The 58,046-nt window shown below is 53.2% G+C and overlaps 4 protein-coding genes and 1 long non-coding RNA gene across 15 annotated transcripts; 3 read left to right on the forward strand and 2 right to left on the reverse strand.

Annotated features, from left to right (window-relative positions):
• Positions 1-1,373: 1,373 nt before the first annotated feature.
• On the forward strand, positions 1,374-11,135 carry SEMA4C (semaphorin 4C). The gene is made up of 15 exons (XM_081484605.1): positions 1,374-1,603; positions 3,584-3,732; positions 5,205-5,353; positions 5,646-5,708; positions 5,846-5,944; positions 6,019-6,115; positions 6,233-6,349; positions 6,432-6,583; positions 6,669-6,844; positions 7,127-7,271; positions 7,370-7,592; positions 7,721-7,833; positions 8,932-9,089; positions 9,182-9,252; positions 9,381-11,135. Exons 2-15 carry the CDS (start codon positions 3,624-3,626, stop codon positions 10,208-10,210), a joined length of 2,502 nt encoding a protein of 833 aa, XP_081340731.1. The 5' UTR covers positions 1,374-1,603; positions 3,584-3,623; the 3' UTR covers positions 10,211-11,135.
• Positions 11,136-12,518: 1,383 nt separating this feature from the next.
• On the forward strand, positions 12,519-18,952 carry ANKRD39 (ankyrin repeat domain 39). 4 transcript variants are annotated; one of them, XM_081484618.1, is made up of 5 exons: positions 12,519-12,634; positions 13,687-13,790; positions 14,546-14,764; positions 18,265-18,341; positions 18,510-18,952. In XM_081484618.1, the coding sequence occupies exons 1-5, from the start codon at positions 12,535-12,537 to the stop codon at positions 18,568-18,570; spliced, it is 561 nt and encodes a 186-aa protein (XP_081340744.1). In that variant the 5' UTR covers positions 12,519-12,534; the 3' UTR covers positions 18,571-18,952. The 4 variants fall into 4 exon arrangements, with proteins under 4 accessions (XP_081340744.1, XP_081340746.1, XP_081340743.1 ...); XM_081484620.1 differs by having other exon boundaries at positions 14,561-14,764; XM_081484617.1 differs by lacking the exon at positions 18,265-18,341.
• Positions 18,953-19,674: 722 nt separating this feature from the next.
• LOC145503929 (uncharacterized) lies at positions 19,675-23,267 on the reverse strand. Its single transcript, XR_014051921.1, has 3 exons — positions 22,738-23,267; positions 20,495-21,878; positions 19,675-20,304 (listed from the first exon to the last, which is right to left on the reverse strand). It is a non-coding gene; the product is annotated as an uncharacterized LOC145503929 (long non-coding RNA).
• On the forward strand, positions 21,656-27,541 carry ANKRD23 (ankyrin repeat domain 23). Of its 4 annotated transcripts, none has more exons than XM_081484613.1 (9): positions 21,656-21,709; positions 23,145-23,291; positions 23,473-23,790; positions 24,817-24,942; positions 25,098-25,196; positions 25,284-25,382; positions 25,476-25,574; positions 25,722-25,820; positions 25,895-27,541. In XM_081484613.1, the coding sequence occupies exons 1-9, from the start codon at positions 21,683-21,685 to the stop codon at positions 25,988-25,990; spliced, it is 1,110 nt and encodes a 369-aa protein (XP_081340739.1). In that variant the 5' UTR covers positions 21,656-21,682; the 3' UTR covers positions 25,991-27,541. The 4 variants fall into 4 exon arrangements, with proteins under 4 accessions (XP_081340739.1, XP_081340741.1, XP_081340740.1 ...); XM_081484615.1 differs by having other exon boundaries at positions 23,473-23,601; XM_081484614.1 differs by lacking the exon at positions 25,722-25,820 and having other exon boundaries at positions 25,476-25,688.
• Positions 27,542-30,551: 3,010 nt separating this feature from the next.
• Positions 30,552-55,700, reverse strand: CNNM3 (cyclin and CBS domain divalent metal cation transport mediator 3). Of its 5 annotated transcripts, none has more exons than XM_081484611.1 (9): positions 55,414-55,700; positions 54,319-55,272; positions 38,905-39,048; positions 37,896-38,045; positions 37,472-37,641; positions 37,181-37,277; positions 36,702-36,835; positions 36,203-36,341; positions 30,552-32,831 (listed from the first exon to the last, which is right to left on the reverse strand). In XM_081484611.1, exons 1-9 carry the CDS (start codon positions 55,673-55,675, stop codon positions 32,767-32,769), a joined length of 2,115 nt encoding a protein of 704 aa, XP_081340737.1. In that variant the 5' UTR covers positions 55,676-55,700; the 3' UTR covers positions 30,552-32,766. The 5 variants fall into 5 exon arrangements, with proteins under 5 accessions (XP_081340737.1, XP_081340736.1, XP_081340738.1 ...); XM_081484610.1 differs by adding an exon at positions 33,339-33,437 and having other exon boundaries at positions 54,319-55,700; XM_081484612.1 differs by lacking the exon at positions 38,905-39,048.
• Positions 55,701-58,046: the final 2,346 nt, after the last annotated feature.

Consider the following 58,046-nt stretch of genomic DNA (forward strand, 5'->3'; position numbering starts at 1 on the left):
GCCTTTAAATTAAGGAAGCAGGGTCTAACTGGGACAAGGGGGTCGCACATCTTCTCCCGCCCTGTCAACTGGAACAGAGCCTTCCCTGCCCACCCCTGCTGATTCACTGGCTTACCCCCTATCTCCAGGATCTCCAAGGCGTCAGCTTTTTTTTTTTTCCCTGGTGCAAAGGAGCTGGGAAATGTGGCTCTGGCCAGTGCAGGAGAAGGGGCCTTTATGTATACCAGCAAAGACCCAATTGTTACTGAATCCAAACTGGGCTGCTTTTCCCAATTATCTCCACTACTCTTCTGGTCTCCACTTTTTCTGATGCCAAGTTTTAACCCAGAACAAAAGCTCCTGTCGGGACTGATTTATAATCCAGATCTGCTGACAAGGCCCTAAAGGGTCCCTCCCCTGCAGGGCTGCACCATGCTTAAAGTTACCACCCTAGCTACTGGGCCACCAGTCTCTTCACCTCTGCCCTTTGCCCCTAGCCAGGAGGTGGCATCTGTCTCCAGGTCCCAGTGAGGTGGCCTCCCTGGGGTTCCTCGGTTCACCTGCCCAGCTCGGAGGACTAGCTGGCAAGGAGGACAGCCCAGCACGGCCCAGGAGGCCAGAGCTACAAGGTACTTCTAGGAGTGGCAGTGGGCGGAGGCTCGAGTTCTTCTCCAGGTGGCTCCCCTCAGTCCCTTTCATCTGAACATCAGGGCTCCTGTCACTTGTTTTTCAGCCTTCTAGCGGCACCAGGAGGAGTCATTTCCTGAGGGTAAGCTCAGCACAACTGGAATCGAGGGTTGTTTCACCCGGATCAGGACGAGGGGGTCGCTGAGCGGGTCCCTTCTGGAGCGTGAGAAACAAGAGGCGCAAGGTCTCGGGAGATTTGGGGGGGGGTCGTCTTCCTGGCTGGTGAGGCCCGTTCAGGTCTGATCGCAGGGGTCAGTGGGAGTTGAAGAAAGGAAACAGAATCGGGGGCCAAAAGACAGACCACTCTGGTGCGCCCCAAAGAGAAGCCTGGGACGCTCTCCAGGAGGTGGCCCGCCCGCCTTCGTTCCAGTAACCATAGCGTCGGGAGCCTCTTAGCCCCCTTTCTGAGCCGGGCTGCCCAGCCCGCACGGTTAGCTTTGGGGGACACTTCGGAAAAACCGGGTGAGTCCGACACCCCCCTTGCTAGGGCCCGATGTCCCTCCCCCGCCCCACCTCCCGGCGCGGTGGCGCAGATCTCTGCTGCTGGGCGCGGGGCGGCCAGGCACCGGGAGGGGCGGGGGTCCGAGCCCCCAGGCCGGGAACAGGGAGGCGTGCAGGTCGCAGCCCCCTCCGGGGCGGGCCTTCGCGTCCCGCCCCCGGCCTCCGACGACAGCCCCTACCCGTCCTGACGTCAGGGGGGAGGTGGCGGAGAGCCTCGGCAGCGGCGGAGAAAGAGCCGGCGCCCGCCGCGGTGGCGCGGTGAGCCCGAGCCCAGGGGCGCCGAGCCGAGCCGGGCAGAGGGGCGGTGGCAGAGGGGCAGCGGAACAGGGCGGGCGGGCGCGCGCGGGCGGGCGGGCGGCGGCGCGCGAGCAGAGGCGGACCGTGGTCGGAGCCGAACGCGAGGGCGGCGCCCAGAGATTCAAGCAGCGAAGAAGAGGTGAGTGAGGCCGGGGCTGCACGGGGCCGAAGCCAAGGGGCTCTCCGGGGCCGCCGCTTTGTCCCCAGACTCGAGCAGGGGACGCCGCACGCGCGGGGGACAGGGTCTGGGGGCGCAGGGAGGGGCGGCGGCGGGGACAGCTGTCCGCCCGAGCGCCTCCCTGCGCCCCCCGCGGGCTGCTTCGCGGAGGCTCGAGAGCGGGGCTAGCGGCGCCCGCAGCCCCAGGGTCCGCAGGCACGGACTGGCCAGGGGGAACAGGGCTCAGGGTGCGGGGGTCCTTCGTACTCTCCGGTCCACGCCCGCGATCTTTTCCAGGCCCCCGAACTGCCCCCGGCTCCCCCACCCCCGACGGAAAGTTTGGGGCGGGCTTGGACGGAGGCCGATGTTGTGAGATCGGATTTCCCTGCCGCGGCCTCCGGCCGCGCGCCCGCTCCGCTGGGGAGGCGGGCTGTCCTGGAAAGCCAGGCTCCGGAGCCGCGCCGCCCAGTCCCCGGCTGGAGCGCTCGCCCTGCAGCTGCTGGGGCGCCGTCCGCGGCCCGCCGCTCGGGGTGGGCAAGGGTGGGGGGCGCGCCGCCGGGACTCCGCACCCCTCTACATACCCCCACCCCCGGGGCTGCCCGTTTCCCCCGCCCTGGGAGGAGCAGTGCCCGCAGAGCCTCGGAGCTCGCTGCGGGGTCCGGCCTGGGCCTGGGGTAAGGAACCGAGGGAAGGCTGAGGGTGTGTTGGGGGACGGGTTGGGGGGGGTGAACGCATCCCCGCCCCCCCCCGCCCCCGCCGCCCCCGCCGCCCCCGCCGCCCCCGCCGCCCTTCCCGCGCTGGGGAACTGGGCCGACAGGGGGCGTCCGCCGGTCGGGCTCCGCCACGCTCCCAGCGCCTCCGCTTTGTTTGCATTCAAATCCCCGGAGCTGGGGGAGGGGAGAATCGAGGCGAACCCAGGACAGGGTCCCGACTGGACACTTTGCTTTGGGGTGAACAGATCCTCAGCTCTGTGTCTCTGTGCCCTGGAGGGTCAGAGCAGTGGAAGTGAATCCAGATGGCCTGCCCGGACCGGGGTCCCGGCGCGATCCCTGAGTTGGGAAGGCTCCTCAGACCCGGGGAGAGCGCAGCAGGCACTGGCCCTGCTTCGGGCGCCCCCGCGGTCCAGGAAGAACACCCCCGACGCTCCCCACCAGGTCCTCACTTCCCCCTGCCCCTGCCTGAAAGCGCCGCCGGGAAGATCCCTGATGAGACCAGAGATCTGTCCCGCGGCCCTTCAGCCCGAGGGCTGGTTGTCTCCTAGGAGGCTGTGCGTGGAACAGGATGAAGCCCCGGTCCTTTCCACGCCCATCCCATTCCACTTCCTGCCTGCCTTCTTGGGCAACAAAGGGGCCTCGGGAAGCGGGGGGCCCCTCCAGCTCCCGGCCTCACTTCAGCCCTATGATGTGGAACTGGGTTTTGGGCTCTGCCCGGCTATTGTCTGCGCTGGGGGAGGGGAGAGGCTGAACCGCGACCCCCGCAGGCCTGATGCACCGAGTCCTTCCTGGGGGGCTTTTCCTACCGCCTGCCCCACTTACAGGTTCATCCCCTTTAAGCTGGCTGGAGCCCCAGTAGGGTCAGGTCCTGGTCGCAGAGGTTATTTTAAGAAATCCTTCGAATCTGTCAGGCCGGAGTGGGGGAGGAGGGTCCTCTCTTTATTTTCTTAAACAACTTCCTGTTGAGAAGTGGGGGAGGGCCGGAGGATCTTTGAAGGTCCACTCTTCCAGCTGACTCAGCTCTCCCCGTCCCCTCAGGGAGACCCCATGGTCCTTTGGAAGCTGTGGGGAACGAGGCCAGGTGTGGGAGGGGACTAGGTCATGGCTCTCTGGGCTGGGGCAGTGGGGGGAGCCCTGGGGAGGCCTGATCAGATCTTCTGTCCTGTCAGTGCCTCCTGGCATGGCTTGTGTGGGCCCCCTTCCGGTCTGTTTTCTCTGACTATGACTCTGACCCTTTCTTTTCCCCCAGCAGGGCAGCTGGCCTGGAGCTCAGAGCCGCGGCGTGTGCCATGGCCCCACACTGGGCCGTCTGGCTGCTGGTAGTGGAGCTGTGGGGCCTGGGCCTTGGGGCTGAGGTGTGGTGGAACCTGGTACCCCGGAAGACGGTATCTTCTGGGGGTGAGTGTCTGAAGGCTGGGGAGCAGAAGGCCAGGAGGGACTGCTGGGGGAAGAGGGGAAGAAGGGAATTGCCTTCTGGAATGTCTGGCTTTATTCTGCAGTTGGGCTCAAGGTCCTGATGTACGTGACACAGCTTTCTAAGAAATGTGAGTGAGTGGCTCTAGGAACCCAGAACTGGTCGTCCAGGCCAGGATCTGGGGTGGCCCTCCTTACGCTTAGGACCTGGCTGCCTTGTTATCCAAGAGTGACCATTCTGCACCTGTCTCCCCACATCTCACTTCTGGAATTATCCCTAGCACTGAGAGCATAAAGAGAGAAACCTGAGCCAAGATAAGCACGAAGCAAAGGGTGTTACCACCCACTCCCAAGTCTTCAAGCTCTGTGCCCCCAGTAGTCCCCTTAGCAACCCTGATATAATAGACGCCCCCTTCTGCTGACCTAATACTCATGCCATCCTGATGGGCTTGGATGGGGTGTGTGTGCGCGCACATGCTCCTGTCGGGGAGGGGATCAGTGGACCTGACAGCCTTTCTGTGCATACACACCTGAATGCAGAGGTGATGTCAGGTGTTTGTATCATCCGTGCACTCTGGGGACCTGGGATGAGCTCACCTCCCACAGGCTCCTCTCGGTGCTAACGAAGCCCTCCCTTGCTGGTCTGTGTCTGGGCCCGTCGTTGGCTCCAAACACTAAGGATGGTTTAGGGGGACCTTGAGGACAGTCCAGCGGCTATTTTGGGGGTTGACATAGGAATCCTGTGACTACATGAATGTCGTGGCACCCTGCTCGACGGATGGCAACAGGTCTCCCCAGCCCCCAGGCTGCGGCACCATCTCTGGTCCCCAGGCTCTGGTTTCCCCAACCTCCCTGCCCTGGTCTCCCAGTCCGATTCCGTCTCCACATCCCGTGGCCGGCTCTGCTTGTACCCCTAGCAGCCTGCATTTGGGACCCACTGGAGGGAAGGTTCTCTAAGACAAGGAATGCTCGCAACTTCCTTCCATCCTGCCCGGCTGGATGAGGGGCCAGGGCAAGGCTGGACCCTGGTGGGGGCAGTGGGCAACAGAGCAGGGAAGGAAGCAGCAGCGGAAGGGGGGGGGGCGGGGGCGGGGGGGTTGGCGGGATGGGGAGGTGGCTACTGACCCTGAGAGTGAGAGCCATCAGTCTGATGGTTTCCTCTGGCCGGAAGCTGTGGCTGAGATATCCTTCCTTCCTCCTCTCCAGCCCAGATTTGCCTCCCTGGGTGGGGAAAGCCAGGGAGGCCTGGGTGGAGCTGTCAGAGTCAAAAGCCTATTCAGAAAATGCCCTTTATTGCTGGTCAGAGGAGCTTGGCTGGCATCTGCTTGTGGGGTGCTGGCTCTAATGTGCAGTGACCATTGCATAGAGGAGGGCTACTTCTGGGGGAGAGGGGATGCCTGGAGTCCCAGGAAGGTCCACTTACCCCAGCCCTGGTCACTCCGGCCTTGTCCCTGCAGAGCTGGCCACAGTGGTGCGGCGCTTCTCCCAGACGGGCATCCAGGACTTCCTGACGCTGACCCTGACCGAGCAGACGGGGCTTCTGTACGTCGGGGCCCGGGAGGCCCTGTTTGCCTTCAGCGTGGAGGCTCTGGAGCTGCAGGGAGTGGTGAGAGGTGGGGGAGCGGGAGGCATACGGGGGTGAGAGAGGAGAGGCTTCGCTTGGCCGCCCCCACCCCGCTCACCCCGGTGAGCATGTCGCTTTGCCCGCGAGTCTGCAGCACTTGCTGGGACCGCTGCGCTGGGGTAGCTGGGGCTCTGGTCCTCTCTGGAATAAGCTCCCAGAGAGTGGGGACAGTGTCCTCTCACTTTGGGTCCCCATGTTGCTGCCACGAGCCGCACTGATGACACATGCTTGGTGTGCCTGCAATGATGCTGATGTGTTCCCTCCCTGTCCTCAGATCGCATGGGAGGCGCCAGCTGAGAAGAAGGCTGAGTGTATCCAGAAAGGGAAGAGTAACCAGGTCGGCTCTCTGGGACCTGCTGGGGGGCAGGGGGTGCATGGTGCACGCTCTTTCCGCTCTGTCCCAGTGCTGGTCTGGGTCCTGGGGTCCCTGTGTTCCGGACACTCAGACATTAACAGATGCCTCTCTGTCCCCAGACGGAGTGTTTCAACTTCATCCGCTTCCTACAGCCATATAACACATCCCACCTGTATGTGTGCGGTACCTATGCCTTCCAGCCCAAGTGCACCTACATTGTGAGTGCCACTCCTCTCCCCCATCCCCCAGGCCTGTCCCTGTTGCATTCTCATGGCTTTGTCCCCACCCCTAGGACATGCTCACCTTCACCCTGGAGCGGAGCGAGTTTGAGGATGGCAAGGGCAAGTGCCCCTATGACCCGGCCAAGGGCCACACCGGCCTCCTTGTGGGTGAGTGGCTGTCCCATTGCAGGTTGGGGGTCCCCAGGACTTGTTCCCACTCTGGGACCACGTGGCCTGAGTGTCTGCACCTTGCTTCTGCATGGGCTGACCCCATGTCTCCTGTAGACGGTGAGCTGTACTCAGCCACGCTCAACAATTTCCTGGGCACGGAGCCAGTCATCCTGCGGAACATGGGGCCCCATCACGCCATGAAGACGGAGTACCTGGCCTTCTGGCTCAACGGTGAGCCCTGAGAAGCCAGCTGGGTGTGGGAGACGCCTTGAGGGCCTGATGTCCGGGCTGACCCTCCTCCCCTTCCCCCCAGAACCTCATTTTGTGGGCTCTGCCTACGTCCCGGAGAGTGTGGGCAGCTACACGGGGGACGACGACAAGGTGTACTTCTTCTTCAGCGAACGCGCTGTGGAGTACGACTGCTACGCCGAGCAGGTGGTGGCCCGTGTGGCCCGTGTCTGCAAGGTATAGACTGCCAAGGCGGGCAGCCCTGCGTGCCTGGCAGCCCGGCAGGGCTGACCAGCCGTGGTGTCCCCTTGCCATTCACCAGGGCGACGTGGGGGGCGCGCGGACGCTGCAGAGGAAATGGACCACGTTTCTGAAGGCGCGGCTGGTGTGCTCCGCACCTGACTGGCAGCTCTACTTCAACCGGCTGCAGGCACTGCACACGCTGCAGGACGCCTCCTGGCACAACACCACCTTCTTCGGGGTTTTTCGGGCACGGTGGTGAGTTGGCCAGGAGCCCTCAGGTGGGGAGGAGCGGGTCTGTGGGTTAGGGATGGTTGATGGGGCAGGCCTCTGGGGGAGGCCCTGGGGGTCAAGGAGGATGTTGGGCTTCTGTCCTTTTCACCACTCCTCCATGAGAGGTGCCCCCAGTGGCACTTTGAGCTGCCAGCACATCACATGTGGCCATGGCCTTCTTGTGCTTGGGCCCTCCCTTTCCGCTGCACACCCTGAGCTGTGGGCACCCCAGCTCTGACCCTTGGGGTCCCTCCCTTGCTGTGACAGGGGTGACATGGACCTGTCAGCAGTCTGCGAGTACCAGTTGGAGGAGATCCAGAAGGTGTTCGAGGGGCCCTACAAGGAGTACCACGAGCAGGCCCAGAAGTGGGGCCGCTACACTGACCCTGTCCCTACCCCACGGCCCGGCTCGGTGAGTTGTCCTAGGCAGGGATGCGCGCACATGTTCTCCACTCTGATGCCTTTCCCTCTGGGCTGACAGCTCCCCCCCAAACCCTGCCCACCCCGCAGTGCATCAACAACTGGCACCGACGCCACGGCTACACCAGTTCCCTGGAGCTGCCGGACAACATCCTCAACTTCATCAAGAAGCACCCACTGATGGAGGAGCAGGTGAGGCCTCTATGGGGCCGCCCCCTGCTGGTGAAGAAGAACGCCAACTTCACCCACCTGGTGGCAGACCGGGTCTCGGGTCTTGATGGAGCCACCTACACGGTGCTGTTCATCGGCACAGGTGGGTATGGGCATGGCAGCTTGGGGCGAGGCGCAGGCCTGTGTGCCCGAGGCAGGGAGATCCAGAGACAGCCCCACCCCAGGACCCTCCTGCCCTTTTCTTGACACCTGTTCCCCCCACCCCTGCAGGAGACGGCTGGCTGCTCAAGGCCGTGAGCCTGGGGCCCTGGGTTCACCTGATTGAGGAGCTGCAGCTGTTTGACCAGGAGCCTGTGGAGAGCCTGGTCCTGTCCCGGAGCAAGGTAACCATCAGGCCCCACCCACCGTGGCCCCCCACGGCTCCCAGTCATGTGCTTGGCCAGTACAGGGGTGGGGAGATGCCCAAGACAGCCCCGAGATGTCCGGGGGGCAAGAACGCTAGTGGAATCTGCACTCTGTGGGCGTTGTATCTTCTGTACAGCCCGGTCGTGACGGCACTTGGCAGCTGTTTTCAGGCCCCTCAGGGTGGACTGTGCTGCCGTCCACCGGGCCTTGTGCCACTTTGGCTCCTGACGCCCTCGTGATGGCTCCTTGCCTGCCAGCCCCGACCCCCGGCGTGGTCAGCAGTTCCCTGAAGCGCTGCTCGATGCTTCCCTTCCCCATCCACTCTCTTCCCGCCTGTCTGTGGCACTTTCACGTGCCTGGCTTTTCCCAACCCTGGAGGCTCAGGTTGTTCCCCAGAACGTAGAATCATGGCAGAAAGAAAGCCTGTAGTTGCAGAAACACACGGATTGGCGATCTCCATTGAAACAGAGGAAAACGCCTTATGCTTTGCTGGTGCTATTGTGAGGCTGACGGGATCTGCGGAAACTGAACTTCCTGCGCTATTTATACTATTCTGGAGTCGTGTGTGTGTGAAAGAGGGAGAGAGAGTATATGTTTGTGAGTGTGTGTGTATGTGAGTGTGTGTGAGTGTAAGAGTATGTGTGTGTGCGTGTGTGTGCATGTATGAGGGTGAGTGTGTGTGAGTATAAGAGTATGTGTGCATGAGTGTGTGGGGGACTGTGTGTGTGCGTGTATGAGAGTGGGTGGGTGTGAGTGGGTGAGTTGGTGTGTGTGCTGTGTGAATGTGTGTGAGTGTGAGAGTGTGTGTACATGGTGTGAGTGAGCAGGCACAAGGATACTTCTCGGCCTCACAGGTCTGCTGTTCCTTTCTAACAAGGTCACGTCTGTAAGGGGCTTAGGATTGCTCCTGGCTTACAGTAAGCCCTCCGTGCATTCCCAGCCCTCAGATTTCCCTCTTTGGGACGTGAGCACAGCCCACTTCCTGCTTCGGGCCCCCTGCCCTGGCAGTCATCCAAGCCCCCGCCCTGGGCCGTGTCCGGGCCTGGCTCAGCCTCCCTCCTGTGCTTCTCTGGCAGAAGCTGCTCTTCGCGGGCTCCCGCTCCCAGCTGGTGCAGCTGCCCCCAGCCGACTGCATGAAGTACCACTCCTGTGCCGACTGCGTGCTGGCCCGGGACCCCTACTGTGCCTGGAACGCCAACAGCAGCCGCTGCGTGGCCGTGGGCGGTTACTCCGGGTGAGGGCGGCTTCTGCGTGTGCGGCGGGGACCAGCAGGGAGGGGAGGGTGGCTGGAGCCGGGACGCTGACGGATCCCTCTTCCCCCACCAGGTCCCTGCTGATCCAGCATGTCACGGTCTCAGATACCTCGAGCATCTGTAGTTTCCGGGGCAGTAAAAAAGGTGAGCTGTTGTCTTAGTCCTCCTTCCAGGGTGTACGGGCCTCGGGGGACTAGGACCGGGGTGTCTATGTCCTCCCTCGGCCTGGGCTTCTTGAATTGCACTGACTCTTGTTTTCTCTGCCGCTGCAGTCAGGCTCACGCCCAAAAACATCACAGTAGTGGCGGGCACAGACCTGGTGCTGCCCTGCCGTCTCTCCTCCAACCTTGCCCACGCCCGCTGGACCTTCGGGGGCCGAGACCTGCCGGCGGAGCAGCCTGGCTCCTTCCTCTACGATGCCCGGCTTCAGGCCCTGGTGGTGATGGCTGCCCAGCCCCGCCACGCTGGCGCCTACCACTGCTTTTCGGAGGAGCAGGGGGCCCGGCTAGCTGCCGAAGGCTACCTGGTGGCCGTGGTGGCAGGCCCGTCGGTGACGCTGGAGGCCCGGGCCCCGCTGGAGAACCTGGGGCTGGTGTGGCTGGCCGTGGTGGCCCTGGGCGCTGTGTGCCTGGTGCTGCTGCTGCTGGTTTTGTCCCTGCGCCGGCGGCTGCGCGAGGAGCTGGAGAAAGGTGCCAAGGCGGCAGAGAGGACCCTGGTGTACCCACTGGAGCTGCCCAAGGAGCCCACCAGCCCCCCCTTCCGGCCCGGCCCCGAGACGGACGAGAAACTCTGGGACCCTGTGGGCTACTACTACTCAGATGGCTCCCTCAAGATCGTGCCTGGCCACGCCCGGTGCCAGCCCGGCGGTGGGCCCCCCTCGCCACCCCCTGGCATCCCCGGCCAGCCCCTGCCTTCTCCGACACGGCTCCACCTAGGAGGTGGCCGGAACTCCAACGCCAACGGCTACGTGCGTCTCCAGCTGGGAGGGGAGGACCGGGGCGGCCTCGGGCATCCTCTGCCCGAGCTTGCTGACGAACTGAGGCGTAAACTGCAGCAGCGCCAGCCGCTGCCGGACTCCAACCCCGAGGAGTCCTCAGTATGAGGGGGGCCCCTCCAGCGGCAGCCTGGGAGGCACGGCTCCCGATGTTTTTGCACAGGCACCAACTACCTCAGGGACATGGCGTGGGCAACCTGCTCTGCCCGGGACAGACCCTGCCCGGCACCGCCCGGCCATGAGGACCTGCTCTGTCAGCACGGGCACTGCCACTTGGTGTGGTTTACCAGGGCACCAGCCTTGCAGAGGGCACCTTCCTCCTCTGTGAGAGGCTATGAATCACAGACGCATGGGACCCCAGCAGCCAAAACCTTTCAAGGCAGAAGTTGTAGATGTGGGTGTGTTTGTGTACATATGTGTGTGAATGCAGATGTGTGCACATACATATGTACGTATGTACGTACATACGTGTGTGTGTGTGTGTGTGTATGTGATGCAGTCTTCCTGTTTCTGTCAAGTCTTCCCTTGGCCTGGGGTCCTCCTGGTGGGTCATTGGAGCTATGAAGGGGAAGGGGTCAAATCACTTTGCCTCTCCTGCCCCCACCTGTCCCCAGTAGGGGGCAGCCATGTACATATGGGGGTGGGCTGGGCAGGGTGCTATGCCCCTTTGGGGGAATCAGGGCTCTGGGTTGGGGTCTGGTCCTGCTCCCAGGGCTATGAATGTTTTCAGGGTGGGGGGGAGGGCAATGCAGCCTCCTGTGTGTTTGGGGGGAAGGGTTGGGAGGGGCCTCCCACTTGGCCCTGGGGTTCAGTGGTATTTTATACTTGTCCTCCCTGGCAGGGCTGGGAAAGGTTATGTGGGGGGGTGGGAGGGAAGGTGAGAGGGGTGGGCATGCTGTGGATCTGGCATATCCTCTCCCAGCCCTAGGAGGAGGGCTTGCAGCAGTGTAACTTATTGTGTCCCCGCGTATTTATTTGTTGTAAATATTTGAGTATTTTTATATTGACAAATAAAATGGAGAAAATGAAACCATTTCTGTCATGGAGATAAGACATTTGGGCTGAAACCTGGGTGCCAAGAGGGAGGCTCCCTGTGGGCTGCATGGGGCTGGACCGCCTTCACTCTCAGCCTGCCCCTTCAGTGGTCCCCCTCCTGCTTGTTCCCCTCTCTAGAGAGGGGTCCAGAGGCCAGGCTCCAGTGTTTTCCCACAGTGGTGGGTCGGACTGGGAACTAGACCAGGGCCACAGCCTCTGGGGAGCCAACCATGGCTTCTGGCCAAAGGGAGAAGTCAGGGCTTGGGCAATAGAAGCAGTAGACGAGGAGGAGGGGCCTGGCTTCCCAGGACTCTGGGAAGGGGAAATGGGAGAGGAACTTCCTAGAAGCACCTTTAACTTGTGCGGACTGGCTCATGTGAGGATGGGGCTCCCCACCAGTTTAGGAGAAGAATTACTTTCAGCCTTTACCCTCCAGGAATGTTAGTCTTGAATGCTTCAGATAACCATGCAATATGGAACTTCCTCCACTGCCACCAGTAGGCACCAAGCCCCTTTGCTATAGGAAGGAGCCTGTCCAGGACCAAGATATTTTTAAGAAAACCAGGACCTAGCCTGGCTTCTACAATTCACGCCCACACACAGGCAGTGGAAATGAAGAGTCCTCTGTACCCTTGACCAGTCTGGGGGGCCTGCTGTGGCTGGAACAAGCTGCTGCCGGTGTCCTGCTGTAATAGAGGCCTGGCATCTGCTGATTTGAGCAGCTAGCTTCCTGAATGGTCAGTAACCCACAGGCGAAGGAAGTTGATTCAGTAAATTAGGTGCCCACTGTGAGGGGTGACGGTTCCAGTTTCTTTTCCTTGGCCCCCCAGCCCCTACCCCGGGCCTACTTGCAGGTGCTTTGAGGAGCCAATACAAGTTGTGACCATCTGCCTCCCACGGCGTTTCAAGAAGTGGGCAGCAGGGTAGAGAGGAAGGAGGGGGTCTTGGCCTTGCAACTGGTCACCGCGCGGCCGTGGGGACCTATCAACCTGAGCCCGAGATGGTGGGGGAAAGAGGTGGGGAAGGGCCTTGGGGCCCGCCTGGTGACTCCCGACCCTGGGGATCCTGGTGGGACGAGGAGAACCTGGAGGGGGCCACATACACGGCCGGCTGCCCTCCCGAAGAATCGGGTTCTGGGTCTCAGCGGGCGCGACCGGGCCTCCGCTTAGCCTGGGACGCCCTCTCGTGGCCGCTTCGGGCCGGCGCGGCCCAGCGCCTCAGGTCCCGCCCTGCCGTCGCGATTGGCTCCCGGGCCCAGACGCAGACGCTTGATTGGTCGGGGCCGTGGTTCGTGCGGACGCCGAATGGTCAGACCAGGCTGTACGCCGAGGCCGCGCCCACGCCCGCCGGTGGCCGTGCCCGCTCCCGGCAGCCGGTGGGCGGGCGCGGAGGGCGACATGGCGGCGCCGCGGCCCTGCGCGGACGTCCCCTGCTGCTCCCACCCCAGCACGGCGCCCGGCGTGCAGCAGACGCTGGACGAGATGGACTTCGAGAGGGGTGAGGGGGCGCAGCTCTGCTGGCCCGGCGCCTTCCGGCGTCCCCAGGCCCCCGGGGCCAAGGAGGTGGCTGTGAACCGGGATCCCTAGAAGGAAGCGGCCGGGGTGGGGATGCAGGTGGGGGGCGGGAGTGGGCCTGGTCGGAGCGCGGGCCGGCTGTGGGCTCGCAGCTCACGCGTAACGAGAGCCCGCCGGGGAGCTGGCGCGAGCTTGGCAATAGAAACGCCGGCTCGTATGCACGTCGGCAAACAGGCATTGGCTTCGGTAACTTTCCCCAGTGGTGTGGCGGGATCCGACTCTCCCCTCCCCTGGTGCGACCCCGGGACACCCAGGCCTGCTCCGGGGTCTGAGAGGGGCCGGGCGGCAGAGTCTGCATCCAGGGTACTGCACCCACCCCGAGGGTATGGAGCTTCAGACCAGGGGGCTGCGCTGTTCGGGGCTGCCTGTCGGGCACTGCAGGCACGACATAAAGCAGGTGGCCTCCAAGAGCGCGATGTCATCCTTACATGAGCGTCAAGTGGGGTAACTCCTTTGCCCTCGGCTGTGTGCACAGAGCCTTGCTCTGTCTGGTTCCCTACCACCCGCACGGCCTGCTACCTTTGCCCCGACTCTGCTCAGGCCTTCCAGCCAGAGTCCCTGAGATGTGTGTAGGGTTCCGAGGACTTTGAGGACTCCACAGATTAGATGCCCGCTCACCACTTTGGCTGTGGTTTTCACTTTGGGCTGACACGTGACAGTGTTTGGTTGTGACTGTATATTCAAACATCTTAAATAGTACTTGATCCAACATTGGTGTGTTTGAAGTGGGGAAGAAGGGAGGTTGTGTCTGGCCAGTCTCCTGTCCTGGTTAGACAAGCCCCTGGGCTGTCTGGCTTACAGCGATGTCTCCAGCACCCCTCACAGTGCACAGCTCAGAGGAGGTGCTCAGATCACATTTGTTGAGCAGACGAATTCCCATTTGGTAGATGAGAAGACTGAGGCTGAGAGGTAAAGAAAGTGCTAGAAGCCCCCAGGCCTTGAACATTGTTCAGTGCTTGGGATGTGCCTCTGCAGGAATCTGGTCGGCAGCCCTGAACGGAGACCTGGGCCGAGTGAAGTATTTAATCCAGAAGGCGGTGGACCCCAGCCAGCCTGACTCCGCAGGCTACACGGCTCTAGTGAGTTGGGGAGGAGCCTCAGCTCTGGGTTCCTGCTCTCTGGGCGGGGATGATGTTTGCTTTTTCCCTTCTCCCACTCTTTCTTCTCTCCCAACAGGGTTTCTGTTTAAGCATCTTATGAACCTGTTTTTTTTTTTTAATTAGCCGAGGTGCTTTTCACTGATTGTTTAACAAATCATTTTCATAACAGTAAAGAATCCACCTGCTAATGCAGGAGACATGAGAGACCTGTGTTCGATCCCTGGGTCAGGAAGATCCCTTGGAGAAGGGAATGGCAACCCACTCCAGTATTCTTGCCTGGAAAATCCCATGGATAGAGGAGCCTCTTGGGCTACAGTCCATAGGGTCGCAAAGAGTCAGACACAACTGAGCGACTAACACTTTCACTTTTCACTTTCATGATACTGTGAGGTAGGATTGGTAATTATTGAGACTTCCCTGGCAGTCCAGTGGTTAAGATTTCACCTTCCCATGCAGGAGCATGGGTTCTATCCCTGGTTGGGGAAACAAGATCCCACATTCCTGGGGACTACTGAGCCCGAGTGCCGCAAGGAAAGATCCCGCATGCTGCGACTAAGACCTGACACACCCAAAAATAAACAAATATATTGTTTAAAAAGGAATGGTTATTATTCCCACTTTCCAGTGGCTGAAACTGAAGCTAGGCGTGCAGGCTCGCCCCGGTCACCCAGCTGCCAGAGGGGGCTCCGGCCGCCACTGCACCCCTCACCCAGGGTTCTGCCTCCTGACCCCAGCTCTGTTCACCTCAGCACTACGCCAGCCGCAATGGGCACTACGCCGTATGCCAGTTCCTGCTGGAGAGTGGGGCCAAGTGTGACGCCCAGACCCATGGGGGAGCCACCGCCCTGCACCGCGCCAGCTACTGCGGGCACACGGACATTGCCCAGCTCCTGCTCTCGCACGGCTCCAACCCCAGGCTGGTGGACGCCGACGGCATGACCAGTCTGCACAAGGTGCGTCCCTCTCAGAAGTTCCACAAGCTGCGAGAACTTCTTGTCTCTTGTCTTTATAAAAGCTAGAGCGTGGGAATTCTCTAGCTGTTCAGTGTTTAGGACGTGGCACTCTCACTGCTTGGACCCAGGTTCCATCCCTGGTCAGAGAACTAAGACCTCAGGCCACATGGCACAGCCAAAAATGAAAAAGGTATAACACGTTCATGGTGAAAACCGTGGGGATAACAGGAAAGCATAAAGGAGAAAATCGGAATCATTTGTAAGCTCAGTGTTCACCTATCATCACTTTAGGATTAACATATAATTTTCCAGCGAGCTTCCTATGCACGTAAATTAGTACAAAACATAAGGTGTCATTTTCTTTCTCTTAGTGATACATCCTCAATGCTTTTTCACATAGTTTTCTGAAACTTGTACCTACCCTCGCCTCTCTCTCTAGTCCACTTTCCACACTGTGACTGGAGTGATCATTTAATTAAGTTTTCTGCCTAGAAACACGTACCCACAGTGAACAGCTTGAGGAGTACAGAATACCTGCTCTGGACACAAATTTTGCTCCCCACCCCTCTTCCCACTAGCTCAGTCTTCTGGGTCACTTTATTGACTGGGGGATTTCTGCAGAAATTAACACCTGTGGCTGGCAATTTTTCTTTTGGCCAAAAATTAATTCTGTTATTTCACCAACACTTTGCAAGTTATTAGGCTTCCCAGGTGGCTCAGTGGTCAAGAATTTGCCTGCCAAGGCAGGAGATGTGGGTTTGATCCTGGGTCAGGAAGATTCCCCTGGAGGAGAAAATGACAACCCACGCCAGTATTCTTGCCTGGGAAATCCCATGGGCAGAGCAGCCTGGCGGCCCACAGTTCATGGGGTCACAAAGAGTCAGATGTGACTGAGCACGTGCATTGTAGGTTATTACATTCAGGAATTAAACCGGACACACCTGTAAAGTCTTCTAATTTTTGTTAAATGTTGTCTTCAATCCACTCCGCTGTAGAAGCGAAGGAGCATTCTCTCTTTTTGTTGGTCTAATATTCATATCGTCTGAAACAGAACTTTATTCTGGAGAACTAGTATCTTCTTAGACACTAGCATACGTGTCGCTTGGAGGATTGGAGAAAGTATCTTCATAAAATTCACCAAAAAATTCTTCACTCAAAATTTCCTGATGCATCATTTTTGAAAATTTTATGTTGATAATATATACAGCATTGGGACAGGAACCTAACAGAGCAAAATGTGAATGATGACAATTATGTTATATAGTGAACCCTGATCAGTTTTAAACTCCAACAGTGCACACTGATGTTAATTGTATCACTGTCTGAAAACGTATCGATATGTCTCTGGTCAGTCATGTGTTAGGGCGTCCCCTTTTGCTGATTTCTTGTTTATCTTTGAAAGGCAGTTGATGCATCCATAAGGCCTGTGTGTATAATCTGGTCCTCTCTTAGCCCACTTGATCTTCTCCCAGAGCGATGGTTTAAAGTGCAGTTCGGACCACACCATGCCTTAGAGTCCTTGGAGGCTTGCTTCTGCCAAGTCCTTAAGCTGGTTAACAGGCCTTCTGGGGTTGGCCCCTGCCCACCTGTCAGCTTGCCCTGCGCTCCCTCCCAGCCCCTTGCCTGTTGCGGTCAGGCCCTGCTAGTTGTCTTCAGTTTCTTTCTTTCTTTTTCTTTTAAGTAATGTTATTTATTTCATTATTTTTGGCTGTGCTGTGTGGGCTTTTCTCTAGTTGCAGCAAGCAGGAGCTACTCTTCATTGTAGTGAGCGGGCTTCTCATTGCAGTGGCTTCTCTAGTTCTGGAAGACAGGCTGTAGAGATGTAGGCTTCAGTGGCTGCAGCTCCCAGCTCCAGACCACAGGTCCAGTCGTTGTGGTCCACGGCTTAGTTGCTCCTCAGTGCCTGGGATCTTCCTGTGTTAGCAGCAGATTCTTTACCACTGAGCCACCAGGGAAGCGCCCGTCTGCCGTCTCTTGAGCCCACCTCTGTGCCTCTTGCAGGCCACAGGCAGCAGCTCCTGTCTGGGGGCCTCTCCTCTCCCTTTGCTCTCTGGCTGTGTCTGTTCCTTTTTCTGGACCTCAGCTTCCACTTCACATGCTCAGAGAGCCCTCCTCTTCCTCGCGGAGGGCAGCTCCCCCACCCGGATCCCCAGAGCACCCTGTACCTGGCTTCTCCTGCCTCCTTTCCCTCTTGAAGCCCCTCGCCGTGATCTCTGTCTCTCTCACAGGGGCAGCTGGAATTGGCCTTGTTTCCTGTTGCAGCCCCAGCACCAAGCTCAGATGCCGAGAGAGCAGCTGGGGGCCCTTTTGTGTGGAGACCCTTGCCGGTTGCTCATTTCCCAGTGGCCTGAACCAATATAGCTTGAGTGTGTCACCACCACAGCTCCCGTGATGAGCATTGACAGGCAGGACACTGCCAGGGACAGACCCAGCTGCTCTCACCCACAGCTTGCAGCATTCTCGAGAAATTCAGAGAACGAGTGTGTGTGAGGAATATGAATCGTACAGCCCTTCCTTCCAGCCTGCCTGCCTCCCTCCCTCCCTTCCTTCTGCAAACGTTGGCACCTTGTGGGGTTTTTTTGCTAAAAATTATTTGGAATTCGTCTCACAACTGCTCATAACTTACCTGCCTGAATTGAAGCAATGATATTCAGAACTCTGGGTCTGTCCTCATCAAGATATTTATGCCTAGTAAAGATTTAGATTCAAATTTGAGTTGGTGTTGGGTACTAATATTTGATATCCTTCAGGAGCCCTTGTCTGTTGGAAGAAGTGGGGAATAGAGTGATATAGCTATTGAGAGCTCAAACTTTGGGGTCAGACAGACCTGACTTAGAATTCCCCAGGCTGCTACACTAGCTCTGTGACCTTGGACAAGTTACTCAATTTTTATAAGCCTCAGTTTCTTCATCTCTAAAATAGAAACAATAGTATTTCTTACCTCTGATGGTTATTGGAAACGTTGAATAAGATAATCTGTGTAAGTCACCTGACTCTGTTCTTTTTTGGAGGGTGTGGGAATTGTTTATCTCAGAGGAAAAAGGAGAAGCCTGGGTGGCAGACCTGTTTCTCTCTGCTCATCTGGACGCTCCCCAGGGCAGGGGACGTGTCTCATGTGTCTTGTACCCATGGTGCCCCTATAGACAATATGCATGTTTGTATAGATGCTTAGAAATCCAAGGTTCTATACTTGTTCTTTTTTTTTTTTTTTTTAATTTTATTGTGTTTTGGGTGTGCTGGGTCTTTGTTGCTGTGTGCAGGCTTTCCCTGGTAGCGAGTGGAGGCTCCTCTCTAGTCGTGCACAGGGTTCTCGTTGCAGAGCGTCGCTCTCGGTATGTGGGCTCAGTTGCCCTGTGGTATGTGGGATCTTCCTGGACCAGGGATTAAATCTATGTCCCCTGCATTGGCAGGTAGATTCTCAACCACTGGACCACTGAGGAAGTCCCTGTACTTGTTCTTTTTTTTTTTTTCCCTTTTTGGCCACACCTGGCGGCATGCAGAATCTTCGTTCCTTACCAGATCCCTGTGACATGTGGAATTTTTCTGGACCAGGGATTGAACCAGCACTCTCTGCAGTGTAAGTGGAGAGTCTTAACCATTGGATGGCCAGGGATGTCCTCTGTACTTGTCCTTAATGTGCAGGCTTGAGCAAAGAAGCATGGCCCCTGAGCAAAGGGCCCTCGCAGAGCAAGAAAGAGCAGGGCACAGTGGGGTTCAGCTTTTGATCGGGCTCCTCTCCCCACAGGCTGCTGAGAAGGGTCACGTGGACATCTGCTCCCTCCTGCTGCAGCACAGCCCAGCCCTGAAGGCTGTCCGGGACGGGAAGGCCCGACTCGCCTGCGACCTGCTGCCTGGCAACAGCGACCTGCGGGACCTGCTGGCCAGCTGAGTCGCTGCCTCCTGTCTCAGACAGCGCACCGAGGACTCAGCCTGGCTCTCCCAGCCCCCACCTTGGACAGCACCCGAGCCCGCAGGGTGAGAGCCTGAGGCCGAAGCAACCTGACAGAGCCTCACTCTGGCCACTCGAAGAGAGGGAATTCAGATTGCGGGGGCTGCCAGGGTTGCCGCCTGGACAGATGATCGTATTCTAAATTAGCTCATGTGGAAACATCTATCCACTAAGAAAAAATAAAGTTATAGCCTTACCTCATCGACTGCACAAAAATAAATGTGGAGTTAAGACCCAAATCTGAAAATATAAAACTATGTAAGCATGAGAAGAAGCTATGGAATACTTGACACATGAAAAGCTGCTTTCTAGCCAGGTGACCTTGGTACAAGTCACTGTACCCATTGTGTCCCGTGTCCCCATCTCAGATAGGAGTGACTGTGGTGGGGTCTGTGTGGGGAGGAGACAATTGAAGATCTGAGGGGGCGCCCAGAGCCTTGCAGACAGCATTTGAGCTCCCACCTCCCCAAAACCTGACCCACACCTGCATCTATACCATAATTTCATTCATGTTAACTGTCTAAGAGACTACAAGGTGCTATCACTTTATGTTGCATTCATTGCTAATTACTAGTGAGGTTGAATGCCTGTCTTCTGTGACCTTGTCCAAATTTAAATTTTTAAATTTTTAAAATTTTTAAAAAATTTTTTCCTTTTTTGATTCATAGGAGTCGTTTATGTATTTTGGATATTGATCCTTTGTTTTGTATACATATCTATATATATCTTTTTCATGCTGTCTCTTATCTTAACTGTGTTTGTTGTTACCTGTTTGTGAAAATTGGTACAGTGGATGGCAGTTTGACAATATCTACTAAAATTTAAGTGAGCGAGACCAATACTTCTAATTTCTCTGTAGCTCCCTAGAGAAATATCCATGTATACAAAATTTTTGTGTGTGTGATCTTAGTTCCCTGACCCGGGATGGAACCCGTGTTCCGTGCATTGGAAGCACCAAGTCTTAACCGCAAGTCCCCCGAAATGTTTATTTACAGATGCATTTATAAAGATGTGCACTGGAGCATGGGGTGAAATGTTAAAAAAAGAAGAAAAAAAGTAGAGATAACTCCAGTGCTCTCAACGGGGGGACAAGTAAGACTCCAGCCTTGAAGCCACATGAGCAGAGATGAGGTTCCAGCCCATCGAGTGCAGCCTGTGCTGATGTGGAAAGAGTGCTGAGTCGTGACCACAGTAGAGTAGGTAGAGCCACATAGGAACACAAACACACTCACACACATTCAGGAGGAGTGTCAGGAGGAGGTGGGTGAAATTGCACCCACTGTTTCCCCAGGTGGGGGTCCTGAGCTTGATTTGCTATGTGTGGACTTATTTTATAAGAGGTAATTTTCTTCTTCGATAAAGTAATACCAACAATAAATTAATACTAGTTAGCGCCATGTGAGTACCAACAGTCTTCCGCTGAGGATTTCAGATGCAGCGTCGATACCCTCGCCCTGGGATGTCGGAGGGGAGGAGTCGTGTCGGTGGCAGGAGTGGAGTCCGAGTTCAAGCCTTGCTTATTTTTGTCGGTTTCACCTCACTCTCCTTCAGGTAACTCTTCCCTTCCTCAGGACCACAGGCCAAAAATCACCTTTGAGAAAAACACCCTGGACCATAAGCACAGAAGAGTTTCTCTAAAAAGCCCTGGGCTCCCCCGGCCTCAGAGCTCAGAAGCCGACTGCGGGTAGGCCCTCGGCGGCCCAGGACCCACAGCTCCCCCTCCCCCTCACCCATCCTGCTCATCTCTGCTCATGTGGCTTCGAGGCCAGAGTCTTACTCACCAGCTATCAGGTTTCCTTTCAAAGGTCAAGGCAGAAATTCAAGGCACAGCTGGGTGGACCGCAGGCTTCGTGTCTTGGGGAGAATTAGGAAGGTTGACCGGTAGCTGCAGACGAATCGCTTTGCAACTGGATTAATGGTTAATGTTTGTTCTTGGACCTGGAGCGGATCTGAACCTCACCTTGCTGCGGAAGGATGTGCTCCAGGCCCGGCAGGGCGTCTGGCTGGGGACCTGCATGTGAGCCATGGAAGTCTCTTCCAGAGGCGTGAGGTGCCAGTGACAGACTGGGTTGGCTCTTTCTTGATGGTGGCCTGGCTTAGTACATTGACCTTGACCATTGGAGTGGTGAGGGGGCAGGGTTGCCTGGGGAAGGAAACCAGTGGGAGCAGCTAGGTTTCAGCCTGGAAACTGGTCAAGAGGTGGGAAGTCACTTGGTTTCTTCCTATAGGAGCCAGGAAGCTTCCTGAGGCAGAAGTCAGCCTCTTCGGCCTCTCCCCGTAGAGGTCCACTTTAGGATTCTGGCCTCCTATTGCCAGGGTAGTCGCACTGTCTCCCAGGATCTCCTGCAGCCTGCCCACGGTCTCCCTCCACAGCAACATGGAGGCTCACACTTCTTTTTCTCCATGGTGTCTACACTTAGGAGCATGCATGTGTGCTAAGTCACTTCAATTGTGTCCGACTCTTTGCGACCCTATGGGCCGTAGCCCGCCAGGCTCCTCTGTCCTTGCGATTCTCCAGGCAAGAATACTGGAGTAGGTTGCCATGCCCTCCTCCAAGGGGTCTTCCCGACCCAGGGTTCAAACCAGCATCTTCTGCATTGGCAGGCAGATTCTTTACCGCTAGCGCTGCCTGAGAAGCCCACACTTGGGAGAATGGGAGCTATTTCCCCTTGAACCTGGGCTGGTGGCCCCACATCCAGGATGTCTATTAATTGGTTGAAGCACCTCTGAGTAGGTGCTGGATGGGGGTGTCTGAGGATGCAACTGACTCAGCTCAGAATAGTTCTTTCTCCCGCCTGCGGCAGGCTGAGTGCCCAAGGCAGTATTTTGGTGAGGGTTACAGAGCCACCGAGTTATCTGGCCCAGGCACAGGCCTCTGCTTTGCCCTCCCCCCGCCCCCCACTGGCTCTACTATAAAAGGGTTGAGCTGCTCAGCTCCTCTCACCGGGGCCTGAAGAGCAGGGGGGACCATGAACTTCATCAGCATCCAGCAGTTGGTGAGGACTTGGGGCCGCGTGGCAGGGGCCGGGCAGTGGTCTGGGCGCCCCTGGACTGTCTCAGCAGAACGAGGGGGTCAGGCAGCTGCTTTTTGTGGCCTGAGGAGGTTTGAGGAGTAGAAACGTGCAGTTCCGTTCTGGTCTATCTGCCCAGGTCTCACGTGAGGGGCTAGGGAGCAAGATAGAGAAGAGACAGTGAGGAAGGGGCCAGGCGATGGTTGACAAGAAATTCCTTTAGTGGGTTCTGCCCTTGACTGTGATGGCAGAAGGGGAGTGGGAAGTGGCACATTACCCCGGGAGACACGAGTGTGGCCCAGCTGCTGGTTGAGCTCAGTTGTGTTGCTGGTCATTGCTGGGGAAATGGTCTGGAGGGTCTGACCACCTTGGCTGGGAGGGGAGAAGGTGCTCGAGCTCCCTGGGCAGTGAGAAGCAGGGACGCCAGTGACACTTCAGGCTGTCTGTTGTGGGAGGCTGGGCATGGGGTAGTGAGGCCGCAGGTGTCACTTTGCCCCACAAGCCCCACTGCCAGCCAGTTCAGCCTGTGCTGGGAGGCGGGTTGCAGGGCCCAGGAAGTGTTTGATTGCCTGAGTTCACTTTAGAAGGGAATGGAATAGAGTCCCACGTGGCTGGAAGCCATACACTCTGCCATCCTATCATTCCAGCCTTTTCTCTCCCCTCAACTTGCTTCTTCCTGGGTGCTGCCAGCTCCCGAATCCTGGGGGCAGGGGCCAGGGGAGGGAGAAAAGAATGGTTCGCTGTACAATGGGCTCCACCCTAAGCGCAGCCCCCGTAACTCATTTCATCTTCGGCACCGAGAGGAAAGAGCTAGCGTTACCCCTGAGTTATTATAAAGAGAGCTTCCCAAAGAGCCAAAATCTGAATGCAGGAATTTGGCATTTTACCCAGGAGGTCTCTCCGCTGTCCCCCTACTGCCCCCACCCCCACCCCAGCCTGGGCTCAGGTGGCAATGTGGCATGATCTGGTAGGAATGTAAGGACAGCCACCCACGAGGGAGGCCCTGAGCTCACCTGGATGCAGCCCAGCAGTATAAATAGATGCGGTGTCAGGTGCCAGCTGCTGGGTTCTGCTGACAGGACAGAGTGGGCGGCAGCCAGCTACCCTCTCGGGTCTCAGATGATGCTGTAGATGGTGAGAGCCAACAAGGAGCAGGTGGACTGCCATGGCACTTTGCACAGGTCCAGATAGGCTCATTGATCTTTGTATGTCAACTCCTGGCCGGAACCCCTCATCCAGCACAATTGTGTTTGCTAGGTTTCGTCACTTAGTCGTGTCTGACTCTTTGCGACCCTGTGGGCTGCAGCCTGCCAGTCTCCCCTCTGCGTGTAATTCTTCGGCAAGAAAACTGGAGTGGGTAGCCACTGCCTTAGGGCTCCTCCTGATTTTCCTGAGTCTCTGTCCTCATCTGTTCCTATAGGTCAGTGGAGAGCGAGTTGAAAGAACGAAATTGGAATGTGGACATGGAGTTCCTGATCCTGGAGGGGGGCTTCGCAGCTGGAGGCTGGGGCCCCAGGAGGCCGAGGCCCGGGAGAGGCAGAAACTGGACGAGGAGAAGAGAAGGAGAGTGAGTGGCCAGCGGTGGCGGCCCAGGGGAGCTGGGTGCGGGCAGGCTGAGCAGGGGTGCTCGGGGACTGATGGCTTGGATGGGCACTCCTGCTGCCCAAAGATGAGGGCAACACCAAGAGTTGCCCCAGGGCTCCAGTAGCTAGCGGCTGACGGCTGGCATGGTCCTGTTTCTGCCACAGCTTGAAAGATTTAACAGTTCCAGAACTAACTTGGAGAACCTGGCTGATTTGGAAAAGTTGGTTCAAAGACGGAAAGAAAAGCGACTGAAATGCAGGGTCCCCCCCAAGGCACCCCAGCCTGAGGTCAAGGTGAGCGAGGGTGCCACACCTGGGCTGGAGTTCATGAGCTGGAGCCTTGCGTCCCCACGAGAGGCCTGGGGAGGAGCTGCCCAGCCTGCATCTGGAGCCCCCTTTGCCCCCGCTGTCAGTCTGCCTCAGCTGCTAGCAGAACAAAGTACCACAAGCTGGAGGCTTAAACAGCAGCTGTGTACGTACGGGGTACGTACCAGGGGTTCATCTCTGATCAGGGCTGGTTCATCCCAAGGCTCTGGCGGTGGAGTTGTCCATGCCTCCCCCCAGCTTAGGGGTTGGTGGTAATCTGCTATTGTTTCCTTGGCTTATGGATGCATTGCCCTGGTCTCTGCTCTGAGCTCACATAGTCCACGAGGCCTTCTGCGTGTGCATGCCTGTATCCAAATGTCCCCTTTCAGTAAGGACTTGCCATATTGGAACAGGGCCCACCTACTCCAAGATGACCTCATCTTAAACAATTAGTTACAGTGACCCCATTTCCAAGTAAGGTCACGCTCAGAGTGCTGGGGTTAGGACCTTAACATATGAGCTTGGAGGGGACACAGCTCAATCCATAACCCCCACCCCATACCTGTTCAGTCAGTCTTCTGGGGGCAGGATTGTTTTTTAAAATTTTGTATTTTTTTTACCTAATTGGCTGTGTGGGGTCTTAATTGCATCATTCTGGATCTTTGGTTGCAGAGCATGGACTCTCTCGTTGTGGCTTTCGGACTTCAAAGCCACAAGCTCTGTAGTTTTGATGTGTGGGTTTAGTTGCTCTGTGGCATATGGGATCTTAGTTCCCTAATCAGGGATGGAACCCATGTCCCCTGCATTGCAAGGGAGATTCTCAACCATTGGACGACCAGAGGAGTCCCTGGGGGCAGGTTTTTTTAACCTGTGGTTTGTATAAGCCGATAGTGTGCTGGTCCTCAGCCGGCTCTCTGGTTAGACTGTGAGGCCGTGCATCCCAGCAGCCTCTCGAGTGAGTGGGCCTTGTCCTCGAACTTACCCGGCTTTCCTGGTGGCTCAGATGGTTAAGAATCTGCCTGCAATGCAGGAGACCAGGGTTCGATCCCTGGGTCAGGAAGATCCCCTGGAGTAGGAAATGACAACCTACTCCAGTATTCTTGCCTGGAGAAATCCCATGGACAGAGGAGCCTGGCGGCTATAGTCCATGGGGTCACAAAGAGTCAGACATAACTGAGCGACTAACACCTTGAATTTACTCAGCCGCAGCCACAGGCCCAGCTGGAACCCGTGGACCTGGAGGTGTTCCTGAAGGCAGCTGCCGAGAACCAGGAGGCCCTGATTGACAACTACCTGGCGGACGGAGGGGACCCCAATGCCCATGACAAGGTAGCGAGGGTGGTGCGGGCATGGTGAACGCCTAGGAAACCACAGGGCTTTTATTTCATGGGGCACAAGTCCCGTGGTGCCTCCTGAGTGGGGAGGGAGTGGGACCTCCAAGGGTGGCCAAGCTTCCTGCACCTGACCTCCCGCTCTCACCCCAGCTGCACCGCACAGCCTTGCACTGGGCCTGTCTGAAGGGTCACTGTGAGCTTGTGAACAAGCTGCTGGAGGCGGGTGCTGCTGTGGACGCTCGCGACTTGGTGAGACCCAGGGAAGGGCCACCCCCACAGTGAACCTCCCACTGGCTTCCCCAAACATCAGGGTGAGTTGGGTGCTTCTGTTTGCAGCTGGACAGGACCCCAGTGTTCTGGGCTTGCCGCAGAGGGCACCTGGACATCCTCAAACAGCTGCTTAACCGGGGAGCCCAGGTCAACGCCCGAGACAAGGTGAGGGGACAGGCCAGGGGGAGCCCGATGCTCTTTGGGGGTCGGGACGCAGACGTGCCAGCGTGATGACACTACCCCTCACCGCTCCCTCAGATCTGGAGCACGCCCCTGCACGTGGCCGTGCGCATGGGGCACTGCGACTGCCTGGAGCACCTCATCGCCTGTGGGGCCTGCATCGACGCACAGGACAAGGTCGGAGTCTGGTCACCAGAGGTCGAGGTGCCTCACGCCTGGGGCTGGGGACTGAGGGAGCCGGAGCTCAGCCATGACGCCTGCTGACCTGCCTGCCTCTCCTGGGGAGCGGGGGTGAGGAGGATGACACCCCATCCCTCTTGATAGGAAGGCGACACAGCTCTGCACGAGGCAGTACAGCATGGGCGCTACAGAGCCATGAAGCTGCTGCTGCTCTACGGGGCAGGGCTGGGCGTGCGCAATGCGGTGAGTGCGGGCAGGCAGCAGGGTGGGGCAGCTCAGGGACAAGAGTGGGCACTGAGCCAGTGTCCTCCTTCCAGGCTTCGGTGACCCCAGCGCAGCTGGCCCGGGACTGGCAGAGGGGCATTCAGGAAGCACTGCAGGCCCACGTCAGGCACACCCGGACCCGGTGCTGACAACCCGCGGGGCCACTCAGCCTCATTCCAGCCCCATCACCTCCCACCCTCCCCGTGGTCCTTCCTTGGTCCACCCCTCCCCCCCATCCCGCCCCCATCCCTAGCCCGACCCCTCGTCTCCAGGCAACCCTGTCAGACAGGGCCACTCCGAAAGGGGGACACGAAAGGGGGACACGTAGGAAAGCCTTCCCGCCTCCAGTCCTGGGGCTGAGCTGTGCCCAGCAGGGCGCGAGCTGGGGGCCGAGGCAGAGGACCCGGGTAGGGGGGGGCAGGAAACTGGGTCCAGTCAAGGGGCAGCAGAGGGTCGGCGCCAGGATGGAACGGGAAGGGAGCTAGCCTCAGGCTTCTGGGGCCAGTGCAGGATACAGCTCCTCAGTGTCCACTGGCCCTGCGGCCAGTAGACGACCAGGCTCAGCCCTCCACGAGGGCCTGCCTGCTGTCAGGGGGTGACATGTCGCGTGGCCAGCACCATCGGGCCACACAGGTGCCCTTGGGCACAGGTTTCTCCAGGGGCCTCGGTTCCTATCAGCAGCAACCCTGATAGCATCCGGAGTGGCTCCAGATGCTTCAGCCTTGAGGCTCTGAGCTGGGTCTGGCTGTCTGGAGGGGGCTGCTCAGCGGGTTTGAGCCCCCCAGCACAGAAGGCCAGCCAGCCCCAGCCCGGTTGCCTCAGCAGCCCCAGGGCTGATGAGCTGGAGCTAATTTACCCCAGGGAGACCTTGTGCCCTCCATCAGAAGCTTCGGTCAGGCCCGCCTGCCGCACTCGTTGGCCAGCTGGCAGCTCCTTGCAGAGGAAGCGCCCGGGTGCAGGGGGTTGCTTGTGGCCCACTCAGCTTCTGGGGCGGTGGCCCGTAACCCTACTCTGCCCTGGGCGTGGACATCCCCCCGGCACGAGAGCAGCACCGTGGCCTGGCCCCTGTAGCCACACCGCTTCACCCACCATCAGGGCAGGACGCGGAGGGCTCTGAGCTCACCTGCTCCTTTCCCCTCTCTCCTGACAAGGTAGCCTAAGGCCCAGCCTCCACACACTCCCCCTAAAGCTTCCTCTCACCATCCTTCCCAGGTCATGCCGCACAGAGGCAGACTTGTACCTGTACCACTGGCAGGGCTGGTCCTTTAATGCCAGAAATCAGAAAGCAAACCTTTGAGAACAATTTTGCCCCAAATGGAGAACCACAGGCAGAGGGATGGGCTCCCAGACGGAGGTCAGCCTCCCTCATGTAAGGGAACCTGGGCTGATAGCCACTCTGCAGCAGTTCTTTTTAGTCTCACTGGCCACCTTCTCAGGCCAAGGAAAAGGCAATTTCTACTCTGAAAAAGCTGGCGAGAGCTCCAAAGGGTGGCCGCACGCCTTCCCCTCACACGGGCAGCTCCTGCCCCATCGTGAAAGAGTCCCCCGTTCACTCAGACATGGTGGTCATGGGCAAACAGGTGGTCAAGTCCACGGAGAAGACAACTTCCCATCTAGAAAATGGGGACACTTAAGTGACAGACAAAAATACCTTTTTATACGCATCAGTATTTTTTGTTCATTAAAACTGGTTGATTATCCATCATGGCCTGGTTCTTCTGGGCCGGAAGGGCCAGTTCCACGGGCCCTGGGCTTCGTCTTCCTCAGCAGCAAAGCCCAGGCCTGATCACCATGCTGGCCTGAGAGCAAGACAGGCCCCTGAAAGCAGAGCAGGCAGGCAAGGCAGTGCTTCTCAGCTAGACTGCCTGTTAGAATGAGAAGGGAAGATTTCAAAAATCCTCATATTGGGTTTCCCTGGTGGCTCAGTAGTTAAGAATCCACCTGCCAACGCAGGCAACATGGGTTCAATCCCTGGTCCAGGAAGATCCCACATGCAGAGCAACTAAGCCTGTGAGCCACAACTATTGAGCCTGTGCTCTAGAGCCTGGGAGCAACAACTCCTGAAGCCCATTCACCTAGAGCCTGTGCTTGGCACCAAGAGAAGCCACAACTAGAGAATGGCCCCCACTCACAGCTAGAGAAAAACAAGCACAGCAACGAAGATTCAGCACGGTCAAAAAAAAGAAATTTGAAAAAATCCTGATGTTCAGGGAATTTTGAAAAGTCCCTGGTGGTCCAGTGCTTCCACTGCAGGGGGCAAGGGTTCAATCCCTAGTCAGGGAACTAAGATCTGGCATGCCATATGGCCAAAAGGTTAAAACAACACAAAACCTTGATGTCCAGCCTGCGTAAATCAGAATCCCAAGGGGTGGGCCCAGGAATAAGCATTTTCATGCAGTTGACATGCCTGTCTATGAAGGTGATCCTAAGGAATCTTATTTATTTATTTATTTATTTATTTCACAAGGAGTTTATTTTCACACAGAAAGATAAGGTGAAGGCAGCCAGTGTACAATGCAGTAGAGAAACAAACTCCCTTGTTTTTTTACTGCACCACTGTAGATGTCATGCTGCTGCTGCTGCTGCTAAGTCGCGTCAGTCGTGTCCGACTCTGTGCGACCCCATAGACGGCAACCCACCAGCCTCTGCCGTCCCTGGGATGCTCCAGGCAAGAACACTCGAGTGGGTTGCCAGTTCCTTCTCCAATGCATGAAAAGTGAAAAGTGAAAGTGAAGTCGCTCAGTCATGTCTGACTCTTAGCCATCCCATGGACTGCAGCCTACCAGGCTCCTCCATCCATGGGATTTTCCAGGCAAGAGTACTGGAGTGGGATGCCATTGCCTTCTCCAGTAGGAATCTTATTTTTTTTTAAAAAAATGAAAACAGCACCTAGAATGATCTCAGGATACAAAAACCTTTCTGAATACTAAAACACACAGTATTTGCTAAAAAGGAAACCCACTTAGGTGTAAACCTTACAAAACATGTAAGGACCTGTAGGCTGAAAACTACACAGTGCTGATGAATGAAATCAAATTTAAATAGATGGAGACATACACACTGATTGAAAGATGTAACTGAGTAAAGATGTCAGTGCCACCTAAATTGATACACAGGTTTAACCAGTTCCTGACAAAATCCTAGCAAGGTGGGTTTTTTTTTTTTTTGGTAGATTAGACAAGTTATTCTAAAATTTAAAACATACAACTCTGGAGAACAAAATGGGAGAAATCAGTCTACTGATTTCAGGGAACTACTAAATAGCTCCTAGGTGGCACTGGTGGTAAAGAACCTGCCTGCCCATGCAGGAGACGGTTAAGAAATGCGGGCTTGATCCCTGGATCAGGAAGATCCCCTGGAGGAGGGCATGGCAACCCACTGCAGTATTCTTGCCTGGAGAATCCCATGGACAGAGGAGCCAGGCGGGCTACAGTCCATGGGGTTGCAGAGTTGGACATAACTGAAGTGACTTAGCAGCACTCAGTAATCAAGACAGGGTGGTACCAATGGAGAGACAGACACATCAGTCAGTGGAACAGAATAGATGACCCAGAAATAGATAAAACAAATATGCCAAAAGATGCAAAAGCTACTCACTGGAGGAAAGATATGCTTTACAACAAATGGTACTTAAGGTAATGGACATCTATAGGCAAAATAAAAAACAACCCTTTACTCAAAATGGATCACAAAGGGCTTCCCTGGTGGTTCAGTGGTAAAGAACCCACCTGCCAACATACAAAACACGGGCTCGATCCCTGGTATGGGAGGATCCCACATACCATGGAACAGTTAAGCCCATGAGCCACAACTACTGAGCCTGTGCTCTAGAGCCTGAGCTCTGCAGCAGGAGAAGCCACCGCAGTGAGCCCGCGGACTGCAGCATAGAGCAGCCCCGTTCGTGGCAACGAGAGAAAAGCCGGAGCAGCAAAGACGACCAAGCACAGCCAAAAATAAATGATTTAAAAAAAGAGATCACAAACTTAAATGCAATGAAAAACTATAAACGCTTCATAAAAACAATCTTCACGATCAAGACTAGATAAAGGAAAAAAAAACTAGGTAACGATTTCTTAGGCGGTTTAGTCGCTAAATCATGTCTGACTCTTGTGACCCCATGGACTGTAGCCCGTCAGGCTCCTCTGTCAATGGGATTCTCCAGGCAATACTGGAGTGGGCTGCCATTTCATGACACCAAAAGCATGATCCATAAAAAATGAGTAAACTGGAACCCATCAAAATTTATTTCTGCTCTGTAAAAAAATCTTGTTAAGATAAAAAAAATAAGCTACAGACTGGGAGAAAATATCTGCAAACCAAAAACGCAATAAAGCCTAGTAATTCTCAAAACTCAGCAGTAAAACAACCAAACAATCTAATCGGAAAATGGGCGAAAGACATAAACAGACTTTTCACAAAGTGAAATAAGCACGTGAAAAAATACACATTATGCAAATGCAAATAAAATCCACAATGAGATAGCACTACACACTTACCAGTAGGGCTAAAATACTTGACACCACCAAGTCCCGGGGAGGACATGGAAAATAACTCCACATATTGCTGGTGGGGATGGAAAGTTGTGCAGTGCTCTGAAAAGGTTTCGCAGTTTCCTTTAAAACCTAAATATGCAATAACCATACAAACCTGGCAACTGCATGCCTCATCATTCAGCTCAGGGAAAAGAAAACCAATGTTTGCACAAGAACCTGTGATGAATGTTCATAGCAGCTTTATTTGGAATAGCCAAAAACTGGAAACCACCCAGATGTCCTTAGACAGGACAGTGAGTCTGGTGGAATACCACACAGCAATCACGAAGCAACAGTTGACTGACATGTGCAACAGCCTGGAGGAGACTCCAGAACTATGTGCCGAGTGAAAAAAGCCAGTCCCAACACTTACATACCATAGGATCCCACTTATACAACATTCTTGAAATGACAAGATTACAGAGATGATGTACAGATTAGTGGTTGCCAGGGATTAGGGGTAGTGGCCAGAGGGGGTGGGTGTGGCTTTAAGAGCATCTGTTGGAGGGAGATCCTCCTGAGGAACAGTTCTGTATCTAGACTGAAGTGGTGGTTACACAAATCTACATGTGATAAGATGCTACAGAACTACATACCCACATTGCACCAGAGTCAGATTCCTGGTTTTCATACTGTACTCTAACTATGTAAGACAGTGTAATCATGGAGGGAAACTGGGGGAAGGATACATGGGACCTCTATCTTTGCAACTTCCTATGAATCTGTCATTATTTTAAAGTAAAAAGTTATAGGAGAAAATAGGAAAAGGCAATAGCTCTAAATGGAACTTGGTGTCCTGGGTTGGGTCTTGCAACAGAAAAGGACAATATGGAAAATATGATAAAAACCCAAGTGAAGTCTGTAATTTAGTTAATAGTTTTATACCAATGTTAATTTTTTAATTTTGATAAGTACACCAAGGTTATAGAAGATGTTAACATTCAGGGAAGCAGCTGTGATCTGTGAATATAAAATAATTTTACAGAATAAAATCTTGGTGCCTGGACTGATTAAATCAGAATCCCTGGGAGGGTGGGTTGGGGGGAGCGGCCCAGGGAGCAGTATTTTTAACTTGCCATGTGATTCCAACGTGCAGCCAAGGTTAACAACCACTCTTCTGCAAAGAGAAAAAATTTTCAAGTATCTATTTCCCACCTGGGTTTGCTCTTGGGAGAGAATTCCTTGAGAAGAGTTTCTAAGTGAGCATGCCACTGTTTTTTGGCCTTCACTCCCACTGGTCCTGGATAAGGACCCAAATGCCACTGAGAAAAGTTCCAGAAATCCTCCTGCCTCCCTCCCCGGGGTCCCCATGATGCCCCAGTTTCTGCACAGCTAAAGCACCAGGGAAGGTGGATATAGGTAACCAGAAGACGACACAAACACCTTCTGTTCGCACTTCTCTAAAGCCCCAGAGAGCTGGAATGGGAAGAAAGCCAAGAGCTTAAAATGTTTCAGAGCTCTAAGAAAAACTTTTGGTTTCACCTTTTTTCCAAAGAAAGGTGATGGGGGTCTACCTGGTCCACACCCAGCCCTGCCTCCCTTGCTGCTCTCCATGCGCTTTCCAGCCACACAGCACCCCAGGGGCCTCCGGTGACCCACTCTGGGATCCAACGACAAAGGATCAGGTGCATCACAGCAATCCCTTCCCCCCACCTGTGACCTCTTAACACATGGAAAATGACAATACTGTTAGTGGCAACTGAGCCAGGCAGGTGGAAGAGTGGCAGGAAGAAGGGACTCCTGAACCTTGCAGGGGCCAGTGTGCTCACTCTAGGCTTGGGACAGGGCAAGAAAAGCCACCTCCATGGGAGGTAGCGGGCCTGGAGGGATACAGCTGCTTCCAGGTTTGGCACATGGGACAGGCCAGGCGCGTACTCAGAAGCATGGTGTCATAAGGGAAGCCAACAGGTTGTTGTGGCCAAGGCCATGGTTGTGAACCCCCAGCCCACAATGGTGCTCTTGGTTTGCTCAAGAAGTGCTGCCAGCAGCAGAAGGTTGGCAAATAAAGCAGAGAGAGTACAGGTCACGGCCACATGAAGGCAGTTACCGTGCTCACATCATGGCTTGGCCAGAAGAGGTATAAATACACTGTCACAGGGAGGCTGGCCCTGGGGACTGGAGATGATGCTGTTCCTTTCATTCCATTCGGAAGCAGACCTGGAGGGCTGGCCCCCACTGACCCCCATGTTCTGGGGGGGGGGGGGGGGCAGAACCTGCTGAAGGCTCCTGGCACTGATGCCTGGTTCGGAGGACAGCCAGGACCTGCGTATACTAGGCCATCTAAAACGTGGCCCGCAGCGGACGGGATAGGCTGGCAGGAAGCTGCTTCCCGGCGCGCTCCAGTGCCCCACGTGCTCGTCTGTTCCCCAGACCTGGGGCTGCTTGGCAAGCGGCTAAACTCCTGGGTTCCGCCCAGGGCTCTCCTCTGCTGGGAGGCCGGGTCTGCTGTGGTTGGATCCTAGAGAGGAGAGGAGGGTTAGCGTTAGAGCATCAATCAAGGGAGCAGGACCTATGAAACCAGGTGTAAATCCTCTTTAGGAAGGGAGCGGGCGGGTGAGGCAGGGGAGCCTCAGGCCTCTTCGGGAGGCACTGAGGCAGAGCTGGGAGGATTTAGTTAGGAAAATGGTCAGCCTCACGAGAGAAAACCACTGTGAGGACGGAGGCCATCACCGAGAGGCAGAGGAGGCAGGGCTGCTACCCACGGGAGGCGAAGGCCACAAGGCCAGGCGGGAGACACCTGCCCTGGACAGCACACCGGGCACCAGAAGGAAGCGGTCACTGCCAAGGCCTCCTGCCTTCTAGAAAAATGAGCTGAGAAGCAGCAACAAGGGACAAGAAGTGCCCACTCACCCCCCATGGAGGAGAGCCTCCCTTCTGGGGGGAGAGGTCTGCAGGGGCCCCCCAGCAGCTAACAGGCTGGGAAAGGGAAGCAAAGAGGAGGTAAAGTAAAAGGAGAGATATTTACCTGGGGTGTTGTCTTAAACAAAAAATGCTCACTAGTCCACAGTCAATTATCAACTGCAGTTTCCAAATGTGCCAAAGAGGGAAAGGTCTATCGGGAAGGCTAGAGAGAGAGCAGAGGAAGAGGTGGGGAGGAGGGGAGAGAGAGAGGATACGAGCTATGGAGCTGTACCCACAGGGCCACCCACTCGGCAGTGCTGCTGAGTCAAGACTGCGAAGCCAGAGGGGCCTGGGAGGTTCGGCACTGAGCATGGACTCTCCCTGGTAACCCTGCTCAGGGAGTGACGGACATGGAGAGCCTCCGAATTTCAGACAGACCAGGGCTCAGAAAGTGGGGTCTAAGAGCATTTCTAGGTTTTGTGGGTCTTGGTGGCAACAACTCAACTCCACTGTCATAGCTCAAAGGCAGCTGCATGCAAGCCATCAGGAGATGGGCGTTTCCAATAAAATGCTATGAGAATGGGCAGACTTGGCCCTCAGGCCATTTGCCGACCCAGCTGTATGCAGCTGCAAATTATGGTGCTTTCCAAGCATTTCAGTAAAAGTAATTCTCTGCTGGGGAACCTAGAGCCGGAGTCACTCAGAAGGCAGTTCTGACCTGTGCTGTTTCAGGGGACAGGTCCACTGAGCTCCCTCGGCAGCAAAGCAGGAGGTTAAGAGATGAAATGCAAGACCCTGAGGGCCACCCAGGGCCAACACCAGGCTGCATTTAGGGAAGAATTAACGCTGTGACTATAGAACTGCTACTGCTAACTGCTAAGTCACCTCAGTTGTGTCCGACTCTGTGCGACCCCATAGAGGGCAGCCCACCAGGCTCCGCCGTCTCTGGAATTCTCCAGGCAAGAATACTGGAGTGGGTTGCCATTTCCTTCTCCAACGCATGAAAGTGAAAAGTGAAAGTGAAGTCGCTCAGTCGTGTCCGACTCTTAGCTACCCCATGGACTGCAGCCTACCAGGCTCCTCCATCCATGGGATTTTCCAGGCAAGAGTACTGGAGTGGGGTGCCATTGCCTTCTCCGGACTATAGAACAGGGGCTAGTAATCCATTACAAAGAGGAAATGACCCACAAGCCACTATAAACGATTCCCTCGGCGGACTGTCCAACAAGTGGCTGAAGCCACAAAAGGATTTAAAAAAAACTCTGGATATATGATAAAAGACGAACAGAAAAACCAGGATTCTTAGATTTGTACGTTAACTACAACCCGTGCAGTCTGAGTAGCAGATGGAGCCAGAAAAGGCTCACACATGAGAAAACTAAAACCAAAAGGCTCACATTCTGAAAAACAAAATCGCCCTGCTTTTCGAGACCTGAGTCTAAAGAGATGGTGTGAATTTCTGTGCAAGGGGTGCCTCACAAAATAAAGGAAGGTCATGGTGGGTAAACACGGGAGTGGGCTGAAGGGAATGAAGGATCTGTTCATTCAGAAAGGGCCGAGACTGTGCCCGGCTCCAGGACCCAGCATAACCCTGGGAGTCCTTCACCAGCACCAGACTCACGGAGTGGAGCCACAGCAAGGCCCAGGGTGGGCTCTGCCCCTCACATCTCAGGAAGCACCTGTCCATTACGGAAATGTTTTCTTCTCAGCTGTGGCTCCAGTAACCAGACCCATTTCCTGTGAGGCACCACGACCCACAGGCCAAAGGTGTGCCCAAGTTGTAAGCCAGAGTGCCCAGCTCTCCTGGCCTCCAACTCTCATCTGGAAAACAGGCGTAACAACTACCACTTCTCAGAGCTTCAGGGAAGTTATCTTAGCTGAGTCAGGACAAGGCGGGCTCTCAACACAGGGCATGGCACAGGCAGCCTTCAGGAAGACCTCGGTGTCCCCACTGCAGGGCAGGGTGCAGTGGGGGATGGAGCAAGGGAAGTTAGACCTCCGCAGTCCCCTCGGCCTCTCCAAAGCCCCACCAAACCCTGCGGGCCCTCAGACCCAACCCAGGAGCGTCCTGACCTGTCCTACCACTCCCACTCAAAGACCCTAGTTCACAGACTCCTTTTTGTTTTCCCTCCTTACACAGTTAGGGTGGGGTTCCCCTCCCCCCCTGCAGAGTCCGCTTTCTCCTGCTCCCAGGGGAGTCCCACGGGAGGGGTACCCTGAACAAACACCTCAGCAGGTGCCTCTCTTGGTTCTGGGATGGAGTCCACCCGCCGCCCACCCTCTGAGTCAGGCCCACTGGACCTAAATCTTCATTTTCCAGGTGCTGTGCTGTGCTTAGTCATTCAGTCGCGTCCAGCTCTTTGTGACCCCATGGACTGTAGCCCCCACCATACTCCTCTGTCCATGGGGATTCTCCAGGCAAGAATACTGGAGTGGGTTGCCAGGCCCTCCTCCAGGGGATCTTCCCTAAATGATCAATAGTGTGTCTGAATCCACCCTTATTACCACTTAGCAACTACAGCTGACCCTTAAACAACTCAGGTTTGAACTGTGTGAGTCCACTTACATGTGGTTTTTTTTCCAATAGTAATAGCTGATTGAATCTGTGGATGTGGAATTGCAGATACAGAGGACCGACCATGTGATATGCACAGATTTTCTACTGCACAGGGAACTGGCACCCCTTACCCATGTTATTCAAGGGTTAATTGTATTCCCTAAATAAACCAATCCACCCTTCAGGCCCTTGAGAGGAAATGCTGACTTATGTGCTGACTTATGTGCTCTACTCAAAATGCCAGCTGGTCTGTAGCTCAGTGTTGTCCAAATTATTAAAAACACAAGAAGGGAGACAGAAAAGCATGGGGAGATGAAAGGAGAAAGAACGAACAGAGGGCAGGGCAAGGCAGAGAGCAGGGCCGTGTGTGTGCAGCCGGGAGGGCAGAGGGCACGCTCACCCTGGGGTCGACACGCGGGACCCGGGCTTACCTGGGGCTGTGGCCGCCTTGTCACCGAGGAGCCTGGTCTGGCTGCCAGGGATGGCCAGAAGGTCTGTGTTCTCCAGGGACTGTGGCAGCGCCTGGGCACGGGTGGCCAGGAGTGCATTGAGGTACTGCAACCGAGTGACCTGGGGTGTAGGAAGCATTGCAACGCGTGTGGTCAGGCAGACAAAGTGAGAGGAGGGCCCACAGCACCCCCTCCTGCCCTCTAGCACTCAAACTAGGGGTGGAGCCACCCCTTGCAGAACAAGGGGAAAGGAAGCACCCGGGGCTACTAGCTAAGGGCTGTTAAGATCCCCAAGGGCACCAGGTGCCTAGGCCGCCAGTAGGCAGAAGGGCCAGGTGATCTGTCCTTCAGAGCAAGTACAAGGCTTTGCTCTGAGACTCAATCAAAATTTAATCCATTCTAACGTGTGACCAGCCACTCTAGCCCTTGGGGACACAAAGCTGGTTAAAAGCCAGCACTAAGGAGCAACCCAGATGGTCACCTTGATGAACTGTAGGTCGGAGAGGGCCCTCACGGTGTAGTCGGGACAATATGCAGACAAGCGGGTGCCGTCAGTGGGCTCAGGCGGGGGGTCATAGCGGATGGACTGGAGCGAGGACACTGGGGACTGGTGAACTGCAGAAAGGACAGTTAGTGATGCCCCTGCCTGGCCTCTGAGATCCACCCTACTGATCACCCCAGCGAGGGAATGCAGCCAGGGACTCTGGACAGGAGGGCAAATATGCTCCTCCTGGGACAGGTTTGGCAGGGGTGGGAAAAACAACAAAGATGAGGCCTGAAGAAACCCTGCCCTTCCCTCCACACAGCCAGGAGATGATAAGGGCCAGCAGGTCCCCAGGCAGACTGCCCTGCAAGAAGGGCATGGGGGAGCCCCCGCAGTGCCCACCCACCCCCACCTCCAGCTCCAAGAGGAGTGCCTGCCCACCCGCCGACCCCCACCTCCAGGAGGGCCCAGCTTACCTGAGGATGGCGCTGTCAGGGCGGAAACCCCATAGTAGGTGAAGGCCCCATTCTCAAACTTCAAGCCCTCCTTACCGATCTCCACCTCCACCCTGCCCTGGGAGGTGCGGGGAGAGAGGGAGGAAAAGAGGACAGGGAGAGAGGTGGACAGGTCACCTTTCCTGCCAGCAAAGAGCAGGAGGAGAGAGCATGGACCCCACCTATCCAGGGGGCATGCACTTGGGTGTTCCTCTTCCTACACCCTCCCCACATCCTGGGCAAGCGGTGGGCTGCAGGCCGGCTGGCAAGTACCTGCAGGATGAGGATGAAGTAGTCCACCGGCCGGCTGCGCTGGTACAAGTAGTGGTGGGCGGCCAGGCGATTGCTCTCATCAAACCGTACTTCCTGGTTGACGCTGGGATGCTTCAGCAAGTGCAGGAGGACCTTCTCAGAGACCCGCAGCGGGCTGAAGACTTCCACCTCTGCCCCACAGTGGGAAAAAGGCATGGGGACACTGTCCTCTGGGCCCAGCACGGCCCGTGTCAGCACACCGCTGCCTGTCTCCGCTCCCCCAGCCTCCCCAACACCCACCGGACGCGGGTCTCTGTCATCCGGCAGAGGACAGCCACCCTCAGGTGAACCGAGAAGCTGACAGGGCAGAAGAGAAGAGCGCCAGGAATGGCAGGGGGCAGCGGGGTGAGCCGGAGAGCAGGGACAAGCCCACGCCGGCTCTCACCTCGGGACAGGAAGCGCTGGGTGGCCAAGAGCAGCTGAGGCGAGATTTTCACTTTATAGTCGTCGTCAGACACCTTGAACAAGGAGAACTCCTCTTTCTGCCTGAGAGGGGCGTTCAGAGACGCAGGCTTCTTCTTCACTATTGTGTCTCCTGGGGTGGGGTGAAGAGGGCCTGCTGAGGTGCCAGGAGCCCTCCACCAACATGACCGGACCGAGGGGTTTGCTGCCGCTCCCTCCTCCAAGGCCTTGGGGCTCCTGGGGGAACAGCGTCAGGACCCCAGGCCCTGTCCCGGGCACTGCTGCTTTGCCGGAACCTGCCTCACCACCCCCACCAGGCAATGATCCAGCACCCGTGTCAGAGGGGCAGTGGCCTGCATTCCAGGAAGCGTGAGTATGAGGATCACTCGTGCCAAACAGCCGCTGATCTGCAGACCCCGTGCTATGGCTGTCTGAGGAGCCGAACCACAATGTTGTGTTTGGGGAACAGACACACAGGCAAAGAGATTCACGTGCAAACTCACAGGGGCGGGCAGCTAGTTTTCTGGAGCCCCTGTGAGCTCCCCAACAAGCATGGGCTGTATTTGCCCTGCAGACTGCAGCCACCTGAGAGGCAGGCCCTCCTAAGACACAATCACAAGGCCCCAAGATCATCTGGTTGGGGAAGAACCTCTCAGCAGTAAAGCAGGGGTTTCTTTGAGAACTTCTACAATATACAACAGGACAAGAGGCCAAGGAAGAGGAAGACTGGGCAACGCCCATTCAGGCCAGAGCCTAGTCCAGTGTCGGGACTGCAAAGCCACCAAAGGGATGGTCCAGCCACAGGTGAGCCCCACCTCCTGTGAGAGGCAATCCCAGCCCCCGCAGGGCTAAGGACACGGGCCTGGGAACGTGATAGCTCTGCCCCGAGATCCAGCCCCAATTCGAACAACATGGGGACCTCCAGCCTCTGATATACACGTCTCCGTAAGCTCGAGACCAGCTGAGCCGGAAACACAGGAGCTCGGACTCACGGTAGTCTTCAGACTCATCCAGGATCTCGGACTTAATGATCTCCTCGATGACGTCCTCCAGGGTGACCAGGCCCAGCACCTCGTAGAAGGGGTCACCTTCGCCCTCATTGTTCACCTTCTGCACGATGGCAAGGTGGGACTTCCCTGTAAGGAGAGGACGCTCACATTACAGCTTGCTGGAGGCCTCTTGTTTTCCCTCGTCCTGACTGACAAGCCCACCACGAGGATGGAAGCTGATTTCTGTGTTCCTATGATGCGCCACGCATCAGGAGAGACTATTCCTAGCTTCTCACTACCTAAGACTCTCCACATGCCCATGAGGATTAAATCTTAGACCCCACGTCCACCTGCCCAAGGCCCCCCAGGCAGCGGCGGAGCTGGAGTCCCCCCAGGTCTGCATGACTCCACGCCACAAACATGGCTTAGACAAGAAAGCATCTGGACCAGAACACGCAGTAAAGAGCAACTGGACTGAGGACACAGGGCCTTGACACCAGAGATGCCAGCTCCCCAGGGGCAATCTGGATGCAGGAGCCAAGGGGGCCACGTCAGAAGTCTCCAAGGGAAGCATTCCCAGTTCTGAATGCTGCCCTGTACTTTCACAGAAGTCATGCAAGGGGATGAAGACAGCGGTAACCTGGGCAGTTAGAGTCCAAACTGTGAGAGGAAGAGCATGAGGGTGTGACTCTTGTTCTTCTTCCTCAGGTCAGCCAGCTGCTCGTTTGAAGAAAAAATGTAAGCTTGAGAGAAGCTCAGCCTCAGAATGCTGGGGACTGTTGCGGAAACCTCAAGAATTTACTCTGCTTCAGGTAAGTGCTTTCCCTCTATAAACCTTTGTTATTGTTGTTGTTTAGTCACTAAGTTGTGTCCAATTCTTCATGACCCATGGACTCCTCTGTCCAGGCTCCTCTGTCCATGGGATTTTCCAGGCAAGTACACTGGAGTGGGGTGCCATTTTCTTCTCCAGGGGATCTTTCCAACCCAGAGACTGAACTCACAACTCCTACATTGGCAGGTGGATTTTTTTTTTTACCACTGAGACACCAGGGAAGCTATAAACCTTTATGCCTGTCCAAAAGAAATAGAATGCAAGCCAAAATTTTTGAGTAGCTGTGTTAAAAAAAATAAAGAGAAATGAAATTAATAATATATTATGATGACCTCCATACAGTCAAAATATCACAAAATGCAATCAACATAAACATATGAATAGATATTTTGCCTTTGGGGGGTACTAGGTCTTGGAAATCTTCTGTGTGTTTGGTACTCACTGCACACCTCAACCTCAATTCAGACTGGTGACCTTTCAAGAACTTAGCAGCCACATGTGGGTAGTGACTACTGGACTGGGCTGTGCAGATCTAGGATATGGAACTGAGAGCAAACTCATCTCAACCATGCCTTTTGACACTAGTGAAAAAAGCATAGGGTAGAAGCTGGCCTGGACTTGCACACAAAGGGGTGCTTGCTTCAAGAATCTTCTGGCAAAGCAGAAAGGGAAGTTCATGTCTGTGTGTGAATCCTACTTTACATACCCTGGGTTCAGTGACAATCCAGGGGACCGGGTTCAGAAGCACATTCTTTGGAAGCAGCATGCTCTGCCTCGTTCTTTCAGCATCCATGCTCCACGCTCCTCCCCAGCCCATTCCCCTGCCCCCTGTAATCAGATATAGGAAGACCTCTGCTCCAAAGCTGGATGGAATGAAACTGTCCAGAGTCAAGCAAAAGCTATTATTATTAGACCACTAACCAGATGGTCAAGAAAGGAGTAAGGGACTTCCCTAATGGCACAGTGGTAAAGAAATCCACCTGCCAATGCAGGGCACAAGGGTTCAATCCCTGGTCCAGGAATATCCCACATGCTGCAGGGCAAATAAGCCTGTGCGCAACTACTGAGCCTGCAGGCCTTGAGCCCGTGCTCCACAGTAAGAGAAGCCACCGCAAGGAGAAGCCCAAGTACCACAACAAAGACCAAGTGCAACCAAAAATCAGTAAATAATTTTTAAAAACATAGAATTAAAAAAAAAAAACTTCAAGCCACTATACATATTTACAAAGAAGACAATGAACAACTAAATTTTTTTAAAAAAGGAATGAGGCTGTAAATGGATAAAAAGTTCACATTTACTGTATTTCATCAAATCCAAGACATCATAAATCATGAGACTAGAGAGATGTTAAAATGCAAAAAAATGGTGCATCTGAGAACTGACGAAATGCAGTACAGGCCTACATGGTTTCAATGTGCTTCACAGACACTGTGTTTTTTACAAACGGAAGGTTTATGGCTTCGCTTCACTGAGCAAGTCTACTGGCACCATTTGTCCAACAGCATCTGTTCAGTGTCTGTGTCACATTTTGGTAATTCTTGCTGATTTTCAAGCTTTTTCACTGTAATAATAATATATAACAAGATATAATAATATCTGTTATGGCGATCTGTGATGTTCTACTGCAATTGTTTTTTTGTGGGGGGGGGGCACCACCAACTGCACCCACATAAGACTAGGAACCTATGTTCTGACTGTTCCACTAACTGGTCATCCTGCCTCCTTCCCTCCCCTTGGGCCTCCCTGTTCGCTGAGACACAGTAATACTGAAATTTAGGCCAATTAATAACCCTACAATGGCCTCTAAGTGTCTCAGTTAAAGGAAGAAGTTAAAGGAAGTCTCTCACTTTAAATCAAAAGCTAGAAATGATTAAGCTTAGTGAGGAAAGTTGAGACAGGCCAGAAGTTAGGCCTCATGCACCAAACAGCCAAGTCATGAGAGCAAAGGATCAGTTCTTGAAGGAAATTAAAAGCGCTACTCCCTCAAAGTAAACAACAAACAAGCATATAAATAAACACACTACTCAGAGGGCAAGAGGAGAAGGGGACGACAAGGATGAGACGGTTGGATGGAATCACTGGCTCAGTGGACAGGGGTCTGGGCAAACTCCGGGAGACGGTGAAGGACAGGGAGGCCTGGCGTGTTGCAGTCCATGGGGTCACAAAGACTCAGACACGCCTGAGTGACTGACTGAACAACTCAATGAACATGTGGATGATAAGAAAACCAAATGGTCTTATTGCTGATATGGAGAAAGCCTGAGTGGTCTGGAGAGAAGATCAAACCAGCCACAATGTTCCCTTAAGCCAAAGCCTAATTCAAAGCAAGGCCCAACCTGTTGTCAATTCTATCAAGGCTGGGAGAGGTGAGGAAGCTATAGATGAAAATTTTGAAGTTAGCAGAGATCAGTTCATGAGGTTTAAGGAGAGCTGACTCCATAACATAGAAAGTGTAAGGTGAAGCAGCAAGTGCTGATGTAGAAGCTGTAGCAAGTTACCCAAATGAGCTAGCGCAGGTCATTAATAAAGGTGGCTACACTAAAAAACAGATGTTCAGTGTAGATGCAACAGCCTTCTATTGGAAGAAGATACCATGCAGAACTTCAGTCAGAGAGGAGAGGCCAAGACCTGGCTTCAAAGTGTCAAAGGATAGGTTGACCCTCTTGTCAGGGGCTAATGCAGTTAGCAGGTTGACTTCACGTTGAAACCAGTGCTTATTTACCATTCGAAAAATCCTAGGGCCTATGCAAATTACACTAAATCTACTCTGCCTGTGCTCTACAAATGGAATAATACAGCCTGAATGACAACACATCTTTTTACAACGTGGTTTACTGAATATTTTAAGCCCACTGTTGAGACCTGCTGCTCAGACAAAAAGATTCTTTTCAAAGTAGTTCTGCTCACTGACAATGCATATGGTCACTGAAGAGCTCTGATGGAGATGTCCAACAAGGTGAATGTTATTTTCATGCCTACTAACACATCATCATACTGCAGCCCACTGATCAAGGAGTAAGTTCAAGTCTTACTATTAAACAACTACATTTCATAAGGCCATAGCTGTCATAGATAAGATTCCTCTAATGGATCTGAGCCAAGTCAACTGAAAATCTTATGAAAAGCATTCACCATTCAAGAAGCTATTAAGAACATTCATGAAAAGAAGTCAAAATATCAACACTAACAGGAGTTTGGAAGAAGCTGATTCCAACCTTCACTGATGACTTTGAGGGGTTCAAGACTTCACTAGAGGAAGTAACTGCAGATGTGGGACCAGCAAGAGAACCAGAATTAGAAGTGGAGCCTGAAGAGTGACTGAATTGCTGCCATCCTGTGGTAAACTTTAACAGATGAAGAGCTGCTTCTCTTGGATGAGGAAAGAAAGCAGTGTCCTGAGATGGATGCTATTCATGTTAAAGGTGTTGCAAAGACTGTTGAAATGGCAACAAGAGATTTAAAACATTCTATCAACTTACCTGATAAGGGCTGGCCAAGTTTGAGACAACAAACTCCCAATTTGGAAGAATTTCTACCTTGGGTAAAACACTACAAAACATTTCTGTTGCCTGCTACAAAGAAACTGCTGGTGAAAGGAAGAGTTCATGGATGTGGCAAACGTCACTGTAGTCTTATTTTAAGAAATGGCCACAATGGAACATTATTCAGCCATAAAAAAAAGAACACATTTGAGTCGATCCTAATGAGGTAGATGATCCTAGAGCCTGTTATACACAGCGAAGTCAAAATAAGAAAAACAAATATATCAATGCATATATATGGAATTTAGAAAGATGGTACTAATGAACCTTCTGCAGGGCCGCAATGGAGACACAGACAAAAGGGAACTGACTTGTGGACACAGTGGGGGAAGGAGAGGGTGGGATGAATTGAGAGAGTAGCAAGGAAACATATAAATTACCATATGTAAAATAGGTACCCAGTGGAAATTTGCTGTGTGACACAGGGAGGTCAAATCAGGTGCTCAACCTAGAGGATGAGATGGAGTGGGAGGTGGGAGGGAGGGGAAATATGTATACCTATGGCTGATTTGTGTTGATGTATAGCAGAAACCAACACAATATTGTAAAGCAATTACCCTCCAATTGAAAAAAACCAAACAAGTGCTGTGGCCATGCCAACTTTTAGCAACCACCACCCATAATTATCAGCCAGCAGCCACTGACATTGAAGCAAGACCCTCCTCCATAAAAGACCCTCCTCCATCATTATAACTCACTGAAGGCTCAAATGGTGTTAACATCTTTTAGCCATAAAGTGTTTTTAAACTAAGATACATACATTGTTTTTTTCAGACCTAATGCCAATTGCACACTTAACAGACTACAACATACACATAACTTTTGTATGCACTGAGAAACCAAACAATTTGCATGCCTCACTTTATCATGGTGGTCTGGAACCAAGGTGGGGCCTGCTGCGTGTCGGCCACCAGGTGCTTTATTCATTGATTAACTTACCAAACCTTCTGGCAACTAACTCTATGAGGCACATAATATTTTTTATTTGCATTTTACGGTTTACAGAGAAAACTGAGGCCAAGAGAGTAAGTGACCACCCTCCCAAATCTGGCACCCTGGACAGCTGGCTCTGGGTCCACTCTCCTAACGCCCTGCTCAAGTGACTTTAACTGAAGAGAACAAGAGACTAGATCTCAGGAGCCTCATTCTCTTTGGGTTACACGCATGGTGCCAAGGCAGCATCCTCAGCACAGGGCCTAGCTGGAGAGACGCAAGCAGCCTTCAGGGGTTCCACCACCCTGGGACAAAAATTAAAGGTAGAAAGGCCCACATTAAATTGCCTCCCCTCTTCCCATGAGGAAGGGGTGAGGGATACCTAGGGAACTGCCCGCCCATTCCTGCTGAGACAGAGACCCCAAATGAGGAACTTCTAGACATTTCCCAGCCCATGATATTTGAGCAGGGAACGGCTGACACCAGCGAGCAGGCAGCATTGCTACGAAGGCCCTGGAGAGACAACGACGGGATATAAATCTGTCAGGCCACATCAGGAAGGCTGAGGCTCAACACAGAATATTGGTCAACAATCTCTTGGATTTTGAGAACCAAAGCTCAGGTTCGAGATGGCCACCTGGGAGCAGACAGGATCCCCTTCCTTCCAGGAAGCCAGTCCTTTTGGCAGTTTACCTGAAGAAATGACAAAGTCCTCCCATGCTTTTAAACTTCTATAAAAGAAGCTCAAGGTTTTCAGTGGGGAGATGATTCAATAATGAACACAAGAAAGCAGAGCCTCACAAGATCCCTCCAACACTGGCTGTGTGACTTAATCTTAAGACAGAACGTTTGAGGGGTCCAGAAGGCAACCAAGAGAAAGGGATAAGAGTCACACAGAGAAAGAGCAGCTGGAGAGACTAAAGTTTCTCATCTGACCGGGTAAAATGCTCAGAAGATATGGGGCCCTGGTTGGCTGACTACAAACACTGACGCACACCACAAGACAGGGGCCTCGGGCTCTCCCCACAAAGGCCAAGGTGGCCCACACACCTGCCAACACCAACCAGAAAGCTGGGGAAAGCTCTAGCGTTCTCACTTTAGTTAGCAGGCTTGAGAATGCGCACCAATGACAAGGATGCTAGAGGACCTGATTTCTAGAACATTCCTACAAATCCAATTGGAGTTGAAATGCCTGTCTTCTCATTTCAATTTTTTTTTTAAACTGTCTGAATGTATCCTATGAGAAAACTACCATGTGATTGTCCCTCACAGATGCCTGAGCAGGTCTAATTATTTTCAGAGTTGGGACAATCCTTTGGTTTCTGCCAAACAATGAACCAGAACTCAGCGAATTTAAAATGGACTCCGAAAAGCTCCCCTCTTCTAATTCCTCCTTTGGTTGAATGTCCTTGAGGTCACTGGGGGTTGACAAAGAAGGCAGGGGTTAATGGCTTTACAGAAAATATGTGCTACTTACTATACCATCTGTTACTTACTAACAGAAGTTGAAGATATTAAGAAGAGGTGGCAAGAATACACAGAACTGTACAAAAAAGATCTTCATGACCCAGATAACCACGATGGTGTGATCACTCACCTAGAGCCAGACATCCTGGAATGGGAAGTCAAGTGGGCCTTACGAAGCATCACTACAAACAAAGCTAGTGGAGGTGATGGAATTCCAGTTGAGCTATTTCAAATCCTAAAAGATGATGCTGTGAAAGTGCTGCACTCAATATGTCAGCGAATTTGGAAAACTCAGCAGTGGCCACAGGACTGGAAAAGGTCAGTTTTCATTCCAATCCCAAAGAAAGGCAATGCCAAAGAATGTTCAACCTACCACACAACTGCACACATCTCACACACTAGCAAAGTAAGGCTCAAAATTCTGCAAGCCAGGCTTCAACAATATGTGAACCGTGAACTTCCAGATTTTCAAGCTGTTTTTAGAAAAGGCAGAGGAACCAGAGATCAAATTGCCAACATCCGCTGGATCATCAAAAAAGCAAGCGAGTTCCAGAATAACATATACTTCTGCTTTACTGACTACGCCAAAGCCTTTGACTATGTGGATCACCACAAACTGTGGAAAATTCTTAAAAGAGAAGGGGCTATCAGACCACCTTACCTGTCTCCTGAGAAATCTGTATGAAGGTAAAGAAGCACGTTAGAACTGGACATGGAACAATGGACTGGTTCCAAATCAGGAAAGGTGTACATCAAGGCTGTATAATGTCACCCTGCTTATTTAATTTCTATGCATAGTACATCATACAAAATGCCGGGCTGGATGAAGCACAAGCTGGAATCAAGACTGCCAGGAGAGATATCAATAATCTCAGATATGCAGCTGACACCAGCCTTATGGCAGAAAGTGAAGAGGAACTAAAGAGCCTCTTGATGAAGTGAAAGAGGAGAGTGAAAAAGTTGGCTTGAAACTCAACATTCAAAAAACTAGGATCATGGCATTTAGCCCCATCACATGGCAAATAGATGAGAAAACAATGGAAACAGTGAGAGACTATTTTTTTGAGCTCCAAAATCACTGCAGATGGTGACTGCAGCCATGAAATTAAAAGATGCTTGCTCCTTGGAAGAAAAGCTATTACCAACCTAGACAGCATATTGAAAAGCAGAGACACTACTTTGCCAACAAAGGTCCATCTAGTCAAGGCTATGGTTTTTCCAGTGGTCATGTATGGATGTGAGAGCTGGACTCTAAAGAAAGCTGAGCGCTGAAGAATTCATGCTTTTGAACTGTGGTATTGGAAAAGACTCTTGAGAGTCCCTTGGACTCCAAGGAGATCCAGCCAGCCCATCCTAACAGAGATCAATCCTGGGTGTTCATTGGAAGGACTGATGTTGAAGCTGAAACTCCAATACTTTGGCCACCTGATGCAAAGCGCTAACTCATTGGAAAAGACCCTGATGCTGGGAAAGATTGAGGGCAGGAGAAAAAGGGAATGACAGAGGATGAGATGGTTGGATGGCATCACCGACTCAATGGACATGGGTTTGGGTGGACTCTGGGAATTGGTAATAGGCTGGGAGGCCTGGCACGCTATGGTTCATGGGGTCACAAAGAGTCAGACACAACTGAGTGATTGAATTGAACAGGAAAAGAACTATTAAAAATTCCAACATATGGAGGCTAAACAACACGTTTCTGAATAACCAACAAATCACAGAAGAAATCAAAAAAGAAATCAAAATATGCATAGAAACAAATGAAAATGAAAACACAACAACCCAAAACCTATGGGACGCAGTAAAAGCAGTGCTAAGGGGAAGGTTCATAGCAATACAAGCTTACCTCAAGATACAAGAAAAAAGTCAAATAAATAACCTAACTCTACACCTAAAGCAACTAGAAAAGGAAGAAATGAAGAACCCCAGGGTTAGTAGAAGGAAAGAAATCATAAAAACTAGGGCAAAAATAAATGCAAAAGAAATAAAAGAGATCATAGCAAAAATCAACAAAGCTTAAAGCTGGTTCTTTGAGAAGATAAACAAAAAAGACAAACCATTAGCCAGACTCATTAAAAAACAAAGAGAGAAGAATCAAATCAACAAAATTAGAAATGAAAATGGAGAAATCACAACAGACAACACAGAAATACAAAGGATCATAAGAGACTATTATCAGCAACTATATGCAAATAAAATGGACAACTTGGAAGAAATGGATAAATGCTTAGAAAAGTACGATTTCCCAAAACTCAACCAGGAAGAAATAGAAAATCTTAACAGACCCATCACAAGCACGGAAATCGAAAATCTTCCAGCAAACAAAAGCCCAGGACCAGACGGCTTCACAGCTGAATTCTACCAAAAATCTAGAGAAGAGCTAACACCTATCCTACTCAAACTCTTCCAGAAAATTGCAGAGGAAGGTAAACTTCCAAACTCATTCTATGAGGCCACCATCTCCCTAATACCAAAACCAGACAAAGATGCCACAAAAAAAGAAAACTACAGGCCAATATCACTGATGAACATAGATGCAAAAATCCTTAACAAAATCCTAGCAAACAGAATCCAACAACATATTAAAAAGATCATACATCATGACCAAGTGGGCTTCATCCCAGGGATGCAAGGATTCTTTAATATCCACAAATCAATAAATGTAATACACCACCTTAACAAATTGAAAGATAAAAACCATATGATTATCTCAGTAGATGCAGAGAAAGCCTTCGACAAAATTCAACATCCATTTATGATAAAAACCCTCCAGAAAGCAGGAATAGAAGGAACATACCTCCACATAATAAAAGCCATATATGACAAACCCACAGCAAACATTATCCTCAATGGTGAAAAACTGAAAGCATTTCCCCTAAAGTCAGGAACAAGACAAGGGTGCCCACTCTCATCACTACTATTTAACATAGTTTTGGAAGTTTTAGCCACAGCAATCAGAGAAGAAAAAGAAATAAAAGGAATCCAGATTGGAGAAAAAGAAGTAAAACTCACTGTTTGCAGATGACATGATCCTCTACATGGAAAACCCTGAAGACTCTACCATAAAATTACTAGAACTTATCAATGAATATAGTAAAGTTGCAGGATATAAAATTAACACACAGAAATCCCTTGCATTCCTATACACTAACAATGAGAAAACAGAAAGAGAAATTAAGGAAACAATTCCATTCACCATTGCAACGAAAAGAATAAAATACTTAGGAATAAATCTACCTAAACAAACAAAAGACCTACATATAGAAAACTATAAAACACTGATGAAAGAAATCAAACAGGACACAAATAGATGGAGAAATATACCATGTTCATGGATCAGAAGAATCAATATAGTGAAAATGTGTATACTACCCAAAGCAATCTATAGATTCAATGCAATCCCTATCAAGCTACCAACGGTATTTTTCACAGAACTAGAACAAACAATTTCACAATTTGTATGGAAATATAAAAAACCTCGAATAGCCAAAGCAATCTTGAGAAAGAAGAATGGAACTGGAGGAATCAACCTGCCTGACTTCAGGCTCTACTACAAAGCCACAGTCATTAAGACAGTATGGTACTGGCACAAGAACAGAAACATAGATCAATGGAACAAAATAAAAAGCCCAGAGACAAATCCACTTACCTATGGACACCTTATCTTTGACAAAGGAGGCAGGAATGGAGAAAAGAATCTCTTTAACAAGAGGTGCTGGGAAAACTGGTCAACCACTTGTAAAAGAATGAAACTAGAACACTTTCTAACACCATACACAAAAATAAACTCAAAATGAATTAAAGATCCAAACATAAGATCAGAAACTATAAAACTCCTAGAGGAAAACATAGGCAAAACACTCTCTGACACAAATCACAGCAGGATCCTCTATGACCCACTTCCCAGAGTAATGGAAATAAAAGCAAAAATAAACAAATGGGACCTAATTAAACTTAAAAGCTTTTGCACAATGAAGGAAACTGTAAGCAAGCTGAAAAGACAGCCTTCAGAATGGGAGAAAATAATAGCAAACGAAGCAACTAACAAAGAATTAATCTCAAAAATATACAAGCAGCTCCGCAGCTCAATTCCAGAAAAATAAGCGACCCAATCAAACAATGGGTCAAAGAACTAAATAGACATTGCTCCAAAGAAGACATACAGATGGCTAACAAACACATGAAAAGATGCTCAACATCACTCATTATCAGAGAAATGCAAATCAAAACCACAATGAGGTACCATCTCACACCAGTCAGAATGGCTGCTATCCAAAAGTCTACAAACAATAAATGCTGGAGAGGGTGTGGAGAAAAGGGAACCCTCTTACACTGTTGGTGGGAATGCAAACTAGTATAGCCACTATGGAGAACAGTGTGGAGATTCCTTAAAAAACTGGAAATAGAACTGCCATATGACCCAGCAATCCCACTACTGGGCATATGCACCGAGGAAACCAGAATTAAAGAGACAGGTGTACCCCAATGTTCATCGCAGCACTGTTTATAATAGCCAGGACATGGAAGCAGCCTAGATGCCCATCAGCAGATGAATGGATAAGGAAGCTGTGGTACATATACACAATGGAATATTACTCAGCCATTAAAAAGAATACATTTGAATCAGTTCTAATGAGGTGGATGAAACTGAAGCCTATTATACAGAGTGAAGTAAATCAGAAAGAAAAACACCAATACAGTATACTAACGCATATATATGGAATTTAGAAAGATGGTAACGATGACCCTATATGCGAGACAGCAAAAGAGACACAGATATATACAACAGTCTTCTGGACTCTGTGGGATAAGGCGAGGGTGGGATGATTTGAGAGAATAGCATTGAAACATGTATATTATCATATGTGAAACAGACCACAAATCCAGGTTCAAAGCATGAGACAGGGTGCTCAGGGCTGGTGCACTGGGATGACCCAGAGGGATGGGATGGGGAGGGAGGTGGGAGGGGGGTTCAGGATGGGGAACATATGTACACACATGGCTGATTCACACCAATGTATGGCAAAAACCACTACAATACTGTAAAGTAATTAGCCTCCAATTAAAATAAATAAATTAAAAAAAAAAGAAAGTTGAACACCATAGAATTGATGCTTTTTAACTGTGGTGTTGGAGAAGACTCCTGAGAGTCCCTTGGATTGCAAAGAGATCAAACCAATCAATCCTAAAGGAAAACAGTCCTGAATATTCATTGGAAGGACTGATGCTGGAGCTCCAATACTTGGGCCACCTGATGTGAAGAGCTGACTCATTGGAAAAGACCCCGATGCTGAGAAAGATTGAAGGCAGGAGGAAAAGAGAACAGAGGATGAGATGGTTGGATGGCATCACCGACTCAATGGGCATGAGTTTGAGTAAGCTCTGGGAGTTGGTGATGGACAGGGAAGCCTGGTGTGCTGCAGTCCATGGGGTCACAAAGAGTCGGACATGACTGAGGGACTGAACTGAACTGAACTACACCTCCAGAAGTCTGCACTCCTCCTGGCAACATGTCCACAAAACAATCAGCTGTCACCTCGGGTCTGCACATTGACTGAGGGGCGCCTCACCGGGGAAGGGGCCTCTTTCAGACTCTAAAGTTCCAAAGCAAACCACAATCTGAAAGAGAGAAAGGAATGGGGCCTGAAATGCTAACTGCCAAGATGCCAGGGCCTTCCGCCTGAGGGAATTCAGAGGGAGCCCTGCCTCATACACTTGGAAGAGAGACAGAAAGGGGACTGATTTCTAAAACCTCATGCACCATGGAGGCTACAATATGCTCTCTGTTCATGAGCAGAGGAATGAAGAAGAGGGCTGGGTCAATGAGGACTTAGTGAGGAAACATACAGCTAGCTGCCAAAGGACGGCATTGCACAGAAGTGGAGAGAGTTCAGGTGACACAGGAAAGATAAGGCTATCCTGCCCCGAGAACGGCCCTCACTCTCCACAGGAGTCAGGAGGTAGAGGGGACCAAAGAGTCCTCCATTCAACCTCCACACTGCACCTCGCCACCACTACCTTCTAGAGGGGACTCTCTAGAGCTGCCCCAAGGCCACCACCCCAGAACAGGAGCAGTCTGCATTGTGGCTGTCCCTCCCTACCAGCAACTTCCTACCAACATTTATACCTAAGCCCACTGGACTCCCCCATATTAGAACCAAAGAGCAGGGCTTTCCTGGTGGTCCAATGGTTAGCTAAGATTCGCGCTTCTGGCCGCAGGGGCTGCAGTTCAATCCCTGGTCAGGGAACTAAGATCGCACATGCCACACAGCCAAATTAAATAAATAAATAAAAACAGCAGAGGAAGGGGACATATGTAAAATTATAGCTGGTTGGAGTTACTGTACAGCAGAAACCAACACAACATTGTAAAACAATCTTCCTCTAATTAAAAATTTTTAAAAAGCTAACAAAGAAAAGGCAGGAAAACGACACCAGAGCAGGCTTTCCGCCCTGCCGGGCCTCTCCTAGCCACTGCTCTCTAGTTTCCCTCTGCAGCCATGGCTCCCAGAAGGCCTCTTGGGCCATCCTCCTTCACTGCTGGCACCCCACCCCAGCTTCCCCACACCGTGCCACAATTGCTCTTGCAAGGTCAGGGGTATCCTGGTTGTTGGATCCAAAGCACATGACGCAAGCCTCCTCTCCTGATCACTCTCCTTCCCTCAGCTTCCAGGACATTCCAGAGCCCTGGCTCTCCTCAGCACCCGTCCTCACTGCCCATCCACCCCTGCCCTGCTAGTGCTCCTCTTTCGGCTTCCAGGACCACTCCCTGGGACCACCGCCCCACCGACATCCAGATCCTTCCCTCCTGCTTGAGACTTTCACTTGTGCTTCACTGCACATGGGCTGCCCCGAGCATCCCGCGTCTCAGGCCACTGCACACACAAATTCCAGTGTTCACAACAAACTCGTCTGCCTGCCCCGGGCCCAACCCTCAAGCCCTCTCTCCCCTGCGTGTGCTCGGCCTCAGGGAAAGGCAAGGCTACCACCAAGCCAAAACCCACATTCATCCTCAGCTCCTCCTCCCGCCTCACAGCCCCTCAGCGAACCACAAAATGCTAAGCCCACCTTCAAATGCCCTCTTGGGTCTTCCCTTCTACGCTTGCTGAGCACCCTTGTTCAGGCTACCATCACTTGGGCCCCCCAACCATGGGGACCCCCTACTCTGGTCTCCACACCAGTCAGTGATCTGTGGAAACCACTTAAACAGGGTGCCACGCTCTGCCTGCAGCCACCGCCCTGGTGGTCAAGCCTGGCCTCAAGCTGAAAGATGGCAGGGGCAGGATGGTACCCTCCCCTACTGACTCCAGGGCCAGCCCAGCTGGCCACACAGCCACGAGAACCACCACTGCCTCAGAAAATACCGTACTACTCAGAGATGGCGCACGTGCTCCTGGGAGGATCTGCCTGCCCGGATCCCGGGCTCGTCTCCCCAGAGCAGGGCTGCATGGCTACATTCTGGGGCAACAAGAAGCACCCAGAGATTCTCCAGTGAAGCAGCCAGAGCTGCCCATCAAAGTGTCCCACCCAATCCCCAGAAACAGTAGTAACAGTAACTGCCTAATTCTTCAAAACCCCAGCCTCTTGCAAGGATTAAAGGAGATGGTGCATGAGGGTGCCCACTAGTGGCTGGCATACAGCAGTGCTAATGGTCACTAGGGCAGAGCTTTGCCTGCCTGCCCTGACAGTCCAGGGGCTCACAGGGAACCTCCTATGGGATCCTGGGACTTGGAGAATTCACAGCTGTCAGGAAGTCATTATGAGGGGGCCTTGCTCACTTCTCAGCCTCAATTATGCAGTCTTTATGGTCAGGATCATTCAGAGTCCAGAAGTGTCCCCACAGGAGTTCAGGTGTGAGAAGCATGACCAAGCTCTGGGGAGGACCCCAAGCCCAATCACCAGAGAGGGAGACTGCAGGGGAACCTGAACCTTCACAATAGGAGGGTCTCAGTTTTCACCTGAACCCACCTGGTGAAAGGAGAGCACAAAAATGTGGAGTTAAGATAACCTGAGCCCTTACTTGGGTTTTGTGGGTTTTTTGTTTTTTTTTAAAGGAAGGGGAGACTAACTGGCCTCCATCAAGTTGCTTCTGGTGAAATCTAAGTGGGAGTTTCTTTCACACTGCAGGAAGTAATGATCAATCATTCCCTTTTCTGTAACCAGGAAGGCAACGGCCCATCACTGACCTTAACAATGACGCCCTGGAAACATCACAGGTTCAGCTAATTAGGTATTATACGTGTGCAAACAACAGCGTCCAGGTATCTAGACCCTATACTCTTTCTATGTTCTTTCAGTTTCTATCCAAGAGTCTGGACCTGCCACAAAGCCCAAACCCACAAAAATGACCCGGTAAAGAGCTGGAGAGTTAGAGTCAAGTACACATACCTCCCCAAACTGGGGGGCTGCCCGGAAAAGATTTTTGTTGTCTATAGTACTGTCATTTTCGGAACCAAAAGCTTTAAATGATATTTTTCAAGATCACTCGGAGCTACAAAACCATCATCTTCATTAAAAGGGTTCTCAGAGACCTCCCTGTCGTCCAGTGGGTTGGGACCTTTCCCCAAGGCTTCCCTAAACCCCACTCCTCTGGAGGGAGAGCCCTGACATTCGCGTCCCCTCCGCGATTCCCCAACAGTTACCTCGCTTGAACTCCTCCAGGACGGCGTCCAGCCTGGTGTCGTTAAAGACGAAGTGGAGTGGGTGATTGTAGAAGCGGGTGATGGTGCTGAGCGGCGTGCAGTCTTCGGGGTCCACGAAAGCCAAGTCCTTGAGGTAGAGCATGTCCACGATGTTGGAGCGCTCGTCCTCGTACACGGGGATTCGCGTGTGGCCGCTCTGCATAATGCTGGCCAGGACGCCGAAGTCCAGCACGGTGCTGGCATCCAGCATGAAGCAGTCCTCGAGGGGCGTGAGCACGTCCTCTACTGTCCGGCAGGGCAGCACGCCCTTGCCGAGATCGCTGTAGGGGTCGCCGCTGCCGCGCGCCAGCTCCAGCACGCGCTCGCGCAGCCTCCCTGGCCGTGCCGCCAGCTCCAGCAGCTGGCCCACCGGCAGCGCCACGGGCAGGGTGAGCAGCACCGCCAGGCGGCTGAGGATCAGCGCGCGCGGCGCCAGTGCTAACGTCCAGCGCCCGCTCACGGCGGCCGGCACCACCTCGCCCACCAGGAACACGAGCCCCGCACTACCTAGCACGGCGGGCACGGCGCGCTGGCCGGCCGCGCGGTACAGCAGAACCGCCAGCGCCGCCTGCGCCAGGCTGGCCAGCAGCAGCAGCGCGCCCAGGGCGCAGCCCGCCCAGCGCCGTGCGGGCTCCAGACGCCGCGCAGCCGCACGCTCCTCTTCCGAGCCGCTCTCACGCAGCACCTGCACCTCAGCGGGCGCCAGCGCCAGCGCGCTCAGCTGGAGGCCCCGCGCCAGGGCCGCCAGCGCCAACAGCCCCGCCGCCCCCAGGCCCAGAGCCCAGGGCGGCGCCTCCTCCTCGGCTGCCGAGCCGCCCGGCTCCACACGCACGGCCAGCAGCGCCGAGTGCGGGCGCGCGGCCTCGGCGCGCAGGCGCAGCAGTGCGCGCCACTCGCCCGTGAGAGCTGCCGCCTCTTCGGCCGCCGAACCGCCCGGCTCCCCGCGCACCGCCAGCCGCACAGAGTGCGGGCGCGCGGCCTCGGCGCGCAGGCGCAGCAACGCACGCCACTCGCCCGTGGGGGCCGCCGCTCCGTCGGGCGCCGCGGCCGGCCCGCCCTCGGGGCAACCCGCCCCCTCAGGAGCCACCCAGGACCAGGAGCTGTTGGAGAAGCCCGAGCCGAAGAGGCGCAAGCGGAAGGTGGCCTCCGGCGCGGCCCGCACCTCCCCTTCGTGCGCCCGCCCCGCGCCCGCCGCTCTGTCCTCCTCTAGACAGACGCCCAGCACTCGCGGGTCCGGCGCCGCCTCCCCGGCGGCGTTGCCCAGGCAGAGCGCGGCGAGCAACCAGCCTAGCCGACCCGCCGCCGCAGCCGCCGCCATCGCCTGCTGCCCCCTCTCGGCCTCCCGCGCAGCCTACCTCTCCGCCTCCGCCGGGCCAATCGTCGCCAGCCCTGGAGTCTCCTCAGCCAATAGGCGGCGGGCGGGGGCGGGCCCCAGGGTCGGACTAGGCTGCGCCGGGGAGTAAACAAGCGGCGGCGCGATCCCGGGGCGGGCTGGGGGCGTGGGGCTCTTGGCCCTGTGGGCCTGGGCCGCGGCACCCGGAGGACGCTGGGCGGCGAGCTGGCCCGTTCTCCGCGGGCGTCTGGTTCCCTCCAGCCGTCCCCAGCGCCGGGAGGCCAGGCCCGTACTCTGGGAAGCCCCTGGCTCGGGACTCGGGCCGCCGAGAGGAGTGGCGCTCCTGAAATTACAGATAGAGAATTCAACGAAGGGAGATGGTCCGTTTTCTCAGAAACCAACGACCCAAATCTCGAAGAGGGCTAAAAGAACCGGCGACTGGGCGTCGGAAGCTAAAGCTTATTGAAAGTATTCCTTGATCGCGCGCGACTCTGCTATGGGTCTGGGACGTGACACACAGTCAGTCCCTCCTCAGATGAACTTGCACCCCTGCCAGAGACAACGAAGTACGTAAACACACGAAATCACTGCCTCATTGGATCCTCGCAGCTACTTCTTGTTATTAATACACTTTACCAGAGAAAAGTGAACACTATTCGTGCACGGATGATGGGTTCCAAAGCGACCAGCCTAATATCCTATCGCCATCCCAGCCACAGAGTTGGCATCTCGGTCAGGAATTACTGTATCCCGTCACTTCACTTCTAGCAGAGCATCCTTGGGAAAAAAATTCCTAACGACCAACAGGAACTATTCAAGAGGATCCTCCCCAGATTGTTGTTTTAGAAGACTGTATGGTCCTTGACAGTATGGAATGTTCCTCAGCCTGTTACATGTGAACTTTACCTTGTTGGAAGGAAATAGACAAGCTAACAAGACTTCTCTATAAGTGTCCCGACAAAATAGTTTTTTTGTATTTTCTACATTTTTATGTATTTTCAACCTTCCTAACATAAGTAGACTGATAAAACCATCCATACGCGTGTCATTTAAAATGGTCTTTGCAAGGACTGTATAGAAACACACATGTTGTCATGAAAATACTATTAAAAAGCTTAGGCACTGTGGTCACAATTAAGTAAGTGAAATATACTTGTGTGGAAGGTAATGTGCAAAAATGAGTAAACCTGTGGTGAGTGACCAACATAAGTACTGTGTGAAAAATTCCAGAATAAGCTGCCAGCAGAAACAATTATGACCTCTGACCCTTTCCACCCGATGGGATGCCTCTTTTGAAAAAATAATAGACTCAACCCCTTTGGTTCACACTTCCGTCTCCAAGTCCAGATAAAAATGCTGACACAGATAGAATAGACAACACGCTTGAAACGAGGCACATGCCTGAAAAGTTAACCAGCAAAGAACAGTTCCAGAGGCAAGGTGGGGAAAACACCCAGTACATCTACAAAAGGCTCTGACCTCTGACAAGTTACTTTTCCTCTGGTCTCAGGCTCCCTTGGAAAACAACCTGTAACATTTTGGCAGGGAAACCTTTGGATAGAACAATCAGATCACACTTGGAAAACACGAATGATGATTTAAACCATGAGACCCAAAGGATCCAGCGCAGGGCAAACAAAGTTGCCCATGAATGACTTTCTATGAACAACATAGGCCCACAACACTTTACCAGCTTCTCTCTTCCTTGGCTCTGCACCATTCTTTGGTCCATTATCGCAGCATCGGTGAAGACACTTGTCACTAGATGTTCAGGTCCCCCATGTGCGATTTTCCTTTCTGGCAACTCAGCTCAAGACATTTCCATGTTTTATCAAAATATTTACTCTTGAGTTTTAAACCCATAACTATCGTGTGTGACCCCTGACTGACTCCTGCTTCTCTCAAGTCTGTATACGTCACTTCCTCCAGCCAGTTTTCCTCGACCATCTTTACTAGGTTCAGTCAAGGTTATAGAAGCAGCATGCTCCCCTCCAATAAAATCCAGTACTTGCCTTCTGGTAAGGCCCATTCATTCATTCATTCAACAAGTATTTCCTGCATCCAGTTCCTGCAGTGCACCAGGTACTGCTCTAGCACTGGGACTGCAGTTGAAATAACAAATACCCTGACCTGCTGGAGCTTAAGCTCTAGAGTGAGGACAACAAAAAATACACAAATCCTTATTTTAATACTTGACAGTTAAGTTCTACAGAGAAAACTAGGCAAGATGAGACAGACAGAGGGATGGGGGTCAAGCTCTTTTGGGTGGTCTGATGGGGGAAGGCTTCTTCAAGGAGGTAGCATTTGAACAGAGGCTTAGATGAAGTGAGGAGTGAGCCTCACAAAGACCTGGGAG

This window comes from Giraffa tippelskirchi, chromosome 4 (genome assembly GCF_054371585.1).
Source record: "Giraffa tippelskirchi isolate mGirTip1 chromosome 4, T2T-mGirTip1v1.2.pri, whole genome shotgun sequence".
In the NCBI taxonomy this organism is placed as follows: Eukaryota; Metazoa; Chordata; class Mammalia; order Artiodactyla; family Giraffidae; genus Giraffa; species Giraffa tippelskirchi.

Excerpts from the sequence above, each read along its gene's own strand:
- SEMA4C (XM_081484605.1), top strand. The coding sequence starts at position 3,624 with ATGGCCCCACACTGGGCCGTCTGGCTGCTGGTAGTGGAGCTGTGGGGC. Across the intron at positions 3,733-5,204 it reads GAAGACGGTATCTTCTGGGG|AGCTGGCCACAGTGGTGCGG; the intron begins GTGAGTGTCTGA and ends TTGTCCCTGCAG. Across the intron at positions 6,116-6,232 it reads CCACACCGGCCTCCTTGTGG|ACGGTGAGCTGTACTCAGCC; the intron begins GTGAGTGGCTGT and ends TGTCTCCTGTAG.
- ANKRD39 (XM_081484617.1), top strand. The coding sequence starts at position 12,535 with ATGGCGGCGCCGCGGCCCTGCGCGGACGTCCCCTGCTGCTCCCACCCC. Across the intron at positions 12,635-13,686 it reads CGAGATGGACTTCGAGAGGG|GAATCTGGTCGGCAGCCCTG; the intron begins GTGAGGGGGCGC and ends GTGCCTCTGCAG. Across the intron at positions 13,791-14,545 it reads CCGCAGGCTACACGGCTCTA|CTCTGTTCACCTCAGCACTA; the intron begins GTGAGTTGGGGA and ends TCCTGACCCCAG.
- ANKRD23 (XM_081484613.1), top strand. The coding sequence starts at position 21,683 with ATGAACTTCATCAGCATCCAGCAGTTG. Across the intron at positions 21,710-23,144 it reads TCATCAGCATCCAGCAGTTG|GTCAGTGGAGAGCGAGTTGA; the intron begins GTGAGGACTTGG and ends CTGTTCCTATAG. Across the intron at positions 25,821-25,894 it reads GGCTGGGCGTGCGCAATGCG|GCTTCGGTGACCCCAGCGCA; the intron begins GTGAGTGCGGGC and ends TCCTCCTTCCAG.
- CNNM3 (XM_081484608.1), bottom strand. The coding sequence starts at position 55,675 with ATGGCGGCGGCTGCGGCGGCGGGTCGGCTAGGCTGGTTGCTCGCCGCG. Across the intron at positions 38,046-38,904 it reads GGATGAGTCTGAAGACTACC|GAGACACAATAGTGAAGAAG; the intron begins GTGAGTCCGAGC and ends ACCCCACCCCAG. Across the intron at positions 37,642-37,895 it reads CCAGCGCTTCCTGTCCCGAG|AGGTGGAAGTCTTCAGCCCG; the intron begins GTGAGAGCCGGC and ends ACTGTGGGGCAG.